General features: G+C 42.7%; 7 protein-coding genes across 11 annotated transcripts in view; 5 read left to right on the top strand and 2 right to left on the bottom strand.

The window, feature by feature from the left end:
• The window catches only part of TMEM59 (transmembrane protein 59), an 8,960-nt gene extending 3,380 nt beyond the window's left edge, over positions 1-5,580 (top strand). The window contains exons 3-8 of the mRNA XM_059822012.1: positions 1,721-1,815; positions 2,011-2,163; positions 2,443-2,527; positions 2,836-2,920; positions 3,706-3,814; positions 4,598-5,580. Of these exons, the coding sequence (XP_059677995.1) occupies positions 1,721-1,815; positions 2,011-2,163; positions 2,443-2,527; positions 2,836-2,920; positions 3,706-3,814; positions 4,598-4,753 (683 nt within the window). The 3' untranslated portion in view covers positions 4,754-5,580. The remainder of the gene's footprint in view (positions 1-1,720; positions 1,816-2,010; positions 2,164-2,442; positions 2,528-2,835; positions 2,921-3,705; positions 3,815-4,597) is intronic.
• A 3,916-nt stretch (positions 5,581-9,496) lies between these two features.
• LDLRAD1 (low density lipoprotein receptor class A domain containing 1) lies at positions 9,497-13,897 on the top strand. Its single transcript, XM_059822270.1, has 6 exons — positions 9,497-9,517; positions 9,920-9,974; positions 11,577-11,708; positions 12,134-12,271; positions 12,825-12,953; positions 13,752-13,897. The coding sequence occupies exons 1-6, from the start codon at positions 9,497-9,499 to the stop codon at positions 13,895-13,897; spliced, it is 621 nt and encodes a 206-aa protein (XP_059678253.1).
• A 4,845-nt stretch (positions 13,898-18,742) lies between these two features.
• LRRC42 (leucine rich repeat containing 42) lies at positions 18,743-25,690 on the bottom strand. Its single transcript, XM_059822022.1, has 8 exons — positions 25,644-25,690; positions 24,244-24,731; positions 21,656-21,787; positions 20,498-20,616; positions 19,983-20,071; positions 19,785-19,898; positions 19,604-19,688; positions 18,743-19,206 (listed from the first exon to the last, which is right to left on the bottom strand). Exons 2-8 carry the CDS (start codon positions 24,714-24,716, stop codon positions 18,950-18,952), a joined length of 1,269 nt encoding a protein of 422 aa, XP_059678005.1. The 5' UTR covers positions 24,717-24,731; positions 25,644-25,690; the 3' UTR covers positions 18,743-18,949.
• Positions 25,691-26,223: 533 nt separating this feature from the next.
• IFT25 (intraflagellar transport 25) lies at positions 26,224-31,325 on the top strand. Of its 2 annotated transcripts, XM_059821718.1 has the most exons (6): positions 26,224-26,321; positions 26,765-26,871; positions 27,566-27,634; positions 28,976-29,019; positions 29,513-29,616; positions 31,287-31,325. In XM_059821718.1, exons 1-6 carry the CDS (start codon positions 26,224-26,226, stop codon positions 31,288-31,290), a joined length of 426 nt encoding a protein of 141 aa, XP_059677701.1. In that variant the 3' UTR covers positions 31,291-31,325. The 2 variants fall into 2 exon arrangements, with proteins under 2 accessions (XP_059677701.1, XP_059677699.1); XM_059821716.1 differs by lacking the exon at positions 31,287-31,325 and having other exon boundaries at positions 29,513-29,734.
• Positions 30,159-34,749, bottom strand: DIO1 (iodothyronine deiodinase 1). Its single transcript, XM_009814546.2, has 4 exons — positions 34,419-34,749; positions 32,676-32,819; positions 31,280-31,479; positions 30,159-30,799 (listed from the first exon to the last, which is right to left on the bottom strand). Exons 1-4 carry the CDS (start codon positions 34,747-34,749, stop codon positions 30,713-30,715), a joined length of 762 nt encoding a protein of 253 aa, XP_009812848.2. The 3' UTR covers positions 30,159-30,712.
• Positions 34,750-35,767: 1,018 nt separating this feature from the next.
• Positions 35,768-42,486, top strand: YIPF1 (Yip1 domain family member 1). Of its 3 annotated transcripts, XM_059822020.1 has the most exons (10): positions 35,768-35,788; positions 35,978-36,052; positions 36,749-36,912; positions 37,600-37,680; positions 37,791-37,878; positions 38,007-38,123; positions 39,188-39,354; positions 39,940-40,122; positions 41,110-41,204; positions 42,208-42,486. In XM_059822020.1, exons 2-9 carry the CDS (start codon positions 36,022-36,024, stop codon positions 41,197-41,199), a joined length of 921 nt encoding a protein of 306 aa, XP_059678003.1. In that variant the 5' UTR covers positions 35,768-35,788; positions 35,978-36,021; the 3' UTR covers positions 41,200-41,204; positions 42,208-42,486. The 3 variants fall into 3 exon arrangements, with proteins under 3 accessions (XP_059678003.1, XP_059678004.1, XP_009809045.1); XM_059822021.1 differs by lacking the exon at positions 35,768-35,788 and having other exon boundaries at positions 35,939-36,052; positions 36,779-36,912; XM_009810743.2 differs by lacking the exon at positions 35,768-35,788 and having other exon boundaries at positions 35,939-36,052.
• A 1,021-nt stretch (positions 42,487-43,507) lies between these two features.
• On the top strand, positions 43,508-67,734 carry NDC1 (NDC1 transmembrane nucleoporin). 2 transcript variants are annotated; one of them, XM_059821933.1, is made up of 18 exons: positions 43,508-43,564; positions 43,639-43,759; positions 45,040-45,141; positions 45,508-45,682; positions 46,174-46,312; positions 47,694-47,802; positions 49,284-49,335; positions 49,970-50,102; positions 52,333-52,425; positions 53,725-53,806; positions 54,710-54,865; positions 55,959-56,213; positions 56,349-56,467; positions 56,718-56,768; positions 57,831-57,894; positions 59,089-59,189; positions 60,158-60,318; positions 61,192-61,442. In XM_059821933.1, the coding sequence occupies exons 1-18, from the start codon at positions 43,523-43,525 to the stop codon at positions 61,253-61,255; spliced, it is 2,019 nt and encodes a 672-aa protein (XP_059677916.1). In that variant the 5' UTR covers positions 43,508-43,522; the 3' UTR covers positions 61,256-61,442. The 2 variants fall into 2 exon arrangements, with proteins under 2 accessions (XP_059677916.1, XP_059677915.1); XM_059821932.1 differs by lacking the exons at positions 43,508-43,564; positions 43,639-43,759 and adding an exon at positions 67,721-67,734 and having other exon boundaries at positions 45,086-45,141; positions 61,192-61,300.
• The last annotated feature ends 349 nt before the right edge of the window (positions 67,735-68,083 follow it).

Here is a 68,083-nt window from a genome sequence, read left to right as displayed (position 1 = left end):
TGACAATCTTGTATATACAAGTGAATTGTTCAGACAGAATAAGAACACAGATCTTGATGTGCTGTCTGCCTTGTAACTTGTGGTCTAGGCTACATCCTGAGGTTTACCTACAGCTAAACTCTTAGGAATGAGGTACGCGTTTTATTTGAAATAGGCGATTAAATACTTGTGACTAATTCTCTCGGATTATCTATGTTAGAGCAAAAATTTCACAGTGAAGATGAAATATGTGTACTATAGGCCAATTAATACTGGGTTTGGAATTGTATAGAACTTTCATCCAATAATACTGAGGTAGCTGATTCACAGTTTTATTCAGAGGTTAAGTGGGACATAACGACCCAGACCAGGAAAAGTAGGAGCTCTCCGTCTATATCTCCAGTACAATTAAGCACCAAGCCAGCACTCGAAGGAGCCTTTTATCCTCTCAGTAACTCATAAAAACAAGAGGTCTAGTGGCTAGCTCAGACAGCTAATGCAAAGCACGGAAGTAGAAAACCTGACATGCAAAGATGCTAATGTGATACGAAACTGCATTAAATACTCTAGAAATGGGCTAATGCTCTAGTCTGTCGTACACTGTGTATAGCTGTGATCCAGCATGTCAATCTAGTTGTCAAACCACACATGAAAGAGTGCCATAAGAAAGAGTGATGTAGCAATAGACCACATGTAGAGGTAATTGAACAGTTGCTTACTTTCTGGTTTAACTCTCCTTCCTGAGGCTGTTGTCTTTTGCTGGCTTATGTTCTGTAATCTGTTACACTGGTTGGTGCCCTGACTGAGTATTCTGTGCTTGGCAAGATATATCTTGGCTGATCTGCTCAATTCTGTCTTCTGATGCTTCTTTCTGCCTACAAACACTGGTTTGGTGGCAGTTTTACCACAGAATTGCTGTTCAGGTGCTATGAGCTGAATACTCAACAGCATGGCATCAGCAGCCAAACATTTCTTAGCCTTTATGATGGTCCATTTGTTCCTGTGGAAAACTGGGAGAGCTACTGTCCTCTGTGTTGCTACTTGGTTTGAGTCTTCAGTTCAGGTAGTACGGCAACATTGTCCACCTAAGCTTTAATGTTTTGGGAAAGAGCTATGCCCATGTATTGTCTGCCCAATATCTCCATGGGCAGAATAATTTCTTGGTCTTGATGGTCTCTAGTGAACAATTAATAGAAGCTTTCTGTAAAACAAAGAGTTGGCTTCATTTGTCCTTAAAAAATTATTCCATAATACTTTCAATGCAGTTTCTGTACTCCTCACACTAGCAGGAAAATGGTCCTTTGGTTTTCCTGTGATACCATGATTTCTGCTGTTACCTGTAAGGGATTTAATGGACTGATGGTCCCTCTGTTCTTTTTAGGATTCCAGCTCTGTTCTCTGAGGTAAAAACTCATGTAATACATAGAGGAAAAAACTATATTGGTAGTGGGAGGATCAATGAAAACTTGCATCCCTGAGTTTGTCCAGGGTAACATTTCTGATCGGTTGCTCTGATTGCATTTAGATTTCAGCTACCTCATCTGTTTAAGCTCTGGTTCCTTAACATTCATTAGACCTCAGAGCAAATGCTACCCTTGGAGTGATTGTTGTATCTTTCCCAGCAAATGGGATTGTCATTCTTTTAACTGCTGCTTTGTTTCTGATCCAACTTATACTGAAAATGTTTTCTTAACTAAAATGCAGAATTTATCTTCTCATTTGTGGAACTTCTTCCTTGCAGCCTGTACTGAAGCATACTCCCAATCTGATGAACAATATGCTTGTCATCTTGGATGCCAGAACCAATTGCCATTTGCTGAGTTAAGGCAAGAGCAAGTAAGTAGATGACATGTTTTTCAAATACCACCTACTTGTTTTCTGTTCAGTGTGTCTTCTCTGTCTTAAGTTTCTTCAAAGGGAAGATAAGTCTTCCTAAGGACTAAAATCTAGACATGGGGCGAGGGGTGAGGAAGAACCTGACTTCTTTTCATATAAAAACAAATGGAAAACCAGTTAATGTTGTGCTTGCAGTTAATGTCCCTGATGCCAAGAATTCATCTCCTCTTTCCTCTGACACTGGTGAGGTCATTCTGGAGTGACATGATGGATTCCGCTCAGAGCTTCATAACATCCTCATGGACTTTCTACCTTCAGGCAGATGATGGCAAAATTGTCATATTCCAGGTGCTTGTCTTTTTCTTTGAGATTAAGGTGTCCTGGCTGCTAAATGTTTAACTCTGCTCCTTCCAGTTACAGAAAAGGCTATGGAGCACTGTCAGAAGTGTTTAGGTTTTCTATAGTATTTCACTGCCTTTAGGGCCAGTGCAGGGGCAGGGGAGGAAGTCAGATTTTTGTGAATGGTGCATGTCTTAAGGTTAACTTCCGTATTAGTTCTGAAAATTTAAATTACTACAATCGGTGGAAGCTACTAGGAGGATCTCCTAACTCCTTATTTTGTTTTAGTCAAAGCCAGAAGTACAGTATGTTCCACAGCTTGATCAGGAAACTGGAGATACGAGAGGATCCTTGTCGCTGAGTAAAACAGCCTGTAAGTTGTTCTTTGTGCTTTGGAAGAGCAAATGCAAACATTCCCTGTCATAAAAAAAAAAAAAATTGCAGGTGGCACATGAAAGCAAATTTTTAGAAAGCTGAAATATAATTGTTTGCTGTGTAGACGGCACTATGTACACTTAGCAAAGTCTGTGGTAGAAACTAAGCTCTGCTGGAAATAGAAACATGCAAGCTAGGGCCATTTTAAAAGCTTCATTTTATGCTCTTTGTATAGACAAACTGTGTGGCGTTTGGGTCTTCTCTTCTATTGCTTTCCTGACCACTGTTTCTGCTGTTGTATTTCAGCAGACCTCCGTCCAGGAAGTTCACAGACATACCGAGGACTTTTTGAAGAGCGAGAAAATGACAGCTTTTTCAAGTGTCTTTCCATGTATGTATATTCTAGAATGTCTGTACCTAGCCTTTCCTCTGTGTGTATATGGGGGCACTGTTGTAAGATCTCAATGTGCTACAAGTCTGCTAGCTTCAAGATGCATGGCAGTTAAAATTATGTATTTGACTGTTTGTTACTGCTACTTTTCTGTGCTGGCCCCATGTTATTCGCAGGCTGTTCTGCCAACTTGGATTCTCCTTTCCATTTCAAGTGATCATCATATTGATAATTTCCTACAGTTTTTCTGAGTGTGTTCTGTGAACTGTTTAATCAGTACTGTGTTTTGCCTGTTCTTTAGCTCTGGGTATGTTTCAGGGCAAAGCACTTGCTTTGTATTGCTTTTGGGATTGTATGATAGGAAAGACACTGTTGGGTCTCATTTCCAGGCTGAAAATACCCAGTATATCTTTATTAAAGCATTGCTGAAGATCAGCATGTTGGTTCTTCTTTCCCTTACTCTGATTACTTTCTGCTTAAAAGTTTACACATGAAGGATCAGTGAATTGCACCCCAAATGCATAACAGAAAAATCTGTTTTTAAAACTGTAAATGGGAGGATGCTTAGGGCCAAATAAACAGAATCCGGCAAGTCTTTTGTGTCTTTCAAGTCAGATTCTAAATAGGCATTAGAGTACCCAGAAGTCTGAAGCGGGCCTTGTAGCTGGAAGAGCTAGAGACTAGTGAATCAGCAGGAAATGCAGTCAAAACTGAGCCAGACTTTTTAGAGGGTCCATTGTCTTGTGTTCGGTATATGAAATCTAGTAACATTCTTTTCATTTCAGAAATTCCAGTTGGATTTTAACCACTACGCTCGTCCTGTCAGTGTTGGTCCTGCTCTGGATTTGTTGCGCAACTGTAGCTACAGCTGTAGAGCAGTATGTTCCATCTGAGGTAACACTATTTTATAACTTAGAATATTTTGAATTTATTCATTATATTACTTTTATGTTACAGCTGTCTAGAGACTAAGAAGCCTTTGGGGGGGAGGTTCGACTAGAAGGAGGTTTTTTATTTTGCGGATGTGGTTAGCAAACGGATTTTGTTACTTAAATGATGATTTTATAGCTGAACAATTCTTGCTCATTCCTGTGGCTGATAGGTGCTCTGAGCCTTACTCAGGCCCCAGATATGATGTCTTTTGGTTTACAAAAGACACTCTCCTCTCAGGCACTTTCCTCTCAGCAACCTTCAGATTACTCTTAGCAAATGGAGGCTGCTTCCGATTTCTCTGGGAATAAAGCTATACTGAGGGTTGGATGCTGTAGGTGGAACCCGGTGTGGGTTTAATCCAGGAGGATCAATAGTGAGAACAGAAATGACAGCACATTATCAGTGAGCGCAGAGAATCTGATCAGAGGGGAACTGGCTGAACTAGCATCCCTAGTCACCAGAGAGATCCCCACGCTTCTGAAACAAGCAAGGCTCACAGTATTTGCAAACTAAAGGAGCTGGTACACAAGCACTGTATCTACTGTTGTTCTGGCAGATCTAATACATTCCTTTTGGACTCAAATCTAATTCCAGCCGTGGATTTCAGATGTTGCAGAAAGTCTGGATTAACTTGTGTTGAAGGGCTGCAGCCATCAGAACCAGGAATGTAGTTGCATAATGAAATGCATTTTATTCACAGAATCGAGAATCTTTGTCTTAAAGTAAATCGTTTAAATATTTCAGAAGCTGAGCATCTATGGAGATTTGGAATACATGAATGAACAAAAACTGAACAGATATCCATCCTCTGCACTTGTTGTGGTTAGATGCAAGACGGAGGAACATGAAGAAGCAGGACCTCTTCCTACAAAAGTCAATCTCGCTCAATCAGCAATTTAAATAAGTCTCCACTGGATCCAACAGACTAATTCTAACAGAGCTAGCAACTCCTGATTGTTTGTGGTGGTTCTTCAGATAAGAAGTTTAGCAGCCAGTCTTTAAATGCAAATAAAGTTACAGAATCAACAAATGTCATGGGATTTTGTTTTCAACTAGTAGTGAAGATTCAGACATCTTGAATTTATGTTTGTTTCCAGACATAATCACTTTTCACTGGTGTTTGCTATGTGTCTTTTAGCTTACAAAAGCTGTAAGCATGCTTTCCATACTTCTGCCGTGACACTTTCAAACTTATTTGTGTGTTCTAGGATGTAATGTGTACATTCAGAGTTAGCTTTGTAAAGGTATAAGAAATTTTAAGTAGGCAGGAGATGCCTTTTTAGTGTTGCACTTTCTGTTGTAGTTAAGAGAAAATATTATAAAATTATCTGCTGAATTTTTGTACTTGTTAATGTCCATGCACAAACGACTCTGTCTCCAAAAATAGAAATATATTTTTTCTACAGTGTGGCAATATCCAAAATGGAAAGCATTTGTGAGGTACTGTAGGCTAGAACTCAGTTTGTGAAAGATGGAAACTTTGTTAAAACTTATGGACATATCCCTTCACACACAGAACGTAACATGGTCAATTATTTTGTCAAACTTTAGTCTTTAAGTCTTAAATTGCTTGTAAAGTTAGCGCCTGTGTTTTCTGAAGAAATTCTACTTTCTGTTCTTGATTAACTATTCTAGTCTTGTAACTTCATTTACAGAAACAAGTTGATTCCTGAGAAATGAGAACAGACAAATAAAATTGACTGTATAGAAAGTGTTGACTATATAGCTTTTTGCTATGGTTAATTATTGACCACAACATACTCAATATGAAGGCCTGTCTGTAGCGTTCCTCTCACGGGCAATGTGACCTGATTTGGCTGTGTGATTCACTAACACAACAACAACCAACAATGTCCCTCATATTTCTAATGTATTTTTTGTTTCTTTTCTTTGAGGAGATTACTATATGCTGGTTCCCATAGCATTGGCAAGTTGGGGGTGTATGTGATTTATTTTAAGGTCTCTGTAAGTGTTTGAAAGCTGGCTAGAATGCATGATCTCCAACTCATCGTCCTATTTTGTTGATTATACAGAACTCCTTGAAGGTTTAAAAAAAAAAAAAAAAAAACACGAAAAACTAAACCAAAGAACACCTCTTCTCAGGTTTTGAATTTTGCTGAGAACTGTAGAGATCCTGGAGGATACAGTGATGTGTTCCCTGATTGTTAAAGCTGGTTCAACAGTCATTCCTAATTCTGCTGTAACGCTGATGGTTGTGTAACTACAGACGATGGAGCCTTGCAGGGGCCATTAAGCAGGAATGTGCATTGAGCGGCCGGTACAGTGCTGCTGAAAGCCTTAGCCTAGAAGCACTCAGTTTTTCTGTCAATGAATGAGGTTTAAGAGCTTTAAGCAATGTTTGTTTTAAGCAGGCTTGTATCAACGTGCAGAAATTGCAATTTGAAGTCTTAAATTAGTGCTGCTTCATGCTAAATTTTTCAGTGGGACAACAGGGTAGCCCAGGAATTTGGGTGCCAGCAGCCATTGGCAGGTTACCCTTGTGTGTAGGTGGCATTATTGCAAGGGCCTCAAGTGTGACTTGTGAAAAGCAATGGTGTGATGTTTTTGGAACACTGTTCACTTGCCTGATAGCAGGGGATAGTAGGGGCGGGACCTCCCTCTGCAGCAGTGATTCAGTTGAGACGTGCGTTTCTGCTCAGGTAGTGCAAACCTCAGCGTACAGCCCTGTTTTGGTGCAGGATGCCAGTGTTCCGCTTTGAGCGGTATCAAATGTGACATGTGCAACGGATGTTCAAAAATTCCTTTGTAAATATGGCCTCTGCTTCAGTGATTATTGCCTGTTGTCTTAGCACTATGTTGTTGAGGATTGCCTTTCTGGAAGAGACTTTGGCAATCCCAGTTTTTCTAACTGGATAACTATCATGTAAATGTTTTCCTTTACTGTTACATGTAGTTGCAGAGGGACAGTTAACAGCTTCATGAAAACACGGCTGTTTGCCTGTTTCAAATGTGTATGGTACAGCCTCTGTTATGTTGGTGACTTGATTTTGCAAAACTTTCTCTTCCAGAGACTTTATTGCTTACATTCCTAGGTTTGAGTTAAACAAACAACTTCTGCTTTCATTTGGTGTTGTATCTGCCTACAACAAAGGGAGACAATGCAAGTTTTACGTGGTTTGTCTTTTGTTTGCTGTTTGATGACATTTCAGCTGGGTGATCTGTGCAGTGAAGGCAGTGATTCAGTAACGGTGCTGTTAGGTCACAGGAAACTCTGTGCCTGTAGCAATCTGTCACTTGGCACTACTGTTTCCAGAGTGAGCCAGAGTCTGAAGAATTTGTTAAGTGTTGTACCTGTAAGCTGTAGTCGAAGTATCTTCTCTCAGTAAAATCAGGTACTAGCTAGGCTGCAGTAATTGAACTGTTTCTTAAGATTTCTAATCTAAATGGACTATTTAAGATATCTTGGCATTTGACTTTGCAAAATGGCTTGTCCTACTCATTTTTTGTTAAATGTTTGACCTCCTGACATCTTCGTTTTCAGAGGCTGCAGTTTGGGTTTGATCTCTCCCCAGGACCACTGTTTAAATGAAGGGCCTTAAATTATTGAAATTGCAGGAGGAAAGCATTTTCTATTCTCTTTAGGCATGTGCTCAACTGAACTTGTATCAGATTTTAAATGGAATCATCTTGACACAAATGAGGCAACCCTCTCAAGTGTGTGCAATCCACTGCTGATGGAAATAGTCATAGTACATTGTGGGGGGCTTGGGGCTTTTTTAGGTGCTAGAATTAACAGTAATCTCCTGTCATACTGGATATCTTGATCTGTGTTCCTTCAGCTTCTCTGATCTTTGGCAAAGATATTTTTTTTTTACTTGAGAAGGTCTTGCTTGTGTTTGTTACCTCGTTCTCATGAAGTCATTTTTCTGAACTATAAGCAGTCTTTGATGTGGGGTAACTGCTCTAAAACCCAACTGCCTGGTTGGCTGCAGCTGGGCTTGATAATCTTGGTGTAGGAAATAGATGGTGGTAGATGTCAGGTCTTAGGGACGTTTGCCTCTAAGAGTGGGTTTACTCCACATTTTAAACGTTTCCATCATAAATTGTTTCGTGGGGTATGCATAGCTAGCCTGCTTGACCTGGCTCTTGCATGGGACTCCTAGCAAACTCACCATCACCTAAAATCAGCTTTCTGAAGGCTCAAAATAGTCCTTCTGTATCAAGTCTGATTAGAAACGAAAACTTCCTCTTTAAAGAGAAACAGATACAGAATTCAAGATACACAAGTTTTAACCCTTAGTCTGTCGTTCTTCCATATTGCAGCGGGTGCCCAGACTTGCAGACTGTTTCCTACTTGGCGTTTGGTGTTTTTACCTGAAATTCCCCTGCGAACAGGACGGCTTTCTAGCACCAAGTTTAACAGCTATGTATTCCTCTGAGAAGCTTCTGCTCTGGCCAAATTGGCATTGCCATGCTGAAGGAGGACTTCCTAGAGACTGTATTTAATTCTGACCGGTCTGTGAGCAGGGGAGTGCAGGGTTGGCAGATGGCCTTGTCAAGAAGCGTATATTAACTCAGTGTAATCAAGAATGAGTTGTATGTGTGGGGATGGAGAGGGAAGTAGCCATAATTGTTCTTCCATGTCAGGTGTTACTTGGTGCTTCAAATCAATTCACTTGAGGCAACTGTCTCAGAGCCAACCTGTAAGCAATTACAGCTGCCAAAGTCTCCTCCAAAGCCTTGGTAAGCTAGTTATGCTAGTGCTTGGGGGGAATCGTGATCTGTGGGGTAGCAACAATTTGGAGGCACTTGAGTCCTATGGACCCTCCTGCAAGTGAGAAAAACACCGGCTCCTCGAACACTTTATGCCAGTGCTTTTTCTCCCCCCTACCCCCATGGCAAAGCCGCCTGCTCGTGGCATTTTATTCTTAAAGCCACACAGCTCCACAGCATGTGCTGTACTGAAGCCTGCAGCCAGTTTAGAAGGCTGCAATCTATTTGTGTGCTACAGGCTGAGCTGCTAAGCCTTACTACAGGCCTGGAAATTCAAGTACGCAAGTAGAAGAGAGGACCTTGGGGGGTTTGCTATGCCTGTGCTTGTTGCCCAAGCAGGGAAGCTATTCCAAATGGATGTATCCTGCACAGCTCTGCTGAGATCTAATCATCTTGCAGGAGTCTGGGCTGATGCTGCTACGTTGTCAGCCCTGTTTTGGGAAAGAGTTGGGGAGGAGACTTGTGTGAAGATGATCCAACTCTCTTCCCTCAAGCTTTCATCCCATTTCCCTTTTGAGGGGGGGTTTTCCCTGACCGGCACCAGGGTAAATGCCAAGGGCATCAGCTGGAGGTGAGCATTCCTCTTCCGAACTGATGTCTGGAATGGCAACGGGGTTCTCGGCATCCGAAATCTCAGCGTCTTTATGATTTGCCTAATGCCCTGTTGTGAAACCAAGACGGAGCTGGGAGGAATGAGAAGCAAACCTGAAACCCTGCTTCCACCCGGAGCCGGAGCACAGGCTTGGCGCTGCCTTGCCCATCCTCTCCTGCTTGCGTGCCCGGGCAGCAGCTCACTCCTTGCTCTCTTACCTCTGTTGGGTTTTGTATCCTGGTAACAATGCTCCTGTTAGGTGCAGAAAACTCCCTGCGGTCCTTTGCGCTGCTGTGAGGGATGTAGCTCTGGGAAGCATGAACAAAACTCATCCCCAGGTACAGTCCTTCTCTTCGGAAAAATCTTAGGTGCAGCTGTTTCTTAAAGTACGCGTGTTCTTGATAGTGTTGTCTGTCTGATCTCTTCATCGCTGGTTTCTGTGAGATCTCGAGTCATTTCTACTTAATTTGATACAAAAGGAAAGTATTGCTATAAAGCGCTGGACTTGCATTAGTGTTTGTTTTACAAATGGGTAACTAAGATTTAAAAGGTGATCTGATTGACCACTTTGTGAATTAAATCTGGGCCACGTTTCCACAGAGGCAATTTTTGCTTCTATGTAAAAATAAAGGAATACGTTATATATTCCTGGGTAAGATGGTATGAGAACTAGAAAGACATGCCTTGCGTGGTTACTGCGTGCTGCTTTTGTAAACAGTCTTTTATTCCTTTCCTTCTAGAGAAATGGTGATGTAGCTACTTTTGATTCAACAAAGTCCTTCTCTGAAGAAAGAGGTAATGAATAAAATGCAGAGCTTAACATTTTTATTACTAAAGTATAAATCAATTGAAACTATCTATGTAATGTAAAATACAACTAGTATTTATGTTCTGTTGACACTGATTTCCGCCCCTCCGCCCCCTTCTGTGTAATGAAACGTCCCGACTATAAAATGAATAAACTTACGCTGTTCTTTGTTGGCCTGGAGTTGGCAGACTTAAGGTATGTAGCATGACAGGTATCCTTGTCTGTCACAGAAAGGGTCATAATGAACTTGCTATGGGTTTTCTATATGTTTTAATAGCCAAACTTCAGGAAATTTTGTCCATATTAAGGAGAAGGTGAGAGCAAACAGGATCAGTAGCAAACCTGTAGATCAGGTTGCAACAACATTTCATTGCTGCCATTATTTTATACTCATGTCTATTTGCAACTGTTGTGCTTTCTGGTCAAAGGTGTTGTCTTGTGGACACAGACATGCTGTAATTCACCACTTTTCTTTTAAGCTGAAATGTTCTGCATTTGATTCCTGCTCAAGCGTGATGGACAGGGTGATTGCTGCAGCCGGGATCCCTTTGCCGTTGAGCAAAGGCCGTGCCTTCACTTGTGTTTGTACAGCGCAACAACTAAGTAAATATGAAGCGCAGCTAAGACAAGTTCTAACTTTTCGATCAAAGCTCTTTAAGTTCAGAAATATCACAATCCAATCATATATGCAGGGTTATCTTAAGTGACCGGTTACATGTTTCTCAGGTGATCATGTTAATTTTTATTCTGTTGGTCTGGAAATATGAAGGAATGCAAGGAAATACAATGTTGGTTTAGAGACAAAGCTCTGGTGCTGCAGAGAGCTGAGATGAGGGCAGCTGATCGCCGTTGCTCTTGCGTGCGCTGCTCTTGTGTTGCAATGACTGTGGGTTTGGCCTTTAGCTTCCGGATTTGGTTTGATTTACGTACGTGACTTTCTGAAAGTTGGAGTCCCTGGAAGGTTGCTGCCCTTTGCACCCTGGAGATGTCTTTGGGGAGGGAAAGGGCTACTCTTTGGCCATTTCTCCCCATTTTGAGCTGATAATTCAGCCTCGTTCTGTGGGACCGTTGAAGTCCTGGTTGGGGCAGAAAGCCTGAAGAGCTGTAAAATGAAATTTTACCTCTTGAGTAGTTTTGCCATGGGCTCTGGGAGGGCACTTTTCCCAGCCTTACGCAGACCTGCCCTGTGTTTCGGCTGCTCCCGCCATGAAAAGGGCATTGCTGTCCCACAGGGTTGGGCAGGGGCTTGGCCTTCTTCACCCTTCTGCATCCGAGTGTGTTGGGTGAGCTCCAACGGAGATGCGATGTTTGTTCCGTTCAGTCACAGTGCTCCGTAATGGCGGCATTGGCTCTTCCACACTGCAAGCAGCGAAATTCCCTATGAGGAGGTGTTTAATGTCGGAGTTTGGCTATTAAAACTCAACCATCAACACCCTAAACCCCAGCAGCCCCCTGCCAGTCCCGCACGCGGAGCCTCCGAAACATCACCCTCGTGGCTCTATGCCGGTCCCCTCCGAAACACCCCAGCCCCGCTCAGCCCTGCCAGCCCCTTCCCCAGCCCCTCACCTCTCATTCTTGCCTCCCAACAGACCGCTGCCAGCCATGCAGTGCCTGCGCGAGCTGCGCGCGGAGGCGCATCTGCATCCCTGCTGCGGCGCTGCTCGCCCTCGCGGCCGCCGTGGGCTTGGCGGTGGCGCTGGCCCTCCTGCCACGTGCACCAGGTTGGTATCCCAAGAGTCATTATTTTTTTGGTAAGGGAAGCAGAAAATGACATTGCATGACAAGAGCCTTCGTGTCCATCACCGTGCATGAAGTGGTGCCTCCCGGTGCAGACCGGGAGGAAGGAAAGGGACCAGCGGAGTGATGCGGGGCTGTGCCAGCCTTGCGCAGCCCGAGTGGCCACTAGCCGTTCCTTGGCCCCGGTGTCCTGCTCCATAGGGCAGTGGTAACTCTGGGTGGCACGGTCATGCTTCAGACTACTGGTGTGGTTTTCAGACTCTGCCGTGAACCTACCAGAGATTAACCCTGGCCCCTGGTTGTTTCCAGAACAATAAATGAATTTCGGAAATCCCCCTTTCTTCCCCTTGATCTGTTCTTCATACCATGAAAATGTTGGAAAATAAAGGATTTCTTGTTTTCCTTTCAGTGAACCGCTTCTGTGCAGCATCCAATAACCGGACAGGCTTCTTGTGCGATGACAGAGTGACCTGCGTCCCGGCCAGCCAGGTCTGTGACAGAGTCAGCAACTGCAGGAACGGAGAGGATGAGCAGGAGAAACTCTGTGGTGAGTGGTTTTGTTCTGACCGTCCTCCCCACGCAGGTCTTCCTGTTGTGAGACATAGCAGCCAGTGTCCTTCTAATCCTGCTCTGTGTTTCTGGCTGCGTGCATGAGCAGATAAGCCTGGTAGATCCTTTGTAGGGCAGATGCTGAGATGGCACTGCCTAAAACCCAGCTGGAATGCCAGGAATCAAAGACTCCAAGCTCCTCTGATCTTCCTAGGGTTGTTTTTTTTTTTAAACCACGACGCACTTTTCCTCCATTGGTTAAGCTGTATGCCTACACGATTCATTTATTGTCCAGTTGCCCTGGAAAAAAACCTCATTAAAGCAGAAGAATGGGGCACCCAGACTCTGCTTCCAGCTCAGCAACGAGCATCCCTTTCCCTCTCTGACCGCAGCTTCCCCATCTGCCGGTGTTGTTCGCACCCTGACACAGCATGGGGAAGGACCAACCGACCCCCCATGACAGCAGCCTTTGGTTGCTGCCATCCCCATTTTGGCCGGTGCCTCTGTGCCCGGTGTAGTTGAGCGCGTGTCCCGTGTGTCCGCCTGTGCAGGTGACTTGCCCCGCAGCCTTCCGGGATACCTGGTTTTCCACTGCGGTAACCCTGCGTACTGGGTCTATGCCGATCAGAGGTGTAACGGGATGAACGACTGCGGAGACTGCTCTGACGAGATGGGGAGCTGTAAGTCTCTCTTCCGGCTACTGTTGGGCAAAAGGTCTTTTCTGCTGATGGATTGAAATAGGTTGTAGAGGTGTGGTGCTCAGTGACGCTGCTGGAAACACCTGGAGGCTGGCATCCACCTCTAAAACACAAAATAGCTGGGATAGGACGTGAGTACGAACCGTGCGGGCTCCATCCCATCAGCTGCCAAGGGCTCTGTGTCAAAGCCTGCTGGCATCCTAGAGGGGAGAGGCTCCATGCTTTGCTCCCAGCCCCAAAAGTGGCTCCTCCTCTGCAGCTTGCAGTTTCATTGTGATGCATAGCTGTAGGGAGCAGCAATCATTCAGACTGGCCTTGGGTTGTTGGTCAGGAGATGGGTATGTCTCGGAGCCAGGGGCACTGATCGTGCCTCAGCAGCTTCAAAGTCTTCTTCGTAGGCTTTGGTAGATCCTTCTCTTGTTAAAATGAGCAGCAGGTTTGTTCCTCAGTGACCCCCATGGTTTTAAACCTCAGGCAAGACCTGCCTGTATCAGCAGCTTTCTCTAGATTAGCTTGCTAAAAAAAAAAAAATTACATCTAGTTGTTCCTCCCAGGATAGTGTGTCTGCCACAAAGGTCATCGCAATGTCACACTCCCTGGTTGTCTCCCACAAGTAGCATCAAGCGAGTGTCCTCTTTGGTGGGTTCACAGACTCAGGGTCGTCACCAGTGGCTTTTCAGCAGCTGCCAGGGGGTGAAAGGGTAACTACCCACCTAAGAAAGGAGATAACGGCTCAGTGCAGCAGAAGCACATCTGTTCCCTGTTCTCCATCCCTCCCAGTGGCCGCCTGCCCCCCGTGCGGGTCGGAGTGGTGGAGCTGCAGCCCTGTGCTCTACGAGTACTGCTCCTGCGTCCCCAGGAGGCTGTGCCGGGACGGCGTCCAGCACTGCCTCAGCTGGTCCGACGAATATATCTGCAGACCATGAAGTCTTGGCACCCAGCAGCGTTGGAGACCCCAGGGTGCTTCCTGCATCGTCACCTTTAAACCTTGGTGTCCTCCTGCTTTGCCACCCGCTTGGGAAGCTCCAACCCAAGAAAAGCCTCATCAGCAGCGCTCTGACCGACGTGCAGCGACACTGAACAGGGACAAAGTGCCCATGCTGCAGGCTAGACACTGTCCGTGGGACGCCTTTAAGGGTTCTGTCACGTGAGGTGAGTCCTTTCTGCACGGACAGAGCACTGTCTTGCAGCATTGACTCGATGGGTTGTGTGCAGGCTGCTGGAGACTGTTTACCAGCTGCTGCCAACACAGATATCATATCTGGCCAACCCTGGGCAAGGACTTTCTCCTCTGTGGACGTGCTGGTGCCTTTGCAGGCAGCCAGATGAAGGTACATCGAGGACTACCCTAAAGAGCAGGAGCTGAGTGAGGTGAGCCTTTCTAGCCCTTGGTTTAGCATTTCCCTCCAACACGTCTTCACGCTCCTGATCCTCATGGGCAGGAGGAGAAGCTTCTGTTTGTGTTCAAAGCATGTCTGCAGATGGTTTCAGCCGTGGCTTTGAAGGCTCTGCGTTGATGTTCCCAGGATGCTTCCTTGGGAATGCTGTGCTGAGGATGACGCTGTGGGGAGCTGCTGCACCGGCCACCTCCTGCGCTATTCTCAAACCATGAAGGCCAACGTGGAGAGTGTAACGGCAAGGAAAACTGAAGTGGAGAGGTTTCGGCGTTTGTGGGGATAAATCACCGTGTCCCTGTGACCGCGTAGCTGTTCCTGCAAGCCAGGGCAGGGAACCAGTAGGTATATAAAATGTACTTCTCTCAGGGCTGTGCAGTTTTGGAGCAGCAGCTCAGCAGGTTGAGAACAGCCGTGGGGCTGGGATACGTTTGCACTGAAGTTGGCAAAGAAAGGAGAAAAAAAAGTCACAGCCTTGGAACAGAGAGCAGCAGAAAACTAAGTGCCGCTCCCGGGGTGGTGTGGGATGACACAGGGTCTGTTTGCTGCTTGTTTCACTCCTCTGCCAGCGGAGCAGGATCAGGTGGCCAAACCTTCAAAGCAGTCCTCAGGATATAGATACGGACTTGCCACTGAAATTTAAGGCAGTCTCTCTGTTCCTTTGAAAACATCATCTGTGTCTAAAACACTGTCTCTGAGAAAAACCCACACTCACAGTGAGTGCACTTACTTTTCCAGGATCAAAATAAATATCAGGTGATCTTCTTCCCACCACCATCCCAGGTCATAGATCTTTAAAAATAAAACCCCATTCACTCATTTCCTCTCTGTCCTGTGATCTGCAACTCTGCATGTCACCATGACTTGTATCAACAGCGAATGTTTCTTCTAATTTGTCGCTGGGATACAGCTGTAGATCTGAGAGAGCTTTTAAAAATAGCTTTACAGTATTCTGACTCATACTTCACCTGGAATGAGATGGCAAAACTCTGCATAATGGAACTGGTAAAGCCGCATTTAATAACCTGTCCTTCTCCACGCCTGGCTAGGATGGATGGCTTGCTTTCTCTGTGCCTGTAAAACATTACTGCAGTGCATTCGGTGCTGCAGCTTGGGAGAGTTTTGAAGGTTAGGAGTTTTCCAGGTAAACATTTCTCACTCGCAAGCTTCCAGCCTCAATCAAAGCCTGAAACAGAGATGCACATTTTTACCGGAGAGTCACAGACATCTAGCGCTTCAACAAGGCTGAGTTGGGGTTGGTGAATAAAGCCTGGCTTATTGCTGCTGTTCCTCTTGTTACCCCAAAGTATGTTCTGGGGCAACCAAGGAGGAAGTCTTGCAGTATTTCTTAAGAGAAGCTCAGGGAGGGGTGATTCAGAGGCAGCGCTACTGGGCAGCCTCTCCTTCCTGGGGAAGAAGAGCTGCTTTCCGACTCAAATCGGGTTCAGCCAAGACTGTTCGCCTGTTCCTTGGCTTTGAAGAGGGAGGATGCGCAACAAGCTCTCTGCATTGGGAGGGGGCAGGTGGGCTACGACTGCTGCACGCTTCTATGGAGCAGCGGTCAAAGAAAGGTGGGAGAGGAGGGGAAGAAGAATCTCGTTCCTCGTGATTGGAACTGTATATAGATAACAGAACAACTGTAGTTGGTAAGGATTGAACTAATCAGCTGTTAAAAAAAAAATACGGAAACCCTCACGCTCAGCTTAGGGCCCAGCTGATACGATTGGTAAAAAAAAATAAAAAATTGCTCTGTATCACAGAATCACTAAGGTTGGAAAAGATCTGTAAGATCATCAAGTCCAACCATATCAAAGATATGGGGACAGCCATGACTTTCTAGAGCCTCCGACGTTTGCTGTGGTTGGGAAGAGGATGCTAGTTAGGCTGACCCATATGGCAACTGCTGTATTCTCCCAGTCCAGTATTTGTCGATCGTTGCCACAGCTCACCTCTGCCACGTTTTAAGACGCTCCTGAGGGTGAAGAGGAAAGGGTCGGGGCGTGCAACGTGTGAGTGTGGGGAGTCGGGCGTTTGTGCTTGCTGTGTGGAAGGCTGCTTCTCCCCCGCAGCTGAGGGCAAGTGGTGACTTGCCTTGGCTTGGATGGGGACAGTGTTGGGATCTGGGAATTCTTACTTTATTGTGAGACATGAGAAAGAAGGCAAATGCCTAGCCTAAGGCAGGATAGATTCTCGTACCACCTTCTCTCTCCTTTAGCAGGAGGGTGAGGAAACAGAGGCAGGCTTAGGGGGCATGGACGATATCCCTGGCTGCAAAGAGGAAACCAAATGCACTCTTCCTCTCCCTTTCTGCCATCTCTCAGCTTTGTAATTGAGCTGAACCACAAAGGAATGGGGTCAGGAATGTGGTCTCTGCATCTAAGATAGCCAGTAAATGTTTACCGGTGTCAGAGGAGCTGACCCACCCAGTACCTGTAGGGTAGAGCTCCAGGGTTGCTCTCTGGCTGATGTCCCTGTATCACTTCCCAGTGAGCACTCCTGGGAGGCCAGAGCTGTGATTAATGGCCCCAGGTTAGGAGAGAGGAACCGGGCCCTCATCCTGCTCTGGATTTACACCTGTGAAGAGACTATCCGAGAGAGACACGGGCAGCAGCAGTCCACAGGCAGCAAGACCCAGAAGCCAGCCTGGAAACAGCCAGGGATGCAGCGGGCAGTTTAAGCAAGCACTTGGCTGAGCCTATCTATTTCAGGGTGAGCAGTCTTCTGTAATTTTCTTACTTACTGCTTTGTCCCTGCTCAGCAGAGGCTGTGCGCCTTACAGACAGCAATGAACAGAGATTAGTGGGTTGAGGACATAGTGGTAAGTGTGCCTAAGTCTTCCTAGGATAAAACTGACATAATGGTGCGTTTAAAAGAGGAGGTCTGCTGGTCAGCAAGAAACCGAAGAAAAGGAGTAATTGTACCAGGGATGGAGAACGTAAGAAACACAATGCTCTAAAACACCTCTTTTGAAAAGGAAGGATGTACTGTATTATTTTACCAACAAGCCTGTGACCTGGGCAGACCGTTCGTGTTAAATCATGATGTGCCTATTTTCCAGCTCAAGGCATTAGCTCCCAGCTGCTTTATCGATGTGAAATGGAGTATACAATTCTCCGAGACATGCATCTCTCCATGGTCAGATTAGCAGATCTCCACAGTGGTGGAAGGGCTAGCAAAAAAAATCGGTGGTGGCTGTTGGACCAGAAGCCAGCTGCAAGAGGAGGATTATGCTTGAGCACCACAGTCATCTTCCTCCCTGTTGAGACACTGTTTTGCTAAGTCACTATTTGTGCCGTTATTTGTCTCAGCAGAGGGCTGATGTAGTCGTCAGTGGAAGCTATTAATAGCCTCCAGTTTCTGGGAAAAAATGTGGGGCTTGAATGCAAGCATGCTTGTTTTGTTTGTGTGTAGTCCTTTTTGAGGAAAATTCAGCCATAAAGGAACCGGAGTTTAGCTCTTTATGCATTTTTGAGGTGAAGTTCCTTTTATTGGCCTCTTCATGGTTTCCAAGGATGTGTTGCTTTTCTTGTGGCTGAGTTATGGCAAACAACAGTGTAAAAGGAAGATAGCCTCCAAATAAGCACTAGAAGAGGAAACCTGTAGTAAATTCTTGGCCTTGTAGGCCTAAGAGCACAGGGATGGTTGCAGGGCCCAACTCATGGGCACTGGGCACCTCAGCCAATTTTGATAGAAACACTCAGGGCAGGAATTCAATGATAAACACACCTGCAGCATTACAGCTCTACTGGCTTCAGACAGACCAGCACAGAAGGACTCCGAGTATCTAGGGTTTTTACAGCAAAAATGTACAATTCATATTTGAATTACAAACTTCCCTGAATGGTTTTAGATGGGAAAGTACAGTTAGTATATTGCAGGCATGCATGGACACTGAGAATGGGTTTTAAACCACAGAATGCTCTCAAACGCAGGGAATTTGCTTATAAGGGAGACTAAATTACAACTGAAGAGTCTAATCTCTACAGTAACCCAGTTTCAGCTTTCATTTCCTGTGCTAAAATAAGAGAGATAGGAGACTTCTGTTCTACTCTGGATTTCTGCAATAACTGTTACCGAGGGGTTACTGTCTCTCTGCCTCCCTCCCCTGGGCCTGCATTTATCCTCTTCCCTTCCTCCCTTTGTCAGAGCTCCATTTGCACAGCCTGGTGTTTACAGGCTGAGGTTTATGTTCTACCAGCACTATTAAAGTCCGAGGGCACTTGACAAGCATGGTGCAGCTTCATTTCAGCCGAGCTGCAGCGATTAGTCTTCTGCCCCTGAGGAGGCAAGAGAGGAGGAAGGATAGGAGGACCAGCTATTTTTGTGAATGATATCTATGTCAGAAGAATTAGTTAAGGATGACAACAAAAACTTTATTTGAAAAAATTATTATGTATTGAAAATATACAGTAGTATCATCAACCTTCACCTTGACTCTATTCCTCCCCAAGCACAGGTTAACTCACAAGCATATCACAGCAACCAGATTTAACAACATTGGTCTCCTTTGTTACTCCCTCTCAATATGTCTAAATTCTGTCATCAGCAAGAAAACAACAAACAAAAGACCCACTTCTTTCTGACTCAGTAGGTATTTAACAAATCCCAGTCCTCCACAGTGAGGCACAGATGCTTCTGTTTGGAAGTCCTTTCTTTCTCTTGTTCAGCCAAAGCTCTTTTTTTATTGTTCTTTAATTCGTGGCTGCCTGCAACCTCCTTTTTCAAAGGTAAATGGCAATTTTGAACTTTTTCCTTATAAAACTGCAAGTTACCAGATGCTTTTGATTCTGCCTCCACCAACTTGCATTTGACTACTTCCTCTATTCTGTGTGTCTTGCCATCTACAGGAAAAAAAAAATCAAGTTTAGATTTTGGGAAAAACAGAATTATGCTGTAAAATGCATACTTGCGTTGCACATTGTTTTGGCCAAGGCAACCTGGAATACTGACTGCTTTGCTGAAATGTGCATAGGGAAAAATAACATTTATATTTTGGACTCAGAATTTTAAGGAGAAAACTCAGTTATTATATGTTGCCCTAAGCATGCTGCCATGGTGTTCTTTAAGAGTTATCCAGCAGTCTAATAAATGAAAATACTCAAACACGTTGTAAGGCAGTTACACAAATGGCTGAAATTGCACACCTGAGATGTTATTTGTACTAAAAAAAAAAGTATGAAAATATTCCTTGTAGAAAAGAAAACAAATAAACTATGTGGTCTCTATTCAGTTACGTACAGAAGTGCAGAGCTGCTGTTCTGGATCTCAAGTCTTCTTGTGGCTTGATGGCCTCCATAACTGCCTGCTCCCACTGCAAAACTGTCTGAAATAACATTTGAAGGAGTTAAATTTTTTCTTGTAAAATTTACAGAAATATCACTGGAAACAACTCCATGCCTACAGACCTAAAACCCCATACCTGCTCTGCCCATCCCTCTGTTTTGCAGTTACTATGATCAAATTCTTTCAAAGGCACTTTTGAGTGAACGAGGCCCATCTGCATTTGGATCCGCTTAATGACGGCATTAACATCCTAGTGAAAAGCGAAATAAAGTAGTCAGAGGGGTAGAACATTTGATTACACTTGTCCAGTAAACTTAAACAGATGCTCTTTTACCTTGAGACCTGTCCCAGAAATGTCCAAACAATTCAATTTCTTGAAAGACAGAAGGTATCCAATTCCCACATCTGTGATTTTAGGGTTACCTGTAAGGTCAAGTAAAGTTAACCAAGTTGCAACATGAGGAGAAAGATGATCAGAATACCAAGAAACTATTTGTTCCAGAAGCTAATATTGAAACAAGGGAGTTTTAGGTTTGGGTTTTTTTTTTTTTTTGTAGTATGCTTCATGTTTTGAAAGTGAGTCAAAACTGCCTTTTCCCCTCTAATGATCAAACTACAAGTATTTACAATACCAATTCTCCATCTGTTAAAAATATTTATGTAAGTAGCAAGTGGCTGAGACTATGAGTATGACACGTGCCTTCTGGAAAGTTGTTGGTGAAATTTGGGGTTGAGTACTTGGCTCATGGGAATCATCAAATTAATTGTATTCCTTCAACATCAAGGAGGATAAATTCTTTATCAGAAAGGATACAGGTTGTTTCTAACATTAAATCATGAAGTACTTACAAGACAAGTCTAATACCAAAAGATTCTCAAGTCCCTTTTTCAATACTCTTACTGGTGCTGTCATTCTGCGAAGGCCTGCATCTGATAAAGAGTTGTCTTTCAGGAGAAGCCGTTTTACGCTGGGAAGAGAGATACAAACACATAGTTTATAATCACTATTTTGATAGTTTTGCAAAATGTCCTAAAACTCTGTGTCGGAAGGCCAGGGTCTTCCTGTGCCAACCCTTCAGTCTATTTTGTTAACAGTAGTAAAATGTAGCTAGAAAGAAGCCTGGGTTAGTAGGACTAACATATCTTTATATTGCCTCTGCTAGCTCAACAGAAGCGCATACTTGACCAGCTATTCTCAGAGCTCCAGTGACAAATCCATCCTATAGCACAAGCATTTGCTAACAGAGACAATAAGGTTCTTTATACACTGAAGTTATTTAAACCAAGGCTGCCAATCTCAAATCCACTCAAAACTAAAAAGAGAAAAATGCTTGGCAAAATGGGAGAGGACAGATTTGCTAAGAGATACGGCAATGATTTTAAGTAAGCAATGAACTATTATAACATAGATGAACAGAACTCAGGGAAAAACATAAAACAAAAACATTCTCCAGAGCACAATACAAAACCTTGATGCAAAATGCACCAAAATCTTACAGTAACATAATAGCTAATGAGCAGTCATCCTGCCTATTGACTTCCAAAACTTTATACTTTTCAATCTTTAGTATCGAACAAAATTACAAAATTTATTTCTCTGAAATGCTTGCAGAAATCTTCATCTGGAATGCTGGTTTGATTAAAAATTTGGCTGATAAAGTTCCCTCTTAAAAAAGGAAATAAAAGTGTAAAACTGTTCCAAATGCTTAAGACGTAGTTTTTACCTGGCCAATGGAAATTATAAAAAGTTTATTTAAAAACATGAGACAGTAAATGATCTTGCACATTTGTAGGACCTTTTACGATTCAGTATGTGCTTTGGGTCACGTGCTTTGTATACAATAAATTCTGTATTTTGCTTACCTCATGAACAGGTTTTATAAACAACCAAAATCTTCAAACTTACACATGTGAAAGTTTCCTTTAAAGTCACAGCCTGATTCTTTGAACTGCCTAGTGGTAGGAAAAGAAAGTGTCATTTTTAGCTATGTGTCAAGAAATCGGTACCTAGACAGAGCCTCTTTGGTGAGGTGTTCCAGCAGTTCATGTTCATCTCCAAGTTTACAACAGGAGAGATCCAAACATGTCAGCTCCCGGAAAGACTTAATTTCTTCTAGCTTTTCAGAGACAACCAGGTATCTGCAAAGAGGAGGAAAAAAAAAAAAAGCTATCAGCGTTCAGGCACATAAGAAGGGTACTATATCCTCAAGCGTCACAAACCTAATGCAGTCGTTTCTTGTAAGTACCAATGTGAAAATTGACAGAAATTAGCCAGCTGTCCTTACTACCTTTTTACATGCAGTCTTCACACAACACATCTGAGTTCCCAGTCTTCTCCTTGAACAAATGTCATGGGTTTGCTTTGATTCAAAATATTGGACTAACAATTAAGACTTCAATTTGCAAACATTGCAATTAGGGACTTCTTTACAGATTATTATTGTGTTATTTCAGAATAATGCAAAATATATATTCCAGTTTACCATAAATCAACCTCACAAACCGCTCTTCCTCAGTATCTAGGAAGTGTGTAGACAAACCCGCGTTCATCCAGGTTTAAAATCTACTTCAAATGTATCAGGATAGCTTGTCAAATCTTTACTTTTTATATACGTAAATAAAATACTTCACTAGAGATAAAAGTCCTACAGGACACCTGCAGGACTCCAACTAGAGCTTTGACTACACCCCAGGCAGTAGTAACTCAGTGGGTTATTTTTTTAGCTGTGTTGGTTCCCTCATCTGATTCACTCTGCAGCCATGCAAACATCTGTGCTGGAACTATTCAGTAGGAGGTTTAGAGATCAGAACAAACCACTGAAGAATGGCATGCACAAATATGCAGTAATAAGCACGTAGCAGTCACTACCTCACCAATCTCCCCTGCATTTACTTCTTATTGTCCCCATGGCAAGACAAGCCCCAAATTCACTAATCTCTCCTGAATTTACCTTATACTCCTCATGGCAAGATAAACCCTGACGTCAGCATCTTCACTGCTGAAATGAGGGCTGCTTACTAATTTGATCCCTCAAGGAACACCTCTTTGGCTATGCAAATAAGGAGACCTTAATATCCTCCCACTGCAAGTATACCTATCAAACTACGCCACCGAATCTCTTTGCCATGTAATTCAGCTATGCGGTAGGCAGTACATATAGTCAGAGCACAAGCCAGCTCTTGAGAGATACTACTAGCTCAGGGGGGTGTGTGAAGAGAAGAGTGGGCTCTTCTAGAAATAAGATTCATCAGAAAATGCCTTAATATCTTACTTCCTGGATTTCAAAGACTCAGTACTTAACTCAGCTTTCTGTAATGGCAAAAGATGCCAGAGGTAACTCCATTTCTGAATTAATCCCATAAAAAGTGTCTGTACTAGAGATAAAAAAGGAGTAGGTTTAAAGGATAAAACAAAGGATAATTGACCTCTGCTCAAACATTCCTACTGTGCTCATAACACCCTTGGCACTTCAGATGAATATGCCTGTACTTTGATTTTAAACTGGATAAACCATCCCTTTTTCAAGTGTACAGATGGAAGATAGACTGGTTATATTACTGGGAAAGACTTCAGTAGGAGCAAGGCTTTAAAAACATAATCCAGTTTTAAGCTTGGTAAGACTCTCTTTTAGTGAAAGACAATGTGGACATCAAGAAGATGGAAAAACTGGTGCTGGACTCTCATCAGAACCTCGTTAAAGCACGTTCAATATGGGGATGGGAACCACAATGAACTAAGGTAAAATCTGCTTGACTTCAAAGCCTGTAACTTGCCTACCTTATCTTCTTCTGAGCCCCCAAAATGAAACAGGATAGCAAGCTTACAGTAAATAAACCCAGAAAGTTCGCAAGGGTGTATTTTATCTGTACAGTCAGCGAAGTATGTTGAAATGCTTATAAACAGCAATTAGAAAAACATCCCATGAAACACCTGAGAAGGCATTAAACACACAGATTGCTATGGAAGTGCTGATTATTATTGTTAAAAAATAGTTGCAGGTTTAATCCTTCACAAAAAATCCCCTGTTAGTTAACACGGATGCAGTCTGTTACCTGTATTATGCTTTGTATCCTAGAATGAAACCAGCAGCTGCACTTGTAGGAAACGAATCATAGAATCATAAAATCACAGAATTGTTTAGGTTGGAAAAGACTAAGATCATCGAGTCCAACTGTTAACCTAACACTGCCAAGTCCACCACTAAACCATGTCCCTAAGCGCCACATCTACCCATCTTTTAAATACTTCCAGGGATGATGACTCAACCACTTCCCCGGGCAGCCTGTTCCAATGCTTGACAGTGAAGAATTTTTTCCTAATACCCAGTCTAAACCTCCCCTGGCACAACTTGAGGCCACTTCCTTTTGTCCTATCACTTGTAGCTTGGGACAAAATGGGAATGGGAATGGGACAAAAGGAAGCAAGCAGCCGAGTGAGACAAGGCTCAGGTAATTTCATTAAAATTAGGTGGTGTCATAAGGCCCAAGAGATTTTTTTTTCTAAATTATTTTTGAGCGAAAATAATTTAAGGAAAACTTTGTCTGCTAGCAAAACGCACTAGCAGACGACGATATCTGTTACTGAACACACTTACCTGTTCCGCAAGCATAATGAACATAGCACCAAACTGCCATATGCTTCAGTAAACTTCTGTAGAGCTCTCAGTCCCGTTACTGGTTCCGTGAACTTTTGTCTTGCTTCTGCGGCTGAAAATAGCTTTTCAGCAATCTGCTCTGGGAAACCAATCAACGAGTCAATGTGATCAACATTGTCAGAAATGTAACCCAGCACTAGGCTGAAGAGAGACTTGGCCGAGTACCGGAGGTTCCCCTCCTTAGTGTACGTGAAGATGAAATGATCAGTCCTCTGCCTCCTTGCCCTATCGTCCTCCCTGTTCATACAAAGCTCCACTGAAAATCCTCTGGAAAACAGCCTAAAAGGTCTTGTTTTGGGAGTCACATTCTGTATGCCGCCTGCACCCTGATTTACCACGTGCAGCTTCCCATTTTCACGCACATATATTGGCCCAGTATCCAAATGGCTTTCTGAGTGGAGACAGTAAGACATTCCCCTCGTCCAGTTCTGCAAAAACAAACCGTAGACATGTAAAGAATAGCCACAGAGGAAAACACTACTCAGGAAAGACCCCAAACCCTGGCAGCTCTCTTCAACACCCCGATCACGGTCACGTAACCCTGCGGTGCAAGTAAGGGCAGGGTGCGTGGAACAGGGGTGTGTGCTGTCTGCCATCAAACCGCAAACACCAGTCAAGGGGGAACTGAACGCGGGGCTGGCAGAGAGGTGAAAAGCCTTTGCTCTGACAGGGCCCCGCCACTCTGTGCCTGGTGCTCGTCAGTGGCCTGGGGCTGGATCCAGCTTGGCCCGGCTCTGCTGCGGGGGGGGGGGGGGGGGGGGAGGAGGGCAAATGGCCGACTGCAGCAGGGCAATGGAGCCTGCTGGAGAATCGCCCTCCCCAGGAGGGTGGGCAGGCCCCTGATGCCCCTTCCCCAGCCTAGCCCGGCCGGTGCCGGGGGGGCTGGTTCGTGAGCAGCGGTCCTGGCGGGGGGCAGGAGGGCGCAGACCCTGCCACGGCGGGGGGGCAGGGGAGGGAGGGGGTCCTGTCAGCTCCCACCCTGAGGGGCTGGGGGCTCGGGTCCTGCGGGGTGGGAGGGGATCGGGCCCTGCCCGAGGCGGGAAGAGGGTGCTGAAGGGATCGGGCGCTGCCCGGGAGGACGGGGGGGCCGAGGGGGGGTGGGGTCCAGCTCTGAGGGGGCGGGAGGGGGGTCCGGCCCGGCCCGGCCCGGCCCGGGGGGTCTGTGAAGGGATCGGGCCGTGCCCGGGGGTGAGCGCGCCGTGACCGGACGCTGCCCCGAGGGGCGCAAGGGGAAGGGTCCCCGCCCCGCCCGGCCCCCGGTCCGCCCCGCCCGGCAAGCGTGGCGCAGGGAGGCGAGCGCCCCGCTCCCCGCCGGGGCCGCCGGCCCGGTCCCCACCTACCTGCCCCGGGAGGGGCCGCCCCAACGCGCCGTCAGCCGGGCCGCGGCTCGGCGCTCCCGCCGCCCATCCCGCAGCGCCGGCGGGCGGCGGGCGGAGCCGCGCCGGGGGCGGGGACCGGGACCGGGCTGGGGCCGGGGCGACGCGGGGCATGCCGGGAGCGGGGGTGGGGAGTGCTGGGGTGCGCGGGGGGCCCGGCCGGCCTCCCCCGCCCTGCTGCGGGGCGGGCCCCCCGCTGCCCAACCTCCCGCCCCCCGCCGGCGGCAGCCGCACCGCCACCCCACCGCGGGGCTGGGGGCGTGAGGCTCCCGGGGGGCTACGGCAGCGGCGGGGAGCCGGGGAAGGGGGCGCCGGGGCCGTGAGGGGCTCTCGCTGCCCCGCGCGTGTGAGGCGCTTAGCCTGAGGCGGCGGGTCCCGCAGGACCCCGCCGAGCACCGCGCAGCTCCCGCAGGCGGAACGGCGGGCGCGGGCGGGCGGCGCGCAGGGACGGCTTTGCGGGTTGCGCGGGGCCGCCGCCGTTGCCTGGGAGCGGCAGGCCCGGCCTTCCCCTCCCCGCCGCTCAGCTGCCGGCCGCCGCGCGGGGATGAGGGCCGCCGACTGGTGCCTGAGCTCGGCGGGGGCTGCCCTCGTCCTGGCTACCTCCAGCGACGAGCAGCACCCCGCCGAGAACATGGCGGACGGGTGAGGAGGGCGGGGGACGCTGAGGGGCCGTGAGGGGCCGTGAGGGGCGCGCGGGCCCCGGCGGGAAGCGGCTCCTCCGGGGCGGCCGGTCCCCGCGGAGAGCCCTCCCCGCGCTGCCGTTACCGCAGCCCGTCAGCGCCGGGCTCTGTCCTTTGCCTTCCCGTGCATGTTGTCACGTAATTCAACTCTTTTTCGCGGGACCCCCACCGTTTGTGAGCCCTTTTGTGGTACTGCTCGGGTACAGAGCCCGAACGTCGAAGTATTAATACTTCCAGAGAGCTTCCCCTTTGTCGTACAGGGGTTTGTTTAAAATACCCCAAATAAAAATGATGTTGCAGCTTTTTCCGGTTTTCCTTTTTTTTTTTTTTTTGGTGATAAATTTATTTCAAGATGGTTGTAGATGGAAAACTACAGGTGGGGGTTTTATCCTTTTTTCTCCACAGAAGTTCAGAAACGTTTTGGACGACGACAGGCATGTTCCCCCAGGAATTCATTATCGGTTTTCCTAAATGTGTAAAAATCAGCAAAGTCACGATCCAGTGTTACTTGGGTAAGACTTCTTGCATTGCAGTACGTAATGCATACTATGTTAAAATGTGTTTATGTGCCTAAATGTAAATTCTCACGGTAGTGTCACATTCTGTAAGCAGTCACTTCTAACAGATTCATAAAGCTTAATTTAATTCATAAAGCTTCGTTTAGCTTAACAAAGCAATTGTCCTCCACATCCAAAGTTTTTCATAAATAGAAAAAGATAGAAAATCTACCCCACCTGCACTTCTTTTGTTCTTACAACATCACGTATCAGGCCTGTAATTAACTGTCTGTTGCACAGCGGTGGCTGTTCTAATCTAATGGACAGGACTACAATACTTACTCTTTTAATGATTTATTTTGAATATTGATTTTTATAATTTCGTAGGACAGAACTTTCTTAGTCTTTTTTAAATAATGTGAAGGAAAATGTGAGTTCTAAAACAGAAAGGACCGTTACAAGGTCAGAGCATGGAGACAGGAGCTTGACCATTAGCAGAGGCTACACGCAAAAGACACGAAGACTTGTTATTGTCCAACCTGGAACATAAGGATGGTGGTTTTATTATATTCCTACCCCGTAAGGTTGGGGAAGAATGGATTAGTTAATGCTTCTAAAGTGCTTTGTAGATGAACAGTGATGCAATAAATATAATTATCAATAAAGAATCAGAATTTGTACTGATACTTTAAATGTATATATATTTTAGTGCGGACCTTAAGGATTGAAAGAAGCATAGCTGAAGACCCAGTAGGTTTTGAACAGTGCATTGAAAAAGGTAAGATTCTGAATCTGAAGCAGGGGGGATTTTGTGGGAATGATGCTGATCTTTGTATTTACTGATTCACTTACTATTTCTAGGTTTTAGAGTAACAAAGCTTGTGTTAGGCAAACTAGGAAGGATTCTGATTGACTTTTATACTTACTACTGTGATAATTCATCAAAAATAAAACTTGCTAATGAAGCTTGAAAATGTTTTTTTCCTAGGGGAGGATGGGAGGATAACACTAAGATGTGTACCCTGGCAGGTATCTAAGAACAATATCGGTCACGTTGTCAGCCTTTGGTAAAGCCTCGTGACCTAGACTACTTTTGTTAATTTTAGTTAGTCTTGGTTTGTATTTTAATTGCGTGTTTCACAGGGTTCCCTGTTTTCCTGCAAAAATTGCTTATGATGTTATACCGTGGAGTAGTTCTCACAGTAACTTAATTGCATTTTCACCTTAGCTGGCTGAATAATTTCAGTGATGCTCTTCCGGAGGGAACTATCACTTTTTGCATACATAATATCAAATTCTTTGGGTTCTCCGGTGGTTTCTTTGAACATCAAGTGAACACATGGACATTTTGGAAAAATAGCCAGGTTTCCAGTCGTGTAGCCTGGTGCTATATAGCACCATTTTCCCAATTTGAAAAATGCATTTTTAGATGGATAATGGTAAATACACCGGGAAGCAATACTCTTTATTCGAAAGTTAAATCTTAATTTTATGCCTTTGACTAAGTATATATAGTCTGTAAAATCATGTTTATAAAATTGAGTTTAGATTTTAGTTAGGTTCTGTTTAGCCATACTGATAAACGCATCCTTTTTATAGTTATTGATACACCATAATTTTTTCAGCGAGTCACTTTAACCCCATGTGTATTTGTTGAGTAGTCAAGTGTAGCTCGATGATTATTTTATTAGATGTTCATGTAATAGACATTTAAATTAAGTTTATGAACACTGATGGTCTGTGTAGCAGTTTGGACATGTAAAATGCTGAATAAGGCCTAAAAGCACACTTATGCACTCGCTTTTATGTTCCAAAAATTAAAAAAAGACTTACATAGTATAATAGAGTGCCATTTCCTGCATTGTTTGGTTGGTTTTGTTTTTTTTTTTAATGCCTCTTGGGTGACATTTTATAAAACAGTGTAACGAGTGGGATATATATACACTGGGATATTGCAAAAAGTATTTGTTCTCTTAAATCACCTTGCAAAAAAAGAACAATTTCTATATGCAGTGTACGTTCATGGTCCTTAAACTCTCTTGAACTCTGAAGTTCAGTGAAAACTTTTCACAGCATTGCACGTTATTATTCATTATTTGCTTTAAAATGTATTTTCTAGACTTGCAACACACTGAAGGACAGCTTCAAATAGAAGAATTTCCAGTGAGTATTTACAGTGTACATCAGTAGTGGTTCATGACATGGGATGGCTAGACTAACTGGGGAGAAACCATGAAAAACCAAAACATGTCTTTATTCACAGTTATTGTTAAATTGATGTTAGATACAGGAATTTGTAGATCATGGTATGAAATTGCACTTCCCTACTGCTCCTTTGTAGATTAAGGTATGAAATTGCACCTGCCTACTGCTCCTAACACTGTGAAAGAGCTCTTTCTAGAAGTGTGACAATCTTTCCTCCCTCAGTTGTTGCCTTTAAGGCTGCACTGTTCGGGAGGAATGGGACTTTTTTGAATTGCTGTCATCTAAAGAAGCTCTGAAGCTGGCTAGATGTATTCAAAGAGCTTGATTTATGTGTAATTCGAAAACAGACACAGAAATACTTAGATCCTTCTGTCTGACAAACTTCTGCAAATGTTGTTTGATAGTTGTGTTACTACAGAGAATGCAATAACCTTTTTTTTTCCTTCTACAGCTTCCTGATTTCCAAGCCACTTACTTGCGTTTTATCATCAAATCTGCCTTTGATCATTTTGTATCAGTGCACCGAGTAATGGCAGAGGGCACAGCAGAAAACACGTTAAGTCCAGCTTAAATTTGTACCTCAGTTTTTCTTACAAAGAATTTATATTTTGATATTTGTAGTGCAGAGAATATTTATTGTTAAAACCTTGTATTAAAGTGTGTTTTGAAGGTATGGATGTGGTATGTATTCCCCATTGGTTTAATGTATGTAATGCAGTACTCCTGTTAATTGTAGTAACAACTTTCTAGTTTTATAACCTAGACTGTTACCCTAGAACATTTGAACATAACTGAGTCCGTTTAAAATAGTATGTTCATACCAGGCTTTCTTATTACATGAATTAAAACTCTACTTCCTGTAAAATGTTTCCTTTGCACTCTAAGTTAAATAGGAAAAAAAAGTGTGAAATACTTAAATGGGAGGTATTGCTTCCTACTGTCAAACAAGTGCTTCAAAAGTTCTTAAATTGGTAACTCTCTCATCAACTCAAACTGTTCAAGATTAATAGGATGAATATGAACGTCTACTAATGCTTAGAAATAACCGGGGAGAGGGCAGGGAGGGAAATAATCTGAAGCCATATGAAGTGCTCTGATAGTTTTTTAATAATTGCAGATCAATCCCTTGTTTCTATAAGTATTTTCTACAATCAGGTCACAGCAATCTGTGCTTTATGCTATGACTGTCATAACAAATATTAATAGAAACAAATGTTGATAGAAATTGTCTTACTCAGAAGCCTTCTGAAGTCAGCGAAAGTGACCATTTAGGCAAATTGTATGTATACAAGAGAAAGAGAATCTTAATAATGTGAAATCGGTTGTTTTGCATGCCAGTCGACTTTTGCAAAAGTCACCACCCCTGAAGTTTATCCTGCACGGTACTCCTTATAAACATTGGTATCCAGTCCTGACAGCTCAATGGACCCAACTACTCTTCATTACTGTGTGTGGTATAAGTGTAGTAAGATACTACAGTGCGGTAGTTGGGGTTGTAGCGATGAGGCTTGAAAACCTCTGGACAAACACATAATGAACCATATTACAGGTATCTATATATACACATCCGTTATTCTTTTTCTTGTTGTCTGTATTGTTATTTTTATGTCTATGAAAACTTATTCATTGAGCTTTTTTATCCAGATAGTCTTTACTCTGAAGTCCTCTTTTTCTCTTTCAGTTTTTCTAGGATGGCGCGTATTTCCTGGGGGTGATAATTCCAAGGCCCCACTCCTCCCTGCAAAGGCAATAAAATTATACAGTGATGCTCAAATACACAAAGCAGAAGTCCTTTGAAGCACAGCAGCTCCACCAGAACCGTGGGCAGGCGTGCTTGGGCTTCCTCTGCATGGCAGCCATTGCGCGGGAGATGGTGTATGCACAGGTTACACCCTGCTGTGTAACTGGGGCAGGGCCAACGTCTGATCCTGGAGCTGGAAAGTGTTCCTGGATCTCACAGCATAGATGTACCTAGGTTTTCTAATGGGCCAAAAGATAAATATTTGAGCAAGACTGAGGTGTACATCAAATATGTACATTATAAAGGCCCAGACTGGTTTAGCTGCAAGTCCTTTTCTCTCCACAGTTACAGTGAATTGTGAAGTTTTTAGCTCTCAAACAGCATGAAATACTGACTGTTAAATGTAAAGCATTCTCAAATTGTTTTGAAATTTAAAAATTTCAATACCTCGTGCTCACTATTGTTGATATTTTTTACCTTGTAGATGACCTTCCCTCCTTGAAGTAGATACAGTCGTTCCGGCAGTGCAGCGTATTTTGAACTGCTCGGGTTTTCCATGGTGTCTAAAACCACCGGACATAAAGGATTATTTTTCTGAAGAAATTGTGCTGCAATTTTTCGATCTTCAAGGCTTCTGTGATTTTTAATAACAATATTGTTTTTAAAAGCCCATCCATCTAAAACAAATGAGAAAGGGATTTAGCAAGGAACATTTTGAATAGGTGTTAAGGGTGAGGATGTACCATGTGTCATATCCCAAAACTGTGTTCAAAGAATACTGCAATTTACTCCTAACACTAAAACTTGCCATGAAATGAAAGTCACCCCTCAGAGTACGAGAGCACTACAGCTTTTCAAATAAATGGTCCCAAGATTTTTTTTTTCCCCTTTAATTTGGGCAAACGGTATTTTCCCGTTGCCCTGGACTCAGAAATATTTGATGTATTTTAGCAGAAATTTTCCCATGTAAATAAACCCTAGAACGATGCCAGGTGTGGGAGATACATGCCATCTGGATAAGGTTTGCCAAAATTACTGGCACAGAGGAGGGGATTTTAAAACAGAAAGCAGTGCTATCAGCTGATACCCACCCATTTAGCACAGTCACAACAACAGTATTGGTTCTGCTTGACTCTAAGCCCATGAAACAAAATTTCAGATCTGTGAGAAGTGAAACATTTGAGCCAGGGCACACTTTCATTTTCAGAAACACGCAAACACACCTTTGCACACAGCCTTTCCTAGAAAGGTAGAAAGTAGAGAAAGTTTTTGATGACTGGCTTGGTTATTAATCTGTTTCTCAACTACTGAAAGGATGTATTGTTAGAAAACTTGAAAACTGTAAATGTTATGTTTTAGAAAACCACCTTAACCCTGGAATAAAAATCAGTGCCAATGCATTAGAGTCCAGTGCAGATAAAAGAGTGTGTACAGTTTGTTTGCTAAATTTTTCAAATTAGAGTCTGCATTGTGTTCTTGAGACATGTTAACAATGAATTTTTTTTTTTTAAACATGTAACATGCTGGCATTGTATGCTTAACCTTTGTTCTACAAAATGCTTTTTTTTTCCTTCCAAAAGGAGCTGTACGAACACTGAGAGGCAGTTTTGTAAAGATACAACTATGTGCTTCACTTTCACAGAGATGAGCGTCTTCAGCAGGAGTACTGGGTGTAAAGTCAGATGTGTGAGTAAAATCTTTGGAGAATTAGGGACATGAACTGGTGCCTAGATTTGGTGTTGCCAGTTTTGATCTGAGGAAGATTTCTCTTCCCATTTGCAGTTCCCTCCTTTGCTAACATACTTTTCTTCCTAAAGGGAATGATAACGTGTCCGATGTTTTGGTAGGCATTACTGTGATGTTTGTACTGTACCTACTGCGTGAGCTTCTTCGATGTAAATGATAAGGAAATCTGCTATTGAGCTGAAATCTTTGATGAGCTTGTTGAACTCATCAAATTTCAACATAAATGAAGGTCAGGTGCAACTTCCAAAATTCAGGATTAAAGGTCGGTTATCTGGGAAAAAAAAACAGGACAGTTTGTGGTTAAATCAGTGGTGGGAGGAAGGACAGCATTAAATTAATGCGCTGAATTGAGCCTCTGCCACAGAGTTTCCTGGGCAACAGTAGGTAAGTCACTTGCCCCATAACTTTCTTGTGAGGACATTAAAATCGGCAGCAGAACATCTGCATCTATGCAAAACGGGCATAAACATGCTTTCCTTTCCCTAGCCTGGCTCTGACCTGTGCCGGATCCAGCAACAAGCTTAACCGAGAGGGACCCTTTCCTTTGTAAAGCCCAGTGAAGGCAGGAGGCACCGTGCAGTCCCACGGCTTCTCTCGCGGCCTTGTCACAAGAGCCAGTTCTCAGGTTACCAACATTTTGGGATAGTGAACTGGTCTAAACAGCCTCCCCGACACCCTTAGTACGAAGGAACTTCAAAAATACTAAACGTGATCATCTGCAAGCTTCTTCAAAGGACACTGGTTCAGGGATGTCTTCATGCCGTTTCATGAATTTATTGGATGTGTCTTGATTTTTTTCAGAGGTGTCAGCTCTAGCTGAGCTGAGTGGAAGCTGCAGACTTTTCAGTCGTGCATCGCAGGCTTTCACGCTTTCAATGTATTTCTGTAATTTCCTGTCCAAACAGAACGCTGTTATATGTTATTATTTATTAAACTAATGTTACACAAGTCGCAGGCAAAAGTATGCAGTTGCTTACAAATTAACACTGTAGGTGCGCACACGTGTTAGCATCTGTTTGCAAGGCCTTGATTTAAGAGAACTTGCAGGATTTTTAAGAACCTATTTTAGTCCATGGTTATGCTACATTATCTGAAATTTGTTCAAGATCTTCCTTCTGGCTGGGCTTAACTTCAAAAACTGCTGCTAGCATAGATTCATACCCTAAAGAATGTGATAAAGGGGGTACCTTCCTGTAAATACTGTGTATTTTCCAGATTTGCATCCTATTTTCTACATATATACATATATATATGTAAAATTAAAAAAGCAGAGTCGGAGGAGGAGGTAATCCCTCCCATGGGGATAGAGACTGCGGCTTAATGATTAATTCCACCTTCTACAGAGATCTCAGTGGGAGGCAGTGGACAAAGTACAAAGCAACTTCTTTTTCTTCTGCTTTATTTTGAGCCACTTTCAATCTGGAAAAAAGCACCGTGTGCTTTCTAGGCTTTAGGCTGGCTGAGGGAGCTGGTGTGGGACTTTCCGTACGTACAGCGAATGACAGCCAGCACTCATGAATCACTGCGCACAGTTCCGATCCTGGGTCTTCTCTCCCTAAAACAAATTAGTATCTTGGCTTTCAGTGAAGAGCTATTTCGAGGCAGAGTCAGCTTTTGCAAGAGGTTCGAAAGCTTACTGGCGTGAAGGGGTATTGCAGCCAGGGCGATAAACACAGGTTATTTCTGAAAATCGAGCAGCGGACAGCTGGAGTGAACGTGCTGCATCTTTTCCATCAAGTGAACATCGATAGTCCGGTCTGCCATGTCGTGCACGCTGATGCCAGCTGCCTGTCCCTACTCCCTCAGCAGCCTCTTCCCCTCATTCATCGTCTTAGCAAACCAAACCCATCTAAGTGGCTGATTTACTGACCTTGCATGAAATCAAGGAGGTGACGAACTTCCCCGTTGAAGGTCACTACCGGTGTGTTGGGAGCAGGATGTCCCTCATAGGCTTCATCCTCCAGCCTCTTCCACTTCACCTTCAGCACAAAGAGCAAATACTTGAAGCTAAAAAAAGTCGGACCCCAGTTTTCGTAGCTGAACTTTGGATTCTCATTCATTCTGCTCTTTTCGCCCTGTTTTAGGATGTATCTTTTCATGGCGTTGGGGAACAGTATCATCAGTGTTTTGCCAATGACCACGCACGTAGTAACGTGCAGAAGAATCAGGATTTTTTGCAGGAATACCCTGACTCCGACCATCGTGGTGGAGGAGGTCTGACCGCTTCTGACGGGAATGCAGCGTGGCGGCAGGGGCAAAGGTAGAGGGCGATGGGAAGGAAAAACATTCACGTGTTTGGCCAAATTTCTGCCTGGCCTTGCACATCGTCACCTCTCCGTGGCCTTCAGCGTCTGTGCGAGCGAGGAGCCTGTCAGCCGCGTTATCTCCATCTGCACCAAAGGCATTAATTACAGCAACAGATAGATTTTTAGTGCTCGCTGCACAGCTATAGGGCTTTTTCACAAATACGTCGTGTATTTTACTAGTGAGAGGAGCTGAATCAGGATGTTTTCCCACGGATAAAAGTAAGAATTATGTTAGCAGTACGCGAGGGCCTGATCCTGCCAGGAATTAGGCCTTTAGGCCCTGCAGGTGCAGGGCTCGGCGCTCGCACGTTTTGGTACCGGACCGTCGATGTTGATGCTCGGGGCCTGGGATCGATGCAGCCATTTGCATTCTGCATGTGCTGTGCAAGCAGTGTCCTGTTCCCACAGCCCTGCCTCCTCCGGTGCTCCGCTGCACACCGGTATGTGTCACTTTGGGGATGGAAGGATGCCCCAAAAATATATATACACCCATATATATAAAATACATTAAAATATAAATTACCAAAATATGTAATATACGTTTATAATAGAATATATACACATGTAGCTGTATGTATAATCTATATGTGTGTGTGTATATGTATACAACATGCATAAACAGAGCAGCCGGTGCCCCGTTCCTGTAAGAGCCGCCCAGCAGCGCTCCGGAAGCCGGAGCGGCACAGCCGCGGGGCCTCCCCCGGGCGCCGCGGGCTCTTTAAGGGGGCGGGCGGAGGCGGAAGCGAAAGCACCGCGCGGCATCTGATTGGCTGGCGTGCCGAGTGTCGCCGGTATGTTTCTGTCGAGCCGGAGAGGCGGGGGAGGAGAAGAGGGCAGCGGCGCTGCTGATTGGTTGCCGCCGCGCAGCGCCTGCTGTCCCTTTAAGGGAGCGGAGCGGCCGCTGCCGGGAGCGGTTGGGCTGCGGAGCCCGGAGGTGCGGGGGCTCCCCGGGTCCTGGGCCGGGTGACAGGGGCGGCCCGGTGTGCCGTGGGGGACGTGGGGTGGCACAGACGGCCTGGGGCAGCGTCAGGGGGCGGGAGCGGCAGCTGGGACTGGCCCAGCGGGAAGGGGACGGGATCAGCGCTGCCGCCCGTCCTAGCCTGCCGCCTGTCCTGTCTTTCAGGAGGGTCAAGGCCTCGGGGACCTGTTCCTCAACCAAGCGGATGAATGGCGACTGTGGATGACCTCAAATTTCAAGGTAAACGTGAGGTCTGGGGCCCAGCTGATGGAGCAGTCGGACTCTTAGAGGCTTGGAAGCATTTCTGAGCTTTGCTTTGGGTTCCTCTGAATAAAGGCTTCCTTGAAGTTTTGCCAGTAGCGTCAGGAATATTTCCAGTTTTCTGAGATAAGATTGTGCCGTCGGTGAGCTAAAAAGTGTTACTTGTGGTGACCGAAATCCTTTGTGACGGGAAGTTAAAGCTGTGCAAACGGGCAGAGCACTCTGTAATTTGGAATGGACTGTCGTTTCAGACTTGTTTAAGCATAGTTATTGATAAATAAATTCAGGTCTGAAAAGACTAATTTTTGGAGAGGATTAAAATTACCCATTTCTACAGTCTCTTCAGAGAGGCAGCTTCCCCCTACCTTTGCAGAGACCTGCTGATTGTCAGATCGGGGCTGATCGCAGGAAGGAAAGGCAGGCTTCAGGGGTGCTAGCTTGTCGCAGAAGGCAGATTAGCAGAAAAGAAGGCCTCACGCTTTGTTTAATTAAGTAAATGTTCAGCTTGATCCATGTCAGTTTGGGCTTTAAGAAACACATCATGTTTGACATGCCTAAACTACTGATGTATCCTTTCCTGGGCTGTGTATGGGTGTTAATGTAGTTTTTTGAGCCACAAAGCCAAAAATTTTGGTAGCTTGATCATTGCCTCTCTTGTAATGTCCTTATTTGCAGAATTTGACGATGCAGCTAATTTGCTTGCAGCAAATCCTGACGCTACCACAATAAGCATCGATGAGCCAGTTGAAATCCTGAAGAATCAGCACGGACATCTGCAAGAGCCAGGGAGAGAAGAGGATGATGAATTACTGGGGACCGATGACTCCGATAAAACAGAGGTAATGCTCTTACACCTACAGTGCCTCCATCGGCACGTATACAAGCGCTGCTGACAACACTGAGATATTTCTAGAGGACACCAGGGATTCATGCTGGGTGACTTAAAACTCTGCTGCTTCTCTGTTACTTTCTCGGTAGTAGAGTTGGCAGAAGCAAACGTGCGTTCGTTCTTCGGCTGTTGTGATTTGCAGCCTAGGAAATTGAACTGAAATGGTGGTAGTTTAAGCTAAGCAAATATGCCAAGAGATGAGCACAGCAGCAGCTGAAAACGCAGCACCGTGTTTGTTTCTGTCGGTTCTGCTGTGGGGTTGGTGCCTCTGGCAGGAAAGCTGGAAACTTTGAAACGGCCAGGGCTTGTCTGAAGGCTCAGCTAATGCAGCCATCAACGACAGTCAGGGAACTTGTGATGCCGATGAAGTGTTACAAATGATGTGGTGGAAGGTAGTATCCAGCTGCTCTTTAGAACTCTAGGCCACTATTCTGCTTGTGTGGAGACAAGATTAGCTGCTTCTAACAAATATTAGAGGGGGACAGGGAAACTGTTGAATAATCAAACAGTAAGTGCCACCCTGTTAAGTTTGTTTTCTGTCTGGGTACAGAAATCATTTAACTGTTGTGTAAGTGAACTAGTAATACATAAATTGCATGCTTGTAATGTTTTTCATGTTGCCTTTCGCCCCATACAGCTGCTTGCAGGACAGAAGAAAAGTGCCCCTTTCTGGACATTTGAGTACTACCAGACGTTCTTCGACGTGGACACTTACCAGGTTAATACTCCGCTCCAGAGGAGAACTACTGTCTGAACTATGCATTATCCAGACATTGAGGTTTTTTCAGTTTTGCATCTTCAGTCAGACAAATCTGTATGTTTTCATAGGTCCTGGACAGAATCAAAGGTTCAGTTTTCCCAGTACCAGGGAAGAACTTTGTAAGGCTGTATATCCGCAGCAATCCTGACCTTTATGGTAGGTACGAGGTGTGAGAAGTTCTCTTCTGTGCTAAATGTTTCGAGTTTATATTCCCTTTTACTTGCTAACCTTAAAAAACAAGAGGGCAGAGGAGTTCTTATTGAACTTGTTTGTTTCCTTTTAAGGTCCCTTTTGGATATGTGCCACACTCGTCTTTACCATTGCTGTTAGTGGCAATCTCTCGAATTTCTTTATTCATCTGGGCAAACCAACATACCACTATGTGCCCGAGTTCAGAAAAGGTTTGTAAGTAGTCGATACAGCCCTGAGTTTGGTGGGGTTTTTTGTTGTGGTTTTTTTTTTTTAATGCACTAGTGAAGTAATGTAAAAACAGGTCACAGCTTTGATTTAGCAGAGTCTTTTGATTGATTGCTTTATTGAAATTTTTAGACATGTGAAACAAGTCCTTAAAGCAGGCTGTAACTGGCAGAACCCTACTCCTCCAGAGCATAAAGTAGTTACAGGGTTTTAGTAGTGCAGGCAGGAGTAGTTAGAGCAGTTATTTTTCTAGCCTTAGTGAATGTCCCCTTGTACAGAGAGTGAAAGCCCAGCAGTGGCCACTGTGGTGCTTGTGTACCTGCCTTTCTTGATCTGTGGCCTCCTAGGAACCTGCAGGCCTCAGACAGAAATGACTGAATTAGAGTATTAGTCATATCAACTACCGAGGGCTGGAAGTTGTTACCTTCTGGCAAACTCGAAAATAAGCAAAAGATGCTCAACTGATACGTGCCACAGAGAACTCCAGAGTGAGGAGCCAGTTGTCTATACCTGTCTTTGTAGTATGAAGGAGGCTGCTGTCCCTGTAGAGGAACATGGCTTCTGTTTGTTTCCAAAATCCACAGTGTACTTGAAAGAACACTGCCGTTTGGGAATCCGGTCACTTCAATAGTTTCAGATTTGACACTCATGTCTGTGGTCCCTTTCAATTTTTTTAGCATGTCTGCATTCTATTCTCATTTTTCAGTAGCTGTTAGTAGCTGAATTTCTATTTTTAACTAAGTTCTTCTTTCCTATGTTGCTCTTCCTTTCACACTGAGCCTGATAGCATTTTGTACGTGGTGTAATGAAGAAATTGAAAATAGCAGGAGAATACTTTCTGGAGTCTTTACTTTTGAACTAACTTGAAGTACTGGCAAAGTAGCAGGTGTAAAGTGGATGCAAAGTTCTTAGTTTATTAATAATTTCTATTTTATATTTTGAAAGTAACTTCCAAGGTAGCTTTCTAGTTTTTGGGCTAAATGCTTCTACACATTTGATTCTGGCTGCTGTTCTCAGTAAAATGTAAAAACTTCCATCGTATTTCCAGTGTCCATAGCAGCAACAACGATTTATGCATACGCCTGGCTTGTTCCCCTTGCTCTCTGGGGATTCCTGATGTGGAGGAACAGTAAAGTTATGAACATTGTGTCCTACTCATTCCTGGAGATAGTGTGTGTATATGGCTACTCCCTCTTCATTTACATTCCCACAGCGGTACGTATGGCCCGAAGAGTGCACCTCTATTACATGCCCTGCAAAAAGGTCCTGGTTTAGAAAATTTGCTATTTCTTATAATATTGTTTATATTAGTCAAAATCGTAGGGACTGGGCAAATCGTTTGCTCCTTTTGCTTGGCTAGAATAAAGCTTTTTGTTGAAGCTTGTCTCGTGTAAAGACGTCTTGTGGGTCCTGGAAAAGCCCAGGACAAGTCATTTCCCCAGAGGCAGCAAATCCAAGCAAGGGTGCTGCTGGTGAGCCTGGCAGCTTCAGGAATCAGGATGTGTGTGTCCCCGGGTACAGACATCAGCGTATGGGTTGGCAATGCTGATGGGCAGGCTCCGAGGACAAGTTCCCCTAGCAGGGACCATCCTGGGCCGCTCTGGCGATGGGCAGGCCTTGGAGGGAGGGACATGCTCTTGCTGTTATTCTTTCCTCAAATAACAGGGACATACCAGATGACGTGTGAGTTAATTTGTGCACAAATTGGCTGGAAGTTATGATATGTCACAGAACAATGCGTTGAAAATGAATCCCCGTTTCACACAGTCTCTTTAACAATCATTTTCCTCACTTTTATAGATTTTATGGATCATTCCACAAAAAGTGGTGCGCTGGGTCCTGGTGATGTTCTCCCTCTGCCTTTCGGGGTCTGTTTTAGTGATGACCTTTTGGCCCGCTGTCCGAGATGACAACCGGAGGATTGCGCTGGCAACTGTGGGGGCCATTGTTCTGCTTCATGCCCTGTTAGCTGTTGGCTGTTTGGTATGACACTGCCTTTCCTCTTCTCTGACCTGTTACATCCTGGGACTGGCCACATGTTACGGTGCAGGGAAGGGTTGGCTGGTTGCTGGAAAATCTTTTTTAATAAAGAAAGAAATAGTACTTTTGAAAAACCTCCAAAGTAAAAGTTCTGTTTATTTTAAACGTAGCAAAATTTGATGCCAATCTGACTTTGACAGTGCCAATAACAAACTCAATAATGAGTATGTCTTTAGCACAAAATCACTCACAGAATAGTCTTAAATTTATCTGGAATTCATCATAGTATCAGCAAAGTGTTAATCTTTATTGTATCCAGTTGCAGCTTATTCCAATGAGTACTATGCTTAGTTAGTCCTTTTAAAATGATTAAATGTTCAATATATAGTGTGTGCTTATGAGTTTTATGCATGAAAACATAAACCTGCTAGAACTTAGTAAAATATCAGCGTTATGAAAGCAGAAGACTCTACCGAAATACATAATGATGAGAACTTAAATTAGTTTTTGTCTCTGTTGCAGTAGGTAGAATGATACCATCCAGGCTTCAGTTCTGTTCCCCGCCAGGTTCCAGAGTAGATAGCTTTGGTTCCTGGCAGCTCAGCATGCGGGGAGGCAAAGGCAAAACACAACTCTTGCGTTAGCAGGAGACGTGCAGCTGACTTCAGTGGGGCTCCTGCCACTGGAGACTGCCTGGAGCTTCATCAGTTAAAACAGCAAATAGTCAAATAAATATCTGCAATCCAATCTCTTCCAGTACAGGTCTTTTTCAAAGGCCTTAGCTGCTAACTGTTGTATTTAAAAGTACAGTTTAGAGCACCATCTTAATTGACCGTTTCTAATCTGATAAAGCCAGAAAAGATCCAAATTTGCCATTTCAATGTTGTGTTTGTACTGTGTGAACAGTGGGTGTGGAAAGAAAGAGCTGGGATGAGGCAGAACTGTTTGTTTCTCTCTAAACAGTTTTTTTTCTCTTCTGTAATAATGTAGGCATACTTTTTTGATGCCCCTGAACTGGATTTTCCTGCACCTATTATCCCTGCTCACAATGGGACAACAGTAATAACAAAGAGTCAGTAAATAAGGTAAGAATCCAATCTAAACTTTCTTCTCTAATCATCACAGACATCTTGAAGCTTTTCCCCATAACTATGGTTGAGTGGAAAAGGGTTTAACGGACCAATTTTGCCAAATGGCGCCTATATATAAATACCATTTATTAACTTCTCTTCCAGTCGTAAGTTTTAAGTAGGGCCATAAAAACATAAAAGGCTCTGAGGAACAAAGACATGTTATCTTTTTTTTCTTTGAGGTTTAGTCTTGGCGAAGAAACACACATTTAAATAATCTACTCAGTCCCATAGGTCTTTTCAAAGATTATTTTTTCCCTCAATCCCTTACTAAAGCCCAAAAGCGTTTGTTAGAATTTGTACTGCACAAGTGAAGCTTAAGCAATAAACCATTATACCCCTATTTCCCTTTCCATTTAATGTTAAAAGTAAATTGGATTTTTTCCCCCTTGGTGTTTGTGACTGTGTTTCAGAGCAGCAGCTCTGTGTATGGGGACATCGGTGTACTCTCAGAGCAGGGCTGACTCGGAGCCTGAGCCATCCCTGTGGACTGCATTCCCTGTGTGGGATGGTTTGAGGTTCTGCTTCCTGGTAGCTGGGAGTGCTGCCAGTGGCAGATGACATTTGAGATCTGTTGGAGAGATGAGGCGTGGAGCAGGTCCAGGAAAAGGCTAATAGACATGCCGAGGCCAGGCCTCTGCAAGTACACCAGCTGCAAGTGTGTATGTGGAAATCGGAGTATTTACTGACTAGAAGCTATATTAGATTAAAAAAAAAAAAGGCCAAATAAGCCTAGCAAAAATGATCATAAACAGTTACCAGCTGTGACACAATCTAATCATGCAGATCAATTTTAGGAGCTTTCCTCCTGCAAAATCAGTTTCTCATCCCAGGTGCCTATTAAGATTCAATATGATAGTAATGAATTTTAGTATTTCGATATAAATATGTGCCTTATTGTGTCCTCTGGTGCCTGTGAGGAGCTGTAATATTCATAGGAGTTATTTGTCTCTTTCAGATTACAATGCCTGTTTCTCCATCTGTACAGTAATTTTATTTTAGATTATTTTTTCACTGAAGACCATGGAAAGTGCAAGAACAGGGGAAGTTTTTTGTAAAAGAAAGGACAGTGATGTCCCCCGGACTTAGGGACATCTCCATGCCCACTGGAGACTGGCTGGTTTCCATAAGGAGAGTGAACTGTTGATCTTAATCCTGTACAGCGGTTTTTCTTTTTTTAAATTCTGTCTGCACTCACCACACTATTTTGCCTCTGAATAAAGTGCCCTGAAGGTGATTCCAGATTCTTATTTTGTGCATGAAACATCTAGTACTCACCCACAAAGCTCCCTAGAGGGTTTGGTAAGACGTGTGAAGGTGGGGCAGAGGCGAGACAGGATTTTGCTGTGTTACTGTTGAAGCACCTTGAGGCGTTGTGCTGGTTTTGGCTGGGGTAGAGTTAATTTTCTTCATAGTAGCTAGTATGGGGCTGTGTTTTGGATTTGTGCTGGAAACAGTGTTGATAAAGCAGGGATGTTTTAGTTAGTGCTGAGCAGTGCTCACACAGAGTCAAGGCCTTTCTGCTCCTCACCCCACCCCACCGGCGAGTAGGCTGGGGGTGCACGGGGAGTTGGGAGGGGACACAGCCGGGACAGCTGACCCCAACTGACCAAAGGGATATTCCATACCATATGACGTCATGCTCAGGATATAAACTAGGGGGAAAGCTGGCCGGGGGACCGCTGCTTGGGCTGGGCGGGTGCAGCCGCCGAGTGCCTGCAGTAGCGAATGCCGCCTTAAAAGCAGTTACGCTGTCCCCGCTGCTTTCCTGGGTCCAGCTGCCTTCTTTCCCCTCAGCCACGCTGTCCCTCCCCGTGGGGCTCTGTAACGTTCCCCACAGAATCACTAAGGTTGGAAAAGACCTGCAAGATCATCAAGTCCAACCTAAAAAAAAAAAAAAAAACCAAAAAACCACAACACACCAAAAACCAACCCACCCAACACCACGCAGCACCATGCCCATCAAGCCCCGTTGTCCCTCGGACGAGCACCGGCGGACCTCTGCAGCCGCGCAGAGGCCGAGGGCAGGCGAGGCCCAGGGCAGGCCAGGCCTCCCTCAGGGCGGCGCGGGGCACGCCGGGACTTGTAGTCCTCCCTGCCCTCGCCCGCTCGTCACTTCCACTCAGGGGGCGGGGAAAGCGAGCGTGCGCGTTCCCCATTGGCTGCTGGCCGTCCGGCCTCCCGGCGTGCGACGGAAGTGGCGTGCGGCCGGCGGGGGTGGCCGTTGAACGGCGGAGACTTTGAACGGCGGTGCGGGCGGCCGGGCCGCGGCCATGGAGGCGGGGGCGGGCCGGCAGCGGGCGCTGCTCCGCCAGGTGAGTGCGGGACCTGAGGGGGGACGGCGGCGGCGGCTTCTGCTCCGCGGCCCCTCACGCTCTGCTTCCCTCAGGTGCTGGGCTGGCGGGTGGCGGCCGCCGTCGCCTGGTCCGTGCTGCTGCTGCCCGTCTGCACCGCGGCCTTTGTCGTCCTCAGCGGCCTCGACCCCTTCCACCCGGTGCGCTGGATCTCGAGTAGGTGCTATGGCCTCCCCCCGGCCCCGGGGCAGCGGTCGGCCGTGGGCGGACGGGGCTGGGGGCGGGCGCGGGAACTGAAATGCGGTGCGCAGCGTGCTGTGAACTGCAGCCGGGGCGGGGGGGGGGAGGCAGCCTGGGCCTCGGCCTCGCCTGCTGAGGGGGGGCCCTCGGAAGAGGGGAAAGTGTGTGTCTGTGTGTCAGCAGAGCGCAGAGTGCGCGGGTACGCGCTTTCGTTTGCCTTTCAGGTCTGCTTGCGATTGTAGCAGGGATCGTTCAAGTGCTTCGTTACACAAAGTGACCCGATATTAGTATTTTAAATCCGTTTATAAAATGAAATCGTTTCTGCTGCAATATGTGATAAGGTGCACTTTGATGTTTTTGTATTTTTCCCCCCCTATCTGTTGTTTTGAGCTCAGTCTCAGATAACGGGAACTGACTACGCCATTGTGTTACGTTTCTACTTTGTGTGTTTCTGAATGGTCTTTAGGCTTTGAAGCGTAAGTTTCTGTGTTACTTATAACCATAATCGTCCCTAGGTAGAAATAACTGTTGGAAGCTTATGTAAGTATATCCTTCAGAGAAAAAAACACATTAAGCGACTTAGTTATCTGTTCTAAGTACTTGGACACAGTTCCCTTTCCCGCCCTGTGCAGCTGCTGTTTGCTTAAAGAGCTTATGTTTTTTCTAACTTTCTCTAACTTGGAATCACAAGTGAAATTCCTGAAACAGCCACTCTGCACGGTGACAATAACTTTCCCTCGAGTGCACACACAGAAAATTGAGAGATGTTTAGATGGAAGCTTGATACCTATGATCATTTAGCTGCTCCAGGCAGAAAGACTTACTTCTTTCCACTTTTGAAAATACAAAAGCCCAAAAGAACAAATCAGAAGCAATTTACTCTGTAAGGAATTTCTTACCTTTTAAGTGTGGCTGTATGGTTGCAGCTCTTACTAAGTGAAGGGAACCTGTGTTTGCTGAGCCATAGTTTAATTCACTTTGAAAGATTTTTTTTTTTTTAACAAAATTCTGAGTGTTCACTTATGAGAAAACAAGTTATAAGGGTGTAAAATAGTTTCTGTGAAATTTAGATATGCTTTTATGCAGAAATGTGCAGCTGGGTAGATCTGGTATGAGATTCTAGAGTCCATTGAACGTGACTCCCCTTTATGCACTTAGTGGATTATTGCTAACTGCTTAAGTGTTCTTTTCTGTTACTTAATGTGTCACTATTGTGCTACTGCAGTCTTCTGAGCAATATATATATTTTTTTTTAGATTCTCTCAATGATTTATATACTTCCTACGTCATCTTTTGTATCCTCCTCATGTCTGTGGTGATACTAGTAATAAGCATCTTCAATGTTGAATTTTATGCAGGTAGGTTATGTAAATTGCTGAACTGTCTGTGATACCTGAATTAAATAGCATGACCATTTAAAGAGATTTGTATTTACACTAAATGTACTTAAAGTTGCTGGATTTCCTTTTAAATTAATATAGACAATAAGCAAAGCTTATTTTTAAGTAAGTCATCCCAGATTCCTGCCTACCTCATGGCTGAGACCCTCTTCACTGAGCTGCTTCATTGACTTCTTGATCATGTAGTGACTGATTCCAACTGTGCAAAGTTCTTTGGTGACAATGGTGGGGTGTTTTTCTTTTTTTTTCTTTTTCTTTTTTTTTTTTTTTGTGAAGGGTTTTATAAGTAAGAAATGAAAATTCACTTTTGGCTTTTACTTACAGTTGTGCCATCAATACCATGCTCTCGATTAGCACTGATAGGAAAAATTATTCACCCTCAGCAAGTTATCCATTCGGTTGTTCATGCTGTAATGGGAATGTTGGTTGCTTGGTGCGCTGCGGTTATGACAAAAGGGAGGTTCCAGTTTCTTGCTGTGCCCTGCACACCTTCAGAAAGGTAATTATTTGTCTGTGTTAAACATAAATTACGCAAATAACTTCTATTATAAAATGTATTCACTGATGGCTTCTTTCAAACAAAAAACTAAAATTTGAGTACTATCAAAAATAAGCAATTGTATGTTGATGTCCTTTACTAAAGGATAGGAAATACCCTCCTCTTGTAAATTTTACAATGCACAGAGAAATAACTGGGCCAGGAAAACTAAATTGCCAGGATTCTTAATGGAAAGTTGAATGATGACAAATTGGTTGTCATTTGAACTAAGTCTTGGTCTTCTGGTTGATGTGACGTACTTTATAAATACTGGAAGCATCCTCATGCATAAATTACTAAAATAGGTGGTGGGATTCCTACTTTAGAAAAAACTTACTGAAATATCATCATACGTACTGATCAGGAAAGTAAAATTAAACTCTCCTGATTTGAACTTCCTAATAACTTCATTTTTTTTCAACTCAGAATTAATTCTAAGTTTTCTATTTTAGCCTAGATGATGCTGTTCCTCAGATGTGCCTAAATGAGTATCACCTCTTTTTTCTACTTTGTGGAGCTTTCATGGGATACAGTTACAGTCTTTTGTATCTTATTAACAATATGAATTATTTACCATTTCCAATCATACAGGTAAGAGGTTTAAACACCTTTGCAGAAAGACATGTCTAAGTAAGACAGTGATCAAAAAAGCCTTGATTGTTTATATTTTAGAATATGGCAGTAGCAGCTGTCTGTTGGCATGCTTTCACTAGTAGATGAAGCGTACACTCAGTTAGTTTAAATGCTGGTAGTGTTCATCTTTGTCCTTACTGCTCAACTCCTTTCAAATGAATGCTCTGACTATAAAATTTACACCCCTCTGATCCACGTTAAAAGCTGGCTGAGATGGACCATTGCAGAAAGTGAATTACAGGAAGGAGACAATATACACAAACTGAATATTAACTCCTGGAACTGATGGCAAGGGTCACCTAAAACCTGAAAATCTTGAGAGTTAAAAACCAAAAAAGGCATATTATCAGTTGTAACTGGGTGCCAGCTCACTTAAAGTCTAAATAGCACATTAAATCTTGCTTAAAACTCAGCATCTACAGCTTGTTCGTGTGTGTAGTGCTATGGAAACTGAAATTCCATTAATTCCTTTGGAGGGGATTCTAGCAGTTCTACAGAAATCTGTACCAGTGCGAAATGGTGAGGAGCGGCATGTCAAACATCATCTTAAAAATATTTTTTCTGTTGCTGTAGCCTCACATCAGCCATTAAACTTTGTGTGATTCCCAGATTTACAAAGCCCAACCAATTTGGCAAAAAGTACTTTTAAACAAGGTTGGTTGTACTAGTAGAAAACATTTAAGTCATGAGCACTCAGTTCATCAGCAAACCAAACATCATTTTGGCAATGCTGTAGTTACAGTATTTTTTAAAATTCTATTTTTTGAATATTGTTAATTCTCCTTCTTTTTTAATGCAACTTAGCCAAGTAAAAAATTAAATCACTTTGGTTTCATTTGCATATAGTGTTAGACAGGTTGCTTTAGTCATTTGGAAAGACATATAATTTGTTTGTATGGAGAAGGGCATCAGTATTACACTGGTTTTGCTGCTTGGAGGATTACTGACTCGGTAACTCATCCTTGTCTGAATTTTCCCTATATTTTAATAGACCCCTTCTAATCTAAATGAAATCTGGTAGATTAAATATGCCTTCTTTGGGGGTTTTTGTTTATTTTGCATTAGACAGCCTTGTTCGAGTTTGTTCCCCTGTGTATAGAGTCAATTTACCCCATCCTCCATTTCCACAGTGCTACAAGTAGGAAAAGAGATGAGAACTAAAGATGATTATAAAATGGCAGAAAGAGATCAGGAGAATAAATAGTAGGTGTAACACCTGGAATTGCATTAAACTAATTCTTTAAATTCATCTAGATTTCAGGTTTTGTTTTTTTTCCTTACCATGTCATTGATTTGTTCTGAATGCAGAATACTAAACTATTTTTTCATTTGTTTCTAGCAATACAAGTACTTACGTTTCAGAAGATCTTTGCCTCTCCTCATTAAACACAGTTGTGTGGAATCGCTATATTTTGTTAGAAACTTCTGTGTCACATATTGCTTTTTTGGTAAGGGTTCCTGAAATTCTCTCTGTTTTTTTAATTCCTATATTTTGAAAACTTTATCTTTAATCAGTCAGGCCTGTTACACTGTTTTTCAGCCTTCCAGGTAACTTGCTGAAGGCACATAGACTTGTTTAAACAAACAAAGAGATCTAACACCTCTCTAAAACAGTAAGAAAAGGGACAGAGTTTGAACAGCAATATTTGTGTGATGGCAGTTCTTACAGTGTCACAGAAGCTTGTTTAGCATACGAGAAATGTATCTTCTCTAAAGAGTTTAACACCTTCTGTAAGAATTTATTGTCTAGCTGATAAGATTATAAGAAGATGACAGTATTCTGAGGGGAAGGGAGTGGGGTACAATAGTTTTCTAACCTGAAGTCTGTGTTTGGTCACTGTACCAAAACATAGACTATTGTCTCTGGTGATCTCTTCTGTGCAGGAAATCTTGTTGCAGGCAGCTGTGAAATAACTTGCATGTAAGAGGAGCTACCAAATTCTAATCAGCTGATGGTTTACAAGTGCACATTTTAAAACGTGATGTTTTGGGCCACTGTTTACATACCAGTCCTGAGTTGTGGCAAAAAGATTATAAATCTGAAAACACAGTGCAATGAGAAAAGAAATTGGTTTAGTCTGTAATTTATATTCCCCTTTTTCTTTAAATATTCCTAAATATTTTTTAACGTGGATAAACATCTCCATGCCTTGGACTGCTCCTTCCATTGCCTGGTATTGGAAATGTAGCATCACAGAGCTGAAGCTGATATACTAGTAGTAGGCATGACTCCACTATATGTAATGTTGCTATATTTTCACTATTTTTAAGTAAAAATCAGCACTTTGGCTTTATTCTCAAGTGCCCCTTATATTATTTGGGGGAAGCTGGGGAGACAAAGGCAGTATGGCTCCCTCCCATACGAAAATGAAGTTTGGTCTTTAAAACTATGGTAAAAAAAATCAGTGCTGATGAAGATGATTGCATTGGACTTCCTAAAAATAAGGGGGTTTTTATGTTATGGTTGTAATTATCCTCCTAAATGATGTCAAAATATGCTAGAATTATTTCTACTTCATTTACATTAGGGGATAAATTAGAAGTATGGTGGTTCCATATCAGTTTCCATTAAGTCTTTAAAAGCACTTTGCTGCTGCCTGAGCTGTAGTGAAAATTAATATTAAATTGCTGTTAACCCTCTTGTTAGTGAAGAAACACAAATAACTCAGTTTTGAGAAGCTAGCAATAAGAGATAAAAGTCTACATCTCTCAATGTATATTTGCTGGCCTGAAGCCTTTTTTCATTATCTTGATTCTACTTCTTAAAAAAAAAAACAAAACCCCAAAGGCAGGTTGTTTCCTGGTGCACGCATGTTACAAGATAAGTCTCTTGTCTATACATGCATCCTACTTTTGTCGTCTTTTGGGGCTATCGTGTATGTGGTTTGCAGTGTCATATTTATTTCAGCATTTCTTTTTCATCCCCTAGGTTATATCCCAAAGGTGTGGATAAGTACCACAATGGATCTTCATATAGACAGGTAGGTAGTACATTGTGCTGAAAACTTGCAGAATATTGCTGACAGCTCCCTTTGCTGAATAAGTCCAACTTAGCAACTGGGTCTTTGTGTGTAGTAGGACTCAGTTCCTTGCCTCCCCACGCAGAACGTGGGAAGCATTGGGTACTTCTGAAATGGATCCAAAAGGAACCAACATCTCCTTGTAGGAACCATCTTGCAGATAGTCACTAAGAAATCCTCTCTAGTTTCCTTCATCTCTGTAAGTCTCTAAAATACTAGAAAGGCAAATCTCTCCAAATCTCATGCATGTGTTTTATCTGCTTTTCTGTGTTTTGGAGGGACATATCTTTGTTTTTATGTGGCTTCCATTTGTTTTAAAATAGGGAAACTGAAGTCTTAATACCTTAACTGGCTAAAACTGTAATCGTTATTTATTTATTTCTTTTTTCATTTCCTTTATTTCATCAATTTTTCTTAACTTTGTTTCATCACAGTTACTGAAAAATTAAAGAAATGGTATCTCAGACATCTTTAAGAAACTGTTTTTGCAAAAAAAATGCAACTTTACTCTTGCAATTACTGCTGCTGTAACAGCTTACTATAGACATCCTCCATAATAAAAATAATTGTATTTTCTTGGCTGTTTTATCTGCAGTAAATTGCATCCTCTCGACACTCTGACTGGTTTACTGGATCTCTCCTTGTTTTACCATGCCTGGTTATGTGGCGTATTTCTTCTGATTACCTGGTACATTGCATGGTTACTCTTCAAAATCTATGCTACAGAGGTTAGTACTTAGTGACAGTGCTAAAGGTATAACATCAGTGTTCCACAGATAATGCTTTCTTTTCAAAAGCAGTTTTACTAGGAAATAACTTATTATGAATTTTTTAATTTTTCAAAGCATGCAGTACAGGTAATATCTGATAACTGAACAGTCAAGGGAGGCCTGGGCATTAACTGATCTTCCCTTTCTCTCCTTATAGCAAGACAAGCCCATGCTGCTTACAAAATTAATGCTTTATTTCCACCTCCTCTTCTTACTCCTTTACTTCTGTTTCCGTGTCCCCCTTCTCCTGTTCATGTTTGATGCTAAATCCGTGCAGATGCTGTTGGGGCCACCCAAACAAAGAACTGCTTTGTGTTTCATGGAGTCTGCACTGTGTTCTTTGTCCTCTTTAGGTGTAAAGACAGAGGAGCCAGCGCAGGGTCCATATGTGTCTGGCAGAGCTTCCTAGCTTGGTCTCTGCATGTGTTTCCATGCAATGATTTTGTATTTGAGTGTGAGACGAGCTGAAGACTTGTGACAAACAGCTACAGGTTACAGGGGAAGATAATAGTTCGCAGTCCAGTTTTATGATAGGAAAGAGAACAAAATGCCGTCAATTTTCTGTGAGCTAAGCTCTAGAAATCTCAAGTTTAAGCAAACTATCAAAGTAACCAGTTCTCCAAAGCAGAGACATGTTACTCTAATTCAGGCTGCAGTATTAAAATGGACTTCAAGCAATCTTGGGAATTAAGACACTTGTGCTTTTTCATTTAATCATAAAGTTACAAATTAATATGGCTAAAAAAAGATCGTTTAAATATGTAATGAATCGTATTAGAATAAATGTGAGACCATGATTGAAGAGAGAGAAAAAAAAAAAAAAGTCTTGCCAACAAAGAATTGGAGAAGACTTGATCTTTGTTGACAAATCCAGATATTTCTTTGGAAGAATACAGAAGAAAAAATTGTTCATCTAACTTGATTTTTTTTTTTCTTAAACATTACTAGACTGCAGATTAGTAATAAAAAAAAAGTGAGGTTTAAATCCTGGCACAAGATTCTTACAGAATGAAATGGCATACAGTGCTTGCTGGAGTGTTAGCTTTAATTAAAAAGGTCTAGTTGTTGTGACTGCACGGAGAAAAGATTAACAATGAGTCAAGCATAACTGATGTGATGATGTGTCAGAATCTATAGATGGCTCCAACAACAGCTCTGAGGTGTGAACAACCTATTTCAAGGCATAATAGTTGAAGCACCAGCGAGCACTGTGTGTCAATGTCTGTAATTATTGTATTGCTTATAAAACTGTGGAAGACAAATGAAACATCTATCTGCGAAGGTATAAAATGGACCTTGCCCTTTTGACTGTTGAAGAAAAGATTTGCTTATCCACATAATTTTTTTTAATGAGCTAAAAAACTTCCAAAGCTGTTTGTAAATATTTGCATAGCGTTAACTGAAAAGTCAGGAAAGAAATTGTCAACTTAGCCCACATTAAGTCACTTTAATAACACTTTGAAAGCAATTGCTACCTCAAATTTCAATTTTGCAGTTGGAAACAGAGGAGAATAAAGCTATGATATGTAAAATGAGTGCAGTAAGACAAAACTGACAGGTAATCTGTGCCCAAACTGGTCCATGTTAAATAGCGTTAAAAAGATGCAATGTTTGATACTATTTAAGCACTGCTATTTACATTTAAAATGTTGTTAGCCACAAGAATAGAAGTTCTATTAAACCACAGAATGTGAATATCATGAGGATAAAAATAAGAATTCATTAGTTTACCAGTGAAACAGTGCAAAAGAAGAATTTAAAAAATCTTTTATTATTTGGTAAAAAAACCCTCAGCTCTTCACCGAAGTGATTACATTATTAAAGATAGACATTACTGTTTAGATTTCAGTCTTGTTTCTGAATGGTGTCACTAGTTTTTCCTGAGTATGTGGTTAGGCAGTTTCTTTCCATAATGATATGGTGCCCCTAGCTACAAATTATATGGGTGCATGCAAAGTATTTGAAGATAACTGGATTTTCTAAGATTTCTCAATTTTAAATGTAAGGAGTAAAGTCTTTTTGTTTCTCTGTTAGAAATTTCAGGGTAGTTTATAGTAAGTTGAAGCAATGGGGTATGTGCTTTTGTAGTTCATCATTCATCTGACAAGTAACAGCTCGGGGTGTGGTCTTTCATAAGGTTTTCTTGTGTTTTGCTCTGTATAACACAACTTCTGATGCTTATATTTAGACGCATCATTTTCCAGTCCAGCCAACTTTTGCTGAGGAGACAGACCAGTGCCTGCCTAAAATCTTAAACAGCAACCCTCCCCTCATTATAAAGGTAATTGAATTCCCACTATCTTCTCAGCTAAGTGTGTGCTGAGAAGGCGTTTCTCAAACCACGTAATCGGATCTTCTAGGTGCCAGTTATTTTAGCTGAGGTGCTAGTTCTCCAAGAAGCTGCCTGGGAACACTCAAGGAGGCAGTTACACCTAATGGTGAAAACTTGTTTAGTAGTGACATCTGCTGGTGCTCACCGCACTGTGCTGCTTTGAGCTGAATTCGGACTCATTTAGTTATATCTATTTCTTTGCAGCCTAAGTATGTTATTGATGTTAAAACAGAAGGTTAGTGACGTTCAGGTTTTTTAACTCTTTCAACTTCGAGTCTTTGTCACATAAACAGGTGTTTTATCTCTTTGTACGCTCTTAATACTTTGCCTCTTCTACTTATACTTGAGTTCTCACGTGTGTGTTCTCTCTTGAAATCAGAAAAACTCTTTCCATATTTATGTTGCAAGTTGGGTTTCTTTTTTAAAAAAGGCAATACTAAAAAGTTGCTTAAAATCAGTGAGTAAAGGAGAGTAATTTTGGTCTGACTATAGTAATCATTAATGGGATTTACTGATAATAATACTTAAAAATTGGAGACCTCATATAAGAAGTTTTATGTAAATAAAGATAAGAATATTCTCCTGCATGTGCAAAATCCACGTTTACTGATTGTACAGATCTCTGATAAGACTGGAGATGTAATAGGCTGCAATCCATTTGAATCCTTTTTTAAGCTTTGCTGCAGTATCAAAGGATGGGTGGGGAAGAGTGGAGCACAGCACAGTTAAAGGTAGAGGCAGTCTGATTTATAATCTCAGCCATTACTAAAGTGGGTAATTTATAATTATATCGTGTATAGTGGGAAAAAATCTGGTTATTTGTGATTTGCCACAATAACTACTCAATCACATGAAAAAGCAGTATTAGGTCCGGTTACTGTATGGCATACTGTGTAGTTGAGCTCTGGCTTGCAAAACCAGTTCTTTCCTTAGACTTTTTTGCGTCTTAGGTTCTTTCTGTCTGAGCTGTTAGCTGTTAAGATGATAAAATGGTGTTAGATCTTCTTTAACTCCAAAGAAATGACTTATCAGTAAAGTTCTCTGAAGCTCTTACTAACTCAGCAGCCCCATCCAGAGTGGTTCTAGGGATGTGTGCAGTCCTTTGCCTTCTTTCTTTTTCTGTTACATGGCTGGTTTTAGTCTGTGTGAGCTCATTCCTTGTTAGGGATTGCTTTTGTGTGGATAACTACGTTGTTTAGGGAAATACATTGGACTTTGCATCACTAAAACATTTTCCTTTCTTTGTAGTTTTTAGCCTTACAAGACTTGATGTTACTTTCCCAATATTCTCCTGTTCGACGACAGGAAGTCTTTAGCCTTAGTCAGCCAGGTAATTATAAAAACTATTTCATATTGATTCTTTTTCTTTTTTTTTTTTTTGAAGTGTTAGTCAAATGCTTTTAGAAGTTATTTGATGCTGTGACGCATGCTCCATAAGCCAGAAGGGGCCTCATAAGTAAAAGTATCCCTATGATGCCTTTTCCCAAAGGATGCTTAGTTACCTATATTCATATTGTTTCATCTACTAAACTCAACAAATTCTGGTGCCTGTTGTTTGATTTAAATGACAACCATGAGGAAACACAAGTCTTAGGGTATTGAAAGCAGGGTCCTCCTGACACCACCAGTCAAATAGGCCAAACAGAGTAATCTAACAGATGGGTACGAAAGCCTAATGTAGAGATATGAGTGAGGTGAAATCAAGCATAAATAGTGAGTCACCACTAGAGTTGTGAAAGCAAACAATGGCTATAACTTCAATTAGTATTCAAACCTCTTGCTATATACAAAGATATGGTAGAGAAAGGCAATTAAAACTGCTTAAAAGCCTTCAGGAACTTTGTGTTACACCTCATCAGAAATTCTAGTGTTTGTACTACTTCAAAACTGTTTACCGTCGCCATTGATATTACTTTGTTCATTTTAGTTGTTTGGTGATTTCAGATCTGATGGGCTGAACTGCCTGTTTTTCCTGCTTGCTTAGTGGTTTTCACTAAAGTCTTTTTAGAGTTATCCATTGACAGAAGGATAGAGTCTGTCCGTGTTTTCCTTTTCCTCTCAGTACAAATAAACTGTCACAGTGAAAATGCATTGTGTCTTTTTAGAAGTGGAGTGCTACTATAATCTTTGAAGTTTATGCTGAGAGCACGTGGGCACTGTCAGAACAGGTACAAGGATGAGCATCTGGGTTAAACATACTTACTGCATTTCCTTTTTGTGTGCATGCTGCCAGGCGGGCACCCGCACAACTGGACTGCAATATCAAGGGAGTGTTTGAGTCTTCTGAGCGATCTGACCCAAAGGCTGATCACACAGCAGGAAGCTGCGGCAGCAAATGGGAGAGCAAAGCAGCCAACAGGAGAGCTGAAAATATCCCCACAGACTCCAGGTACGTGAGGAAACGCTCATAATAGTTTGGAAAGCATGAAAGTACCAATAGATTACATCTGTATGTTAGTCTCAATTAAGTTGTACGGGGAAAATGAGTCACAGGGTTTTCTGTGAATAAATGCAAACAAAAAATGTCTCTCCCCCAATTTCATTTTAGGTATTCTTGTTGAAATAATCCCAAAATAACTAGAAAGTTGGAAAGATCATGTTTACTCAGTTTGTTTACTTTGCATGATGTTGTGTTCAATACAGTATTTTTTCCCACACTTGCATGAATTAAGAAAGTCTAATTATTACAGTTTTAGTAAGTGGTTGAACCTAGTACAAGGAGAACTTAAGTACTGCCAAGAGATGTTTTGTAATTTGCATAGCTGCTCTTATTATTAGTTTAAGATGGTAAAATTAGTTTTTGTTTTGTTGTTGTGGGGACTTTGAATATGTTTGTGTGATTCACTAATATCACTGGAGAATAAGAAAAGCCAGTCTGACTCTTGAGCTGCGTGCAGCCTACAAGCATTTCGGTGTTTTATGTGCCAGACTTAGGCATCATTCCTGGCAGCAGAGCTGTGTTAGCACAAGGAGTGCCAGGTAATTGAATCCCTTAACAGTCAGTGCCTAGGATACAAGTGCCCTGGGAACAGCGGGGGACTGTTGGTATGTCAGAGGTGAATTTCTTCTAGTGCTGCTGTTCCTTGGATTTTGTGACTGACATGTTTTTTTTTCTTACATACCAAGCAGATCAGAAAGAATTGCCATTCTTCTATAGGTAGCCTTTTTCCTAGTACTTAATCCTAAAAGCACACTTTATGTACATATATACCAGGGTGTAGTAATGCTAGCTAGAAAAAGGAGAAAAATAAATAAATCCACAGGGATTGTTCTCATCACTTGCTGTTCTTAAACTGACGAACTTTTAAAACACTTCATGCTCATGTGGATGTGTACTACTTTGCAAAACCACCGTGGAAACAATGTCCTTTAATACAAGCTCTAATGACAGGTTGTTGAAATACCAATCAAATAACAAACCCATCTCTTATTTCATATGTGCCAGCCTGTTTGTCTTCATGCAGCGTATTCTTTGTTATCAGGAGCCGTTGTGACAGAAGACATGTCTTTCCAGTCACAGAGGTCTAATATCGTTCCCAGAGCCTCCATGTCTTCACTGGTTAAATCATCCCTAATGCCTTTAAAGACATCGCCTGGGTCTGATGTTGGTTCGCCTTTCAGCTCTCCTGCTTTAAATTGCAAGATGGGAATTCTGGATGTGAGCTCTCCTTGGCATGGATTAGTCCGAAGTCCTCATGTTATGAGAAGGGGACCAAAGCTGTGGACATCAGGTTCAGGTAGAGATTTTTTTTCACAGCACTGTTTTTAGCCTTATAGTCGTAAGTGTGGTAGGCATGTCAATAGAGATCTGTATCTTGAGGACTGAAGTGACAGCAACCAGTTTTTCTGAAGATGCTGTATTTCTCTTGTAGATCTGCAAATGAATGGTTCCCACCCTGAATCCTTCCCAGTGCTCTCTGCTGCAAGAGTTAGCAGTGAGGCAGTACAGCCAAGCTTTATTTACACATGGCTTCAGAACAAGCAAGAACAGGTAGAGTAAAAGTTGCAGTACAGATAGGTTACAGCCAGTGCAGTTTAGGTGTTCTCTCTTCTGAAAGAACTTACCATTTTTTTTGAATGAGTACTTCCTTCTTCAATTAGCTTACCTAATAGAAATCCTTCCCCCCACCCCCCAATCCCTTTATATTGTGAGAGGATGGTAGGGTTGGGGGGGGGGGGGGCAGCTGTGCATACCTTCAGATAAATACAGATGGTGTTTTTAATCTTCTGTTTCTTTTCAGATAAAAAACTTTTTGTCAAAACGAGTGCTGATAATGTATTTCTTCAGTAAGGTAATCATGATCCTATGTTTTGTGACTGAGCAGCATGGACTAGAAATGCATCAGCATATGGGTTCTGCTGTGGCACTATGTACCTTTTGCATATAGTAACGGTTCTAAAACCTTTCTTTTGGTCTAAGGTTTTCCGTAAGTAAAACTTCATACTTACTGTGAGTTTCATAGCAGGGTTATCTCATACCTGCATAAAAAAGAATAATACTTGTTTAAACTCATCTGGTCATAAACTGCATCTTGCTTAAAGCATCATGTACTAGTAAAACACAACAGAGAACTTAAATGCAGTTGTCTCGGTATACTAATTGTAAGATGACACAGCTTCTAGTTAACTTTAAAATTCAGTTAACCGCTTTTTGTTAGGTCAATGTACCAAATAAATTCTTTATAGTTTTCCTTTGTGGGAGAAGCGGTAGCTAGAAAGTTGGGAATTTCTCCTTATGAAATACTGGTACTAATATTACTACTACTTTTCAGGTGAACTTGAAAACTTAAGCTAAACTTGCATAGTATTTACACAGAAAAACAATTAGGTATTTCTCTTGGCATAATTGAACAATAACTCAGTTCCATTTTACAGAAGCAACCCCCTGTACAGTAGGTCTTTGTTTTTCAGGGGTTTAAATGTTTTCTGCAAGTAGAGATCATACTTTTATATGCAGATCTTTTCTGTGTATGTGATAATGGTTTATGCTTACACGTACAGCAGTGTTTTCTGATCAGTTATAGACTGGAGCAGAGACTGAGGCAAGCCAGATCATGAAATAGGCCTGGGGGAATTGTATTGCCAATTTAGCCCTTGTAAACTAGTTAGCTAAATATACTTTATTTTCTGGAAGTCCCAACCGTAGCTATAGCTTTGTGGGCAGCTCCTGTCCAAAAAGAACTTTAGTTTCTTAAAAGATCAGAATTTTCTGGGTATTCCCTGCGATCTGTTGCCTCAACGATCTTTTCTGAGGGGAGGGACATGACCCCATAAAATGTGTAATACGTTAATTGAAACATGCAATTTTGGTGATATTTATAAAGAGCACTCAGAATGCTTTGATTTCTTCTCAGCACCCAGAAGCCTCCATCCAAGCTGTCTTCTCTGATGCCCAAATGCACATCTGGGCTTTAGAAGGTAAGCAGTTTCTATTCCCAGGTATTCCACTCTGTTGGCTCATGGAGCTACAACTAAAAGGATCCGATTCCAGGTTTCTGGGGTCTGTGCTTTATAAATGTGATGAAATAATAATCTTTGAATCTATTTTGACAAAAATGTGACTGCATTTCAGATACCAACTTGAATAAAGGTCTAATTCACTTCTTAGTTTTGAGATGCCATGTGAGATCTCTTAGTTTATGTTCTGTAGAGGTTTAGTAGAGATTCCTAAACTTGCTTTCTGTTGCTTCTTTCCAATATGAACCCATGTATCATTTTTACATTTTTTTCAGTAACACATTTATGACGTCTCTTTACAACAGCTTTTCTGACTAAAGGATCTGAGCCTTTCTCTGTTAATCGCGGAGAGTTGAGGGAGGGAGGGAGGCACTCAGGTAGTAACATAACAAATAAATAGAAGAAGATCGTCTGCAGAGGATTAAAAGAACAATGACTACGTGGTTGCACTATGGGATTTTCTTGTTTGTCTCAGTCATGAGCAAATACCGGTATTGTATTAGATTTGTCTGTGCAAAGGTGATCTTTTTTCCTAGTTTACATGTTTTATGGGCAGATATGCCAGGCTGTGTCAGACCAAAGGTGATGAGTTGGGATGTATAGAGTCAGGAGATGGGAATCACACGTACAGTTTGCAGAAAAGCAGAAGATACCATCTGTGTTTTAACTAAGGGCAGAGGGCTAGGTTGTAATTTTTAAAAATATGATAAACAAGTAAACTGAAAAGGGATTTAAAGCTAAACCAATGTTTCCCTCAAAGTAATAGAGAGTTCTCCTCATGCAAGCTGAACAAAGAAAGTTAAGTGATCTGGAAATGTTTGTGTATGGCTAGAAAAATTGTGAAATAGGTCCTGTCTCTTGGTTGATGTCAGGTACAGTTCCAGAGCAGTGGAAAGAGGGAGCCAATGCTTTTTCAAAAGTTATTTTCTATATAATCTCTCTTGCCTTATCATCAACCTCAAACTATTGTACAACTGTCAAACTAGTGACTGGTTTGGTCCTGAAGCAAGCCAAAGCTGAGGTAACTGTCATCTGGCTGCAGTAAGTCCCAAAGAATTCCACCACGCTAGTAGAATCTTCAGGCAAAACCATGATCTTTGTTAATGCTTCAGAAGTTGAGAATTCGGTAATTATAGCAAACTTCTTTTTTTAAAGGTCTGTCTCATTTGGTAGCAGCCTCCTTTACTGAAGATCAATTTGGAGTTGTCCAAACTACACTGCCAGCTATCCTGAATACTTTACTGACTCTTCAGGAGGTAAAAACTGTTAACTTTTTCCTTACTGCAGAACAAGTTTAGGAGAGGAGTAGGGGTTTTCTTAATTTTATATTTTGACATTGCTGACCAGTCATAACATTAAAGTTGTTACCACTGTAAATGGCTTCTCTTCTGCAGTTAATCTAAACAAAACAGCTAGTTGCTGCTTTGTGCATTATAAAACAGCTGAATAAAAACTTTGTTAGGTTTTTAAAATGTAGAAGTAGAAAGCACATTTTTAATGGAATGTTTAAATAAAAAAAAGGTACTATGTGCTCAGTTAAAGACCTCATTGCAGGGATGCAGCAATTATAATACTATAGTTTATGCATAGTTAGGGCTTCATCTTTATTTGGCTGTACACAGTTCCTCATGCAACCTGGAGCACTTGGAGACACTGCAAATCACAAGAGATAAGATCAGATCTGTATGGTGTTTCTCTACTAATACTAAGACATTACTCTCAAATTACTGATGTTTGTGCAATGTGTATTTTAAAAAATCCAGATTTGTTTCCAAGGCTGTGCTTGTCCTATTGACATAATCATTTTACACTGCCTTAATGGAGATTCTTGGAAAGAATTTCAAGGTTATTAAAGTTCTTCAGTGTAAGTCATCTATTCCAAGAACAGGCACCAGGGGAAAAAACAAAAAAACCCAATACCCTTGTTTCTGAAAGAAACAAGTCATAATACAGGACAGAATTGTATTTCTACTGCAGCATGTGCTGTGCTGAGCGTTTAAGACTCATTAACAGAGAATCTAATTTCACAGAGCTTGGTTCTGTGTTCACATCAATGGCCAGGAAATGCAAGGTCAGGCTCAGCCTCCAATACGTTTTTGTGTGTCTTGGTGGAATTTCTGGACTTGCAGTTTCTTTTTGCTTTATTTGACATAAACATATAGCTAGTTACATTATGAAATAATTGAACAGGTGAAACAAGCTCATTTATGTTTTTCTCAATCAGGTTGTAGACAGACATTTCAAACTGCCTCATGTTTCTAGCAAGCCCCCCAGGATTTCAGGAAGTCTGGTGGACACATCCTACAAAACGCTACGATTTGCGCTTAGAGCATCTCTGAAAACAGCACTATACCGGATAACTACTGTCTTTGGAGAACACTTAAAGTAAGAACTTTTTCATGATTGCTTGCTTGCTAAATTTAGTTTTAATTAATGTTATTGTAGGACCTGTGAAAAGGGATGTTTGGGCAAAAATCCCTTCAGGTCATTACTGTAACATAGTATTTTGGTATTTTTTGATTTGTGGAACCTTAAAAAATTCTTGTGTAGGTATATGGTCCCCCTTAGAAACTTATTATTCATAGATTTCTGGGCAATTTTTCATAGTGACTTTTCATGAACTCTTGAGAAGCAGTCCATGAATACCACTCTAATAAATCTTAGCTGTTGAAAAGAAAGTGAATCAACTAGAGACAATTGTCTGTTCCGTAGGGAGAGAATCCTGAGAATCCTGTGAAGAGTCCAAATAATCAAATTCCCTTTCTGCTTGGTTGTCTGATGGCTCTTTCTCAGCTACCATCACAGCAGGCAGACTTTCGTACTTGGCCTCTGAATGTGTGGGACTGAAACTTCCTGCAGTATCTGCCCATCTCTCCCTGTGGGGATGAAATGTTACTCAGTTTGGAAGTGCTAGATATATAGGAGAGATCACTTTAAGATATTCTTTCTTACCTAAATCATTCTTGCAAGTTAAACAATTGCTTGTGTGTTTTTACAGGTAAGAAAATAGGCTAGGTTTCTTGGGACAAGTGTCTTAGTAGTGGAAGCTGTTGAGGGTAGGAATTGACAGTTTTAAGGGCTGACAGATTTTTTTGTCTTTGTCTTGGAATGTAGGTTTTTCATACAGCTGGGTTTTCTAAAATTTAGCTTCAGTGTAATTGTTGATTTCAATGTATACTTAATTTTGGCATGAGGCTTTATTCTTGTGGTGTATTACATTTAACGTAAAATCTTACGTTCTGCATTTGTTGTTTTTAGTGCAGTGCAAGTGTCTACAGAACATAAGAAAAGGCTTCAGCAATTCTTGGAATACAAAGAATAAATAACAGATTTTGATGCAGCTACGGTTTTTTTTCCAACACTCTTGGTAAGAAGAAAGTGGGAGTAATGAGCCTTTTTATCTTGGCTTTTTGGAAAAGCATGTGCAAGTACAAGTTGCAGAACAAAACTCGTAGAACTGTAGAAGAGTCCTTCTGGGTTTGGATCATCTTTTGTATAATAAAACTTTTTTAAAATTCATCTTGCCTTCTTCTAATATCACTTACAAGTGAGAAAGTGTCATTTCTTATTTTATATAAGTCTATGACATTTGAGATTATCAGAGTTACTTTGCCACTCAGATCCTTAGCTGTTTTTCACAATGTATTCTTTTCCTACCCTTTCCTGTTAAAGGGCTGAGTAGAGATTTACATAGATACTTAGTGTGCCTAAGTGTTTCATAAATTTAGTTGATAACAGTTTTAGTGCAGATGAAGTGTGTACTTTAAGAGTAGGAGACAGATGTGCCCAGGAATAAAACATGCTACTCTTCTGTAAGATGGAAATACTCCTTCAGAGTAAAATGGATGTGCAGAAAGGATTGCTGAGACACAAATACTGCTTGAAAAGCTAGCAGCTTGGATTTTATCTTTAAGGTGACCTAGGAAACTAAGTTCTGATCTATGCTGAAACATACAGGAACATCACTGCATTTAGTAAAACTCCCAAGTAATGATACTGTGAATTAAAGTTTGGATCAACAGCTTTCTGTTAAGGTGGATAGGAAGGATGTTTGCAGCATATCCAACTTTTTCAAAATAATCTACGGTATTGGTAGCTTCTGGTGAAAACTATGACTTTTTAAAAGCATTTTTTTAAACTTCTTATCTGGAAGTAAACCTGCCCAAATTGTTTTTAAACTGACTCCAGTTATTGTGATATCTACACCAGAAAATATGTATGGAGTATGAAGCGCTTAGTGTAGCTGCAGTACCTTACTGTAACTTCCTTGAGATAAAAGTAAGCTAAATGGTCTTGCAAATGAATTTAGTGTGATGGGGGAAATAAAATTTGGATCATTTTCCTTCCATTTTCTTCAGTGCTGTTAGTCCTATGGGGTTTTGTGGTGTGTTTTGTTTGTTTGTTTTTTTGCTAGAGGACCTAAGATCTGAAGATGGCCACAGTGTCAGTTATGTTGGTGTGATGAAATGATCAGACGATAGTGGTTGTATAGTAATAATTGTTTAGGAAGCATATAAGGTTTGGGTAAAAGAAATCTACAATGAGCCCTGCATATTGCTTTCCTCAGTACAGAGACACGTACTTTTCTTGTGACGTGGGCACTGCACGTGTTAGATGTGATAGTGGATATTAGAACGATATTGTTTCTTCTGCGTTGAAGGTGGCTAATGGCAAACGCCGTAAGGTGATGGACTGTTTTCCATTACATTTAAAGGTTAAGCACAAAGTCTTTTAAAGCTTCCCCAAGCTTAACTTCTACCACAGGTTTGACTATTATGTCAAAGCCTCTTGCCTGCCTGGCTTATTAAATAATTTAATTTGCTTATTTTCTGGTATTGCAATGTGTACCTGGAGTTAAAATGGTGCTTTAGCTAGTACCTCGGGTGTAACTGTTGACCCAAATACTTCAGCCAAAAGTTTCAAATACATTTTTCATGCATTTAAACAGGTGCAGGATATTTTGGTTTTTCTTTTTTATTGCTCTGGTACTTTCTGCAACACTCCCACAACTATAAGCTGTAAGTTGTAATTAACAGTGTTACGGCTGTCAGCAGCAGGCTGAAAATGTAGACTTCTTTTTTATGCCAAAGTGCTTGAGGTCTGTCTTTGTGTTGCAGTAGAGATTTGCACACGGCATCTGCTAATGTGCGTGTGATTCATGGCATTCTCTGTGTATGACAGAAGAGCTTTCAAAAGCTGATTGCTTTGTGGTTTCTTTAAAAGCTCCAATTTTTAAAGACTTTTTTTTTTAAGCCTTTACTTAAAAGTGCATCTTTAACAGTATCTCATGCTCATGAATGGAAGCGTACAAGAATATTAAGTGTATGCTGGGTGCCCTCTGAAGATGCAGTAACTGGCTTACACAACTCAAACAGGGGTAACATCTTATTCTAGTTTTGGCTTTGGGAATAATTATATTCCTCTGGCAAACTGTGCTGGTGTTTCAAGTCCTTTTATATACCTCTGTCTTAACATAAAAATAATCAGTCTGTGAAGCCTCTGTGAGGTATGGGAAGAGTCTCTCGAGTTCATTTCTGCATTCTGGGTAATGAGGAAAAAAATAAAGCCTTTTTACGGTTGGTTTCTATGTAACTGCAGTTAAATTGGATCCCTGAAGCCTGATAATATTTCTCATCTGTTCAATCATCTTGAAGCTGAGCTGCATCTTCTTGCTGGATTGCATACCAAATGCAGAAGTGAAACTGATAGCATTTGGTTTGATTGCTAATTCTGGTAACCCTGTGAACTACCTGCCTCTCCCTACAGGTTAGCGGCAGTCAAAAGTATCTGAAATTATTTCCACTGCAGCTGCAGAGAGGTATGCAATTGATTGTTCAGATCTGTTTTCCTGTTAGAATGGAGTAATGAAATACGGGCTTTAGCTCTTGAGCAGTCTCTTATGAATATGAAAAAAACCCCTATCCTGCTTCACTTATCTGAGATACAACTTTGAAAGTTCAGACTGTGCAGTGGCCCTAGTCCTTGAAACGATTGCATACCACTGTCTGAGGGAGCCAGGCAGGGCTGAACAGGAGCACTTTGCCACTTTGGAGAATTGTCTCAATGCCAATTGCAGCTCAGGGCCTGAATGCACCCTTGAAATGAAGTGGTTTCGATTCTGTTCCTGCTTGCTTTGAACAGACGCTGTATTGCATGTACTGCACTCGGTGTCTTAAGGCCTGGAGCAGCCATCTTCCCACCTACTGAGATACACGTGTGGCTCCCAGGGCAAGACAAGCACGCCTGCGGATGCATGCAGCTGCAACTATGGAAGTATCAGTCTCTTGCTGATGAATTGGCTGGTACCTGTTCAGTCACAGGCAAGTCGTGCAGTCTGTGGGCTGTGTGCTCACCAGACCTCCCCCAGCTACTGGCACTGGCCATGTGAGGGATCTGATGCTCTGCCTGGGGCGGAGGGCCTGACGCTTTTGGGGAATTGGGTGTATGTGTGTGTGAATCTGTATGAGGTGGCCCTAGCAGCACCTGCAGCTGTGGAGGTGCTTCTTGCCATGTGCAGTGCTGTCCCCTTCCCCCGGGGATGAATAGGGGCTGCTTGCAGTGCTCTGCATGTTCAGGCAGGCGTTTGACAGCTGTAGGGCTTTGCAGCTGATGGCAGCCATGCTCCCACCACTCCCATCACCACCTTTCTACAAAGATGCAACAAAAAGGTGAAAGTCTGGGTGGAATCATCACAGATGCTGCAAGCTGAGGACCCTCCCCACTACCCGCACACCCTCCTCCCACTGTGGTCTTGATATTTTCCATCACCGGTACTGTGTTAACATATTTCCTATGTGGATCAAATGCATTTGGGTGCTGTGGACGTACCTGGAGTGTGGTCTGCCACGCTCTTGTGTTGTAAGGGGATGTTCTCGGATCAAAATATTGCTTCCCTTTGCTGCAGACTCATGGTAGAGATTTGCATCTGGCATATCAGCTTTGGACAAACCTGTAGTATAAACAAACTGTGCAGGCCCTTGTGTCTGAGAAAACAGGCTGTGAGAGAGAGCAAAACTTATGTTCTACTCTGATTTCAGAAGACAAAAATAAATTAGAGAAGACCTCACCTTTCTGGCCTTGCAAAATTGTTGGGACCACAGTGGAGCTAGTCCATCAGGAGATAAATGAACAATGGTGTCTCTGGAGCCTGCCATGAGGTCAAAACACAAAATCAAGGGGAATAGTTCCCTGTGTGGCCTGCTGGATCCACTAGGTGATTCTTCTAATAGGTGGTGATGGCCTAGGAGTTCTCTCTTTTTTTTCTTTTTTTTTCTTTTTTTCTTCTTTCCTTTTTCTTTTCTTTTTTCTTTTTTTAATCCCCCTAAAGAGTCAGTTCCAGAAGTAGGAGGAATTTTGGAGAAAACTGTGGCCTAAGAATCACGTGTATGTGCTCATGCAATCACCAAAAGGAACCAAGTGTGGCGTGAATAGTGAGCTCCCTCCCTCCCCTGCCCAAAACACACAAAAAAATACAGGCCTTGCCTTTCGCTTCTTGAATAACTCAACTTCTAAATCTGACTACTAAAACAACAGTGCTGGGACAGGCTGTTGTATGTAACTGCATCTTGTCTGAAAAGGTATGGCAAGAGCCCTGGAGCGAATTTTGAAGGAACTGGGATTACATAACCTTCTGTGAGTCAAAGATTGTTACAGGTTATGTGTAAGCATCACTCTGCTCTCGCTTAGCAAGCACCAGTTGTGGGCTTACTAATATTAGGATGTTTCAGATCAAGAGACAGGTTGGGTGACTACCTTCAGGGCAAGCTTTGAGGACCAGGTAGATGGGGCAGCAGCTTTGTAAACCGCTGGGTTCCCTCTTTGTTTACCAGCAGAGGTCACTGCTCAAAGCAGGTTTGGGGAAGTGCCAGGCTGTGGACCTTTGGTAGTACTAAGTTTTGGGTTGAGCACAAGGCTGCAGCTCAGTTAGACACTGAGGGGGCTTGTTGCCTTTGCAGATCCTGGCAGCTGGGTCTGGGCAAGGAGTTATCAGCAACCACAAAGAGTGTTGTAGGAAGACAAAGCCCAGCCTCATAGTCAGTGCAAGCTGAAAGCTGCTAGGGAGAAATGGTTTGTCCTTGCCTTTATCACAGAGATCCTGTGCAGCACTTCAGCTCTTCACGGGTGGCCACTCTTTGCAAGACTCCCAGTTTCTGCGTGTTCTGTTTGGGACACGGAGGGTTGAGTTTAACTGATGGAACTGGAAATGTGCTCTACTGTATACAATGATGGGAAATGCTGAATAACCTGGAGTGAGGGGTGGGGGAAGCAGTCAGTCTTTGTTACAAGTTTAGAACTCAAACCGAAGCTTTTGGTTTCTGGGCCTCTGTTGTAAAATGGGGCTTAGTCTAAACCCATCCTCCCTCGCCTCCAATGGTGATAAGGAAATATTTGTTTGCAAATCAGTAGGCTGCTGCAGTGACGGACACCAAAGAAATGCCCTGGAGAAAATTAATAATTCTGTATTCTGTGCAGGGCTTGGCTGATGTGCAGTAAATATATTCAATGTGTGGTCCAGACGCTATGCCAATAAAGTGAGAACAGAAGAGCGACTAGCTGCTCATTCAGCAATCACTATCTTTAGTGCATTGAATATATGGATCCCCAGGCAAAATGACTGTGGGGCCATGTTATAAAGCCAGTACTGTAACTCATTTATAGTAGGCGTGAATCGAGGTTGTACCAGCAATTCTAGTCCTGGCATGTCCCAATGCTGAGGATTGGATTTTACAAGCTGAACATTCTTAAGTTGTGCTGTCCTGGTTTTTTTTGTTTGTTTGACTCAAGTTTATTTTACTACCTGTGTTGTGTACGTATGGTGTGAAAGGTGAATCCGTTTATGGACTGATGCAGAGAAATAATACAGATGAATGTTTGAGGAAGCTAACTGCAGGCGTAAACAGCCATGTCCTGAATGGAGGCTGGTCAAACCCTTCTTTAGAGGTTTTCTTTCTCAAAGTCCTCTAGAATGATCTGACAATAAACTGGGAGGCAGGAGGGAGGGAGATATCTGTAGTGTTACAGTGGCTTTTGGAGATGCTGGTCATTTCTCGCAGTCTCTGCAAGACAAAGGTGAATTCAAGATTACTGTATGATTTTCCCAAAAGATGCTAGCTATTGAAGAGAGACTTGTTTTTAAAAGATAAGTCACAGTGATCTGAGGAATTTCTTTTTTCTAACTACAAGAGCTATAAACAAATCTGTAAGTTATGAGGCAATAGTTGAGTACATCGCTAGATAATGTGTGGTCAGTTTGACCCTGCTCTCTTAATTTAGGAGGTCATTTTAAAACTACTATAAAGGGGTTTGTGCTGCCTTAAAGGGATATGGGCAATCTCTAAGAAACGGGCATACTTACAGAGACAATCCCTTTGGCTCAGTTTTTGTTCAGTTGTTTCTTTTTTACTATCTGTGGTGCAGTAAATTAAAACAAAAACAAGTCTGGACTTGGCATGCCTTTGTAAATAAACTGCTGTGTGTGAATTGACAGCTCATTTGCAATCAGGTTATTTATAACAAAGTTTGTTGTATCTCCCACCAGAGAGCTTGTTTTGTCTTACATTAACAGAATGCTTATGGTAACACCTCCCACCTCTGTCTATACTGCAGCAGTTACACGAAGGCCTCACCATTTCAATTGTGTCCTTTTGAAATTTAATTTTGTTGCCTGCTGGAGTAGAAGCGGGGAATTCAGTATATGAACTAGAGATTAATACTTCAACTCTGCTTGTTTGCTCTGCGCAGCTCACCTTACCTGTATCCGTTCTGCTTCATTCCTCTTCTCCCACAGAAGAACGGCTCAGGGAACTGGACTTTTCAGATTCTACGAGTTTCTCGAAGATCCAGTTTGTGACCAGCCATAATGCTGAGGCCAGTTACAACTGTCCATTCCTGACGAAGGTAAAGACCACACTTTGAAGACTGGATTTGGTGAACTGGGGTCCCCTTCACATAATGTCTTTATGCCCTCCTGTTTCCCTCACCTTTTGCAGATGATCTGTCATTGTCCTCACCTGTATTCAGCTCCCAGGCAGCATCATCTCAAGCCAGGACAGCTGTGCAGCTGTGACCACAGGGGCTCATGCTGTCTGGAGCAAAGAAGCTGCATGTCTGCAAAAGCACCTGTAGACTCTGATAAAAACACTGTTGTGGC

Source organism: Gavia stellata, chromosome 10 (assembly GCF_030936135.1).
Source record: "Gavia stellata isolate bGavSte3 chromosome 10, bGavSte3.hap2, whole genome shotgun sequence".
Classification (NCBI taxonomy): Eukaryota; Metazoa; Chordata; class Aves; order Gaviiformes; family Gaviidae; genus Gavia; species Gavia stellata.
This window is presented reverse-complemented; position numbering and strand designations above follow the sequence as displayed.

Coding starts and splice junctions, on each gene's coding strand:
- YIPF1 (XM_059822020.1), top strand. CDS start 36,022: ATGGCGACTGTGGATGACCTCAAATTTCAAG. Junction 37,681..37,790: donor TCGACGTGGACACTTACCAG/GTTAATACTCCG, acceptor ATGTTTTCATAG/GTCCTGGACAGAATCAAAGG. Junction 37,879..38,006: donor CAGCAATCCTGACCTTTATG/GTAGGTACGAGG, acceptor TTTCCTTTTAAG/GTCCCTTTTGGATATGTGCC.
- NDC1 (XM_059821933.1), top strand. CDS start 43,523: ATGGAGGCGGGGGCGGGCCGGCAGCGGGCGCTGCTCCGCCAG. Junction 53,807..54,709: donor CTTTAGCCTTAGTCAGCCAG/GTAATTATAAAA, acceptor GCATGCTGCCAG/GCGGGCACCCGCACAACTGG. Junction 54,866..55,958: donor AATATCCCCACAGACTCCAG/GTACGTGAGGAA, acceptor CTTTGTTATCAG/GAGCCGTTGTGACAGAAGAC.
- LRRC42 (XM_059822022.1), bottom strand. CDS start 24,716: ATGTCTTACTGTCTCCACTCAGAAAGCCATTTGGATACTGGGCCAATA. Junction 20,072..20,497: donor TTTGGTATTAGACTTGTCTT/GTAAGTACTTCA, acceptor TTGACCTTACAG/GTAACCCTAAAATCACAGAT. Junction 19,207..19,603: donor AACAGCAGCTCTGCACTTCT/GTACGTAACTGA, acceptor TTTTTCCTGTAG/ATGGCAAGACACACAGAATA.
- IFT25 (XM_059821716.1), top strand. CDS start 26,224: ATGAGGGCCGCCGACTGGTGCCTGAGCTCGGCGGGGGCTGCCCTCGTC. Junction 26,322..26,764: donor GCCGAGAACATGGCGGACGG/GTGAGGAGGGCG, acceptor TTTTCTCCACAG/AAGTTCAGAAACGTTTTGGA. Junction 27,635..28,975: donor TGAACAGTGCATTGAAAAAG/GTAAGATTCTGA, acceptor TGTATTTTCTAG/ACTTGCAACACACTGAAGGA.
- LDLRAD1 (XM_059822270.1), top strand. CDS start 9,497: ATGAACAAAACTCATCCCCAG. Junction 9,975..11,576: donor GTCCTTCTCTGAAGAAAGAG/GTAATGAATAAA, acceptor GCCTCCCAACAG/ACCGCTGCCAGCCATGCAGT. Junction 11,709..12,133: donor CCTCCTGCCACGTGCACCAG/GTTGGTATCCCA, acceptor TTTTCCTTTCAG/TGAACCGCTTCTGTGCAGCA.